Genomic DNA, 71,476 nt, shown 5'->3' on the forward strand with positions numbered 1-71,476 from the left:
TGAAGAATTATTCAATTGTAACAGGGGACTGAACCAACAAACAATGGCTAATAGAAAGAACTACAGTTAATGTAAGAACAGCAGCTATAAGACGTGGCACAACCCACAGAGCTGAGATTGAGCCTCAGAGCGTCCACCACCCACCACTAAGATCAGTCCCCAAGGAAGAGCCTCTCAGGGCCTTGGCAAAAGTCCAGAGAGAGCCCCCAGGGCTGAGGTAGAGACCTAGAGAAAGAGCCCCCCAAAACCAGGCCCGATACAGAGCCCCGGGGAGCACCCTGATCTCGGGGCTAACATGGAGCAGAGAGTCCCCCAAAAAACCAACTCCCACCAGGCTGAGACAGAACCCTAACGGTGAGAGAGCCCCAGCCCAAAGAAGACCTCCCACCCAGAGCTGAGAAAGAGCCCCCGAGTAAGAGCCCCCTCCTAAGGCCCCAAGTAACAGCCCCTCCTAAGGCCCCCAAGTAAGAGCCCCCTCCTAATGCCCCAAAGTAAGAGCCCCCTCCTAAGGCCCCAAGTAACAGCCCCTTCCTAAGGCCCCAAGTAACAGCCCCCTCCGAAGGCCCCAAAGTAAGAGCCCCCTCCTAAGGCCCCAAGTAACAGCCCCCTCCTAAGGCCCCCAAGTAAGAGCCCCCTCCTAAAGCCCCCAAGTAAGAGCCCCCTCCTAAAGCCCCCAAGTAAGAGCCCCCTCCTAAGGCCCCCAATAAGAGCCCCCTCCTAAGGCCCCCAAGTAACAGCCCCCTTCTAAGGCCCGCAAGTAACAGCCCCCTCCTAAGGCCCCCAATAAGAGCCCCCTCCTAAAGCCCCCAAGTAACAGCCCCCTCCTAAAGACCCCAAGTAAGAGCCCCCTCCTAAGGCCCCCAATAAGAGCCCCCTCCTAAGGCCCCCAAGTAACAGCCCCCTCCTAAGGCCCCCAAGTAACAGCCCCCTCCTAAGGCCCCCAAGTAATAGCCCCCTCCTAAGGCCCCCAAGTAACAGCCCCCACCTAAAGACCCCAAGTAACAGCCCCCTCCTAAGGCCCCCAAGTAACAGCCCCCACCTAAAGACCCCAAGTAACAGCCCCCTCCTAAGGCCCCCAAGTAAGAGCCCCCTCCTAAGGCCCCCAATAACAGCCCCCTCCTAAAGCCCCCAAGTAACAGCCCCCTCCTAAACATGAAGTAAAACCCCCAGAAAAAGTCCCTGGGCAGAGCCCCCCAAAGCAGTGCCCACACACACGCCCAGCACGGGCACCCAGACCTCACCAAGGGGCACACCTGTGGCTCAAGCAGAAAGCTGGTCCGCGCCGCACACCCACAGCACTTGCTAGAAATCCAGCCTGGGGGACTCACCAGAAGCCCACCCTGAGGAATGGCACACGGGATGGTCACATGAGGCGTCTCACCAGAGTCACCCCACTACAAAACTGCCCTTAAAAGGGTGCGGGGGGCCAGCTGCTACACCACGGCCACGAAGACCCGGCGGGAGACACCACGCACGCGCACGGGAGACACAGCACGTGCTCAGGGGCCCGCGCGCACGTGAAGCCAGAGGGCAGGGTGAGGCCAGGGCGGGCGGGGCCAGCCAGGGGCGGGGTGAGGCTGGGGCGGGGCCAGCCAGGGGTGGGGCGGGGTGGGCGGGGCCATCCAGGGGGCGGGGTGAGGCCGGGGCGGGGCCATCCAGGGGGCAGGGCGAGCGGCCTGTGCCTCTCCGGCGCCCCCTACCAGCTGAGGCTGAGCTTGCTGTGTGGCCGGGGTTGTGGGAGATTTAAAGGGCCCAGCTTCCCTTTCAGTCCGCAGGCAAGAAGGGTGAGTTTAGAACTACAGGGCAATGGTGAATAGCCAGCAAGCAGTGAAATATCACCCAGCAATGAAAAAGACGGAACTACTAACACAGGGTTTAATCTTCTGGGTATCATGTGGGGTGAAGGAAGCCAGATAGAAAACGGAAGATTCTGTGTGCTCCTGTTTATATCAAGTTCAAATACAGGCAAGCTAATCTACAACGACAGAAATTTGAAAAACAGGATGGAGAGAGACATCTTACTGAAAAGGGATACAGTGGAACTTTCTAGGGTAATGAAAATATTCTCTGTTGTGACTGGGGCGGTGGTAACACAGCCATCGACATTTGTGAAAAACCTTCAAATGGAACAGTCAATATCTGTGATACAACTGAAGGTAAATACAACTCAAATTTTAAAACTTCGGTTCAGTTCAGTCGCTCAGTCGTGTCCAGCTCTTTGCGAGTAGCCCCCCCCCCCTCAATCTTTGGCTTCAAATTCAGCCACTGTGTACTGCCTGCACTCGGTAGATAAACAAATGTGTTTGCGTAAATAAATGTGTGCACTCCAGTGCTCTTGCCTGGAGAATCCCAGGGACAGAGGAGCCTGGTGGGCGGCCGTCTATGGGGTTACACAGAGTTGGGCACGACTGAAGCGACTTAGCAGCAGCACGGATCTTTTTTTCTTTCCTCATATCTAATCTGACAATCCCCCCAAATGATTAAGCTACTGGTCTGCCTTTCTGGGCTCCCATATCCCTAGCTCTTAGCTCAGGCATAGCTTATATTGTACTGATCTTCACTGCAGAAGGGCAAGATGGACTCTCAGAGGGACCAGCATACTTCGAGCCCTCTGCGCTTCTCTGTTTCCAACAGAGGCCTCATAGCCTGTGCAGTCGCTCCTCCCAGCAACCCCATCTTACAGATGAGAAAACTGAGGTACAGTTTGTCCTCACTCTTAACCACTTTGTCTTGAGTCAGACTGTCGGAAGTTCATATCCCAGCTCCCCCCACTTGCCACCTGTGAGTCGTGGGCAAGACAGCTGATTACTCTGAGCCTTATCCTTCTCTTCTCTGAAGCGGGGATAATCTTTGCCCCTTGGGTTGTCATAGGTGCAAGTGGTTTATCCACATAGACCACCTAGCGCAGTGTCCATTTGTGGACACGTGTTCACCGGGAAGAAACCGTCCATTTCATCGATTCTAAGGCCCACATGCTTTCACACATCTGAAAGCAGACTGTCGCGCAGTCCGTGGCCTCGCACAGTCTCCTCGAGCAGTGCTGTGGCGACACGGTCGTCACAGCCTGCGCAGGAGGAAACTCGATCGGAGCCGTTCCTACCGCCGTCCCTTCCACGTCTACGTAGGGACCAAACAGCTCTTTCCACAGGGATAAAAGAATACAGTGAGCCGAGAGAGCGTCACGTCATCCTTCAGTTGGCAGTCACCTTTCTTTCTTGGTCGTACATAAATTAATGGTGTATCTTACAGTTGACGGCTTCTTAGATTTAATGAAAGGCAGTACAGTGTTATCGTCACAGGCCTGTCTGTCTTCCCCCAGAAGATGATTAGATTATTGCTCCCTATTCTTCTTGCTTCCCTATTAGAAAGTTAGACATCTATGCCTTTGTCCTGTGACTTTGCAGTGCCTCCCACTAAGTAGAAAAGGAAAAATTCCCCGCCCCATCAATGCAGTGTTTGGCCAAGGAACTTGCCCTAGAATTTGAGCAGCAGGTCAGTGCGCCAGTTTCAGCCTGAAGCCTTAGAGGATATTGTATGTTTCTGCCCAGTCGTGGAAGCAGAACTAAGTAGCCACTGTTAGAAGGAGATGGAGACGAGGGAGCCCGTACTGAACCCAACCTGCAGCCTGAAGCAGGGCCATTCCAGCCGCCCCAACCACTGTGAGCAGGAGGAATGACTGCTTAGAGTTATAAGCCACTGAGATTTGGGGCTCTATCTGTTACACAGCATCAACACAGATGCAATAGCTAAGATACCCTCTAAACTGTGAGTGCTTTGAGGGCAAGGCCTGTAGTCCAATTACCTCTGTATCTCCAGCATCCAAACTAGTACTTGGACATAGTGGGTATAGAGGGTATTCAGAGAGATATCAGAGGTGGGAAAAGGCCAGGTTTGGAGTTAAACAGATCTAGATTCAAATCTCAGCTCTGCGACTTAGAAGATGGGCGACCTTGGCAGAGTGATCCAGAGTTTCCAAGTCTCAGCTTCCTCATCTGTAACACGGGGCCTCATACCCCAGGTGCCGCGAGAAGGGAAGCTGAGGGTACGCAAGGGTCTCACTCAGTGCCTTGTACCAGCGGGCTCTCCTGATGCACCAGTTCCCTTTCTTTGTGATCGAGTACATAACTGAGACCCCTGTGACCTGTTTCTACATTCTAGAACCTTCCAGAACACTCTCTCAGATGTTCCTGGTACACAGCAGGCAGGATCTGGCTAGGAGGAGACATCCCTGAGGTGGACGGTCTGGCAGAAGCCAGGAGAGACAGTTGCCAAGCTGATCCCAGCAGTCCCCCAGGGACCCTTTCTACTAATTCTATTTCCAGCCTACCTGATACCCAGCTGCCCATGTTAATGCCAGACTCAAACCTGGAAGACTGTGTGCTCCCCCAGAACTGTCTTCTCCAGTTATTCAAACGCAGATAAGCCGGGGGTGAGAAGGTGGCCCGTCCGGCCCAGGCAGGGGGCAAAGGTGGGTCAGCTCTCCTGGAAGTAGGTCGACCAGCCCGCGGGGCTATGCACACAGGAGGCTTCTGGACCAGGGCGTCCCAGGGCACCCACCAGAGGCTCCACCCTGTGAGAGTGCTCAGCAAGGAGGCCTGGACTCCAGGCCTGAGTCTGGCACAGCCTGCTGTGTGACCTGAGGCAGGCTCCTTAACCTCTCTGTGCCTCCATCACGCTTTTCTCTACAATGAGTAATATCTAGGAATTTTCCATGGTTCAGGTTACAGCCCCATCTCAGAAGCTGAGGGAAGCCATGGACAGCCTCCCAAGAACGATGCATCTAACTTCAGTGGTCCAGGACCCGAGAGCAGACGGCCCACGGGAGCCATCTGGTGGGTACTGAGAACCCTGGGCTCCCTGGAATGCTGGAACTGGAGGCCCAGGGGCTTACCTCCCACTCAGACCCTCTTTGATATCTCTCTACCAAGAAGCCTCATGAGGGCCAGGGAAGCAAACCCCAGTGGGCTTCTTTCTCTGTCACCTCAGAGATGCCCCAGTTCCCGGCCTCCTCCATTCCTGCTCCTTAATCGTCTCTGTTGCCATGGTTTTCCTGAGCCTTCCACAGACAGCAGGCCCAGAAACAAGCAGTGAGCCGGACCATGAGCCGCTCGTGGGCTGAAGGGTCTTCAGAGGTGACCTACACACACACACACACACACACACACACACGCACACACACACGCACACACGCACAGGCACACACACACATACACACACAGACGCGCGCGCACACACACGAACGCACATGCACACGCACAGGCACACACACGCACACACACACAGACGCACGCACACACACGCACACACACACACACGCACAGGCACACACACACATACACACAGACGCGCGTGCACACACACACACACACGCACATACACACACAGACGCGTGCGCGCACACATGCACGTGTGCGTGCACATAGATGCACACATGTGCGTGCATACACGTGTGCATGTATGTACATACACATACGTGCTTGCATGTGTTTGCACCTGTGCGCATCCACATATGCCATTACACATATGCACACACATGTATACATGTGCGCACACACATACACCCAGGCCCTATTCCTGTGCTCAGCCCTACAACCCCTGCACATACCCCGGCTGCTCTCCCTCCCAGAGGCCCAGGGACCGCCGCCACCACCGTCACATCTTCCGCTCGCCCCCCACACCCCCTAGTCCCTCCATTTCCTTTCTGCCAAAGCCTTCGGTGCTCACCAAGGTCATGAAGCCTCAGGGGACACCAATGCTGAACGCTGGGCATCTGGGAGCCGCAGGATCGCCAACCCTGTCGCCCCCTTGCTGTGTGACCTCGGAGTTGTCAGTCTGTGTGCTTTACGCTCTCGCTGCTTTACGTTTCACACAGCCTCCAGCACGCATCAGGTACCACGCAAAGTGCTCACCTGCATTTCATCCTCACAGCCAACCTGCAAGGCACACAGCATTATCCCCACGTGTTATTTACCCACTGCTGTGTACCAAGTTACTCCACAACTTTGCAGCTTAAAATGACAAACACTGATTATCTCCTGCCTCTTCAGAGGGTCAGGAGTCTGAGTGGCTGAGCTGGATGGCTCTGGGTCTCCCATGAGGCTGCAGGCAGGCTGTCAGCCAGGGCTGCTGTCCTATCACAAAGTCCAGCAGGGGTCAGGGAATCCACTTCCAGGCTCATCCACACGGCCATTGGGAGGTCTCAGGTCCTCACCACGTGGGCCACGTCATATGCTGCCTGAGTGGTCTCAGGACAAGGCAGTTGGCTTCCCCCAGAGCAAGTGGGAGGGAGAGACAGAAACTCAAGATAGAGTCTCAGCATCTTTAATAACCTAGTCTCCTAACCTTGGAAGTGGATACCATCCCTTTTGACATGTTCTGTTGGTCACACAGACCAAACCTGGTACGATGTGGAAGGATACTGCTAAAGGGTACAAATAGCAGAAGGTGGGGTTCATTGGAGGCCATCTTGGAACCTGGCTATCACACCCCATTTTGCAGATGGAAAAACTGAGACTTGGAGAGATTAAGTGACTTGCCCAAGGTAATACAACCAGCATGTGACGAAGCAGAGATTTGAATGCAAGACTGTCTGCCTCTAATGTCTATACCCTTGACTGTGTATCTTCTCCTCTATCCGACCTCAGTGTCCCCACACGTCAGAGACATTAGCGGAAGACGTTAAACTGGACAGTCTCTAAGGTCATGACCCGCCTGCTGTGAAAGTTCAAAGGAACAGAGTGAGGCCTGAACCTCAGTCTCCTGATTTCTAACCATCAGGCTCTTGACTACTTCAGTATAACAGCGCTCAACCCCAGGGAGCTTCCCTTCTGTGTGAAATTGGCTGGTAGCAGTCTCAAACCAGCTCCGGGTCTCACTTACGTCCTCTGGAGAATGGGAGCAAGAGAAGGCACAGACAACAAGCTCCAGTAACGGCGCCAACCCGCGTAGTCGATGATGACGGTGGCGACAAGGACGACGCTGGCGCTGGCCATGAAGACGATAAGGAGGCAGCAGCGATGGTGACGGTCTTGATGATATGCGGGTGATAAGCAGCACACACCTCGAGCGCTCCCTACGATGCTAGGAACTTGCGTTTCATTTCATCTTGACAACCTTTGTCGTTCAAACGCTGCCCATGGGCCAGCAGCATGAGCACCACTTGAACGCTTACTGGAAATTCAGAGGTTGCCTCGCTCGCCCGCTCCAGGGGGTCAGTGCGCACGGCCGAAGTTGAGGAGTGCTGGAACTTCTCAGAATTAAGAGCTGACACAACCATCCAGAAGGGGACATACCACGCTTGTCTCTGCTTTGCAGGAAGAGAGCTGAGACATGGAAAACCTCCCAGCCAGCAAGCGGTGCTCAGTCACTCAGTCTTGTCCAGTTCTTTGCGGCCCACAGACTGCAGCCTGCCAGGCTCCTCTGTCCGTGGAGATTCTCCAGGCAAGAGTACTGGAGTGGGTTGCCATGCCCTCCTCCAGGGGATCTTCCCGACCCAGGGATGGAACCCGGGTCTCCCACATTGTGGGCAGATTCTTTACCATCTGAGCCGCCAGGGAAGCCCAACAAAGGGTGGAGCCAGAATACCAATCTTGATCCTCACCCCAGACCTCTCCCACTTCGACCCCGGGACCAAAACTGTGTCTGCCCCGGGCGAGCTGAGCTTAGGTTCCAGCCAGAGGAGGCCCAGCCCCGAAAGCCTCAGGACAGGTCCCGGCACCTCCTCCATCACTCTGCCTCTTGCCGACTCCGAGCCCCTCCACCTGGCAGGGCCGCCAGCAGGTAGACGAGAGGCGAGGAGGCCCGCCTGCTAAACAGTGACCTTGTTCCAAATTACTCCGGGGGAAGGACGTTCAGAATCAAGAAAGAGCACTCAGCACAACAGCACACCAACATCTCTGAAAGGGGGGGGGGGGGGGAATTAAGTCTCTGAAATAGCATTAATCATGATAATGCTTTTGCTGGTTCCTTCCCTTGGTGTTTGCGGGGTGTTCTTTCCCAGGGCAGGTTTAACCCTTGCCAGCCCGGACTCCCGGAAAGCCTGGCGCTCCATCCTCTCCCCACCTTGGCCAAGAAACTCACCTGCGCCTTGAAGCCCAGCGCGCTCTTCTTTTCTCACCTCTCACCAGCCTTCCTAGGACCAGGTGTCCCTCCAAGGCAAGGTCAACATTCAAGGGCCAGGCAGGTGAATAAATGAAGGAAGTGGGCTGTGATTAGGACTTGAGTGTCCAGCTCATCCTGGGTTTTGCCTCGTTTTAAAACTGAAAGGCTAGCGTCCCAGGAACCCCCTCAGTCCTAAGCAAATCACAAAGGATTGCTGTCGCTGTTTAGTCACAAGTTGTGTCTGAATGTTTGTGACCCCATGGACTGTAGCCCACCAGGCTCCTCTGTCCATGGGATTCTCCCGGCAAGAATACTGGAGTGGGCCGCCATTTCCTCCTCCAGGGGATCTTCCCAACCCAGGGATCAAACCCACATCTCTAACCCTTACCACTCCAGCTAGGAACCCCGGCCACAAAGCGCAGTCACTCAGCTGGGGCTGTTGTAAGTAGGAAAAGACAATCCTGTCTGAGGAGGCAATTGCTGTCCACCCTGGGCTGATGCTCCACCACGGTCGTTTGGACTGAACTGTGTCCCCTGCGTTGAAGCACTGACTCCTAGTGTGACTACGTTTGGAAACAGGGCCTTTTAAGGAGGTAACTTAGACTGAACGAAGTCTTCAGTGTGGGTCCTAACCCTACTGCACTGGTGTGATTGCAAGAAGGACGCACCAGAGATGCCCCTGTTCAGAGGAAAGGCCACGTGAGGAAACAGCAGGGAGCCAGCCGTCTGCAAGAGAAACCAGCCCTGCCAGCGCCCTGACCTGGGACTTCCAGCCTCCAGAACTGTGAGAAAACGGGTTGTGTAAGCCACCCAGTCCAAGGAATTTGGTTTTGGCAGCCCTAAGCAGGCTAATACCCCCGGGGGAAAAAAATCACAATAAGAAAAGGCAATATTGACACTGCCCTCACTGAGTTCCAGGCACTATTCTAAATCTCGACATAAACTAACTTACCTAGTCCTCACAGTGACCCTATAAAGTAAGTGCTATCATCATCCCCATTTTACAGATAAGAAAACTAAGGCCCTGAGTTTGAGTAACTTCCCCCAAAGATTCACAGCTAGAAAAGGTTGGCAGTGGGATTTGAACTCCTTTTGACTCAGGCAAAGCTTGGGGTAAGTGCTACCATCATTCCCATTTTACAGATAAGGAAACTGAGGCGCAGAGTGTAAGCAACTTCGCCCAGAGACTCACAGCTAGCAAAGGTCGGCAGTGGGCCTTGCACTCCTTATGCCAGGAGTAGGAGCCTGTGTTGCCTACCATTCATTTTTCCAAGGGAAATTGAAAAATTGCCTGATCTGTAAATGCTGGTTGTTAATTAAGAAAAAACAGTATCTATGGACAGAACAAAAGAAACCTGTGTCTAACTCTCAGCTGCCAGCTTCTACTTGCTGTTCCTTGAGACCCTCAACAAGGCAGAATTCAAATTTCATCCACTGCCACCGCCCACACAATTACCTCTGCTTCCCAGCACGAGCGTGAATCTCACAACTCTGGAGATGACAGACTTAAAAACAGAGAACGCTGGAGTCCAGTGGGAACTTAGAGCCTATGGCGACGAAGCCCTCGTTTCACAAATGAGGCTGCGCATCACTGAGGGCGCACAGCGGGGTAACGTCGGGGTCAGCGAGGGCTGCCCACTGGGTGCCCGACACATCCAGCCCAGAGAGCCCTGTGCAGCTCTCTCCATTGCCTGTTCCCTGTGTCCCCACGTCTGCCTTTCTGCCCATTCATCTGTCTGTCCGCCCGTCCATTCACCCATCTCTCCGTCCATTCACCCATCTCTCCCTCCATCCGCCCATCTCTCCCTCCATCCGTCCAGCTGCTCATCCGTCCACTCGGCCAGCCGGTCAGCCTTGTTCGAGGCTTGCCCCAGTTGTGAGCATCTTGGAGCCGCAGGCTTTGCCCTCCTTGCGTGTTTCCAGCTGTTATGCAGCGCAGCGTCTAGCACACGCTTCTCCTGGCTGCAAGCCTTGGGAAGATGCTTCACCTCTCCAAGCCTCAGTTTCTCCATCTGTAAAAATGGGCCATGACAGGACCTGCTCTGCAGAGCCATGCAGAGAAGAAGGCGACGGGGGCGCGTGGTAAGCGTGCAGTAACCCGACTGTGATCATCGGCCGCCCCGCGGGGCGGGAGCCTGTGTTCCTCAGGGCCCTTCCAGCTCCGCGCTCCTGGTCTGCGCTCCCCAAGGATGCCACAGAGCAGGTGGGGAGCCTGCTGCAGGAGCAGGAGTCGGGGGCAGCGGCCTGCAGTGAAGGCAGGAGGGGCACAGGCCAGGGCCGCAGAAGGCCGACTGGAGAGGCGACGTTGCAAAGGACAAAGAGGGACGGAGGGCAGCCTGGTCGCAAGGGAAGCGAGACCGGTCAGAGGTGCGGATGCCTGGAGGGGAGCAGAGGACCCAGCCTCAGACCGCCCCCGGAACCGCCCGTGCTCTGGAGCGGGACCCACCCCGCCTGCTCCCCGCCTGCTGCAGCCTCCAGGACCACCAGTTTCCCCATCATCAGCTTCCGAGAAAAACCGACTCTGATAGCTGAGCTTCTGCTCGTTGTTGTTATTGTTTTAAATTATACTTCTTTTATTTTTTGTAGCTCAGGAGCCAGATTGGATCCAACCAACCTGAAATTCATTTGTGGCATAACACAGTGATGGGGAAAACTGGGCCATCCGCTCTCAGGCTGCTGGGGAAAGGAGGCAAGAAGCCGGGTCTCGGGCCAGAGGCCAGAGGGGACGCAGGGTCCTAGGGGCTCACCTCTCAGCTCCTCTGCCTCCGCCACTCCCCTTCCCTGGGCACATAGGCATCTTCCCACAGCTGCTCATCAGCACCCACTAGGCCCCAGGCCCCGGCTGGGCATCAGAGACACTGCTGTGAACTAGGCAGTCAGGTTCTTGGCTTAGGAGTCTGCAGTCCAACTTAGTCATCAAGACTCTTAGACTCGAGAGGGAAAAAAGATAAGCAACTGGGCGCTCCTAGTTGCTTTCTCCAGACCTTCTATCAGCTTGAGATTCAGTACAAGATTCTACTGACGTCCTTGATTACCTTTTATCAAAAGAATGAAAGATGGCGCCCGCAGCCTTCACCGGGGCAGGCACTTGACACGGATCATCTCATGTGATTGTTAGGGTGTTACCAGCACACCCATTTCACAGATGGAAAACTGAGGTGCAGAGAGGCAGGAAGCACGGGAGGCTTGCTCCCAGTGAGGAGGTGACAAAGGCGGGCCCTCAATCCAGGTCTCAGTGACCCTGTTCTTATAACTACCAGGGTGCTCTGCCTCTCCCAGAAAACCACGGCACACCCCCATGCTCCCATATCAGACCCGCGTGACCCCAGAACGCCCGTGGCTGGAAATGAGTGGTCGAGGGCCGAGATGCGGGGACACCAAGGGGGGCGGTGGGCATGAGCCCACGACGGAGCAGTGCCCCACCTTGCCCGGCCCCGACCTGGCCCGGGGGCAGCCTCTCCTCCTCCCTTTTTCTCCGTCCTGTCACTGATGGGGAAAGACACTTTCTCCTCCACGGAACCCGAGACTTCAGGAAAGCCGATGTCTGGGACCTTCGGCTCCCGTTTCAGGCACAAACGGCATTAAGAACCCATGAGGGGCGTCAAGCTCCCCACCCCCCATCTCCAGGGAGCCTGGGAGCCCGGGGGCAGTGGGAGCTTTCTTCCGAGACTGGATTTCTCTCTGCAGCTTTGTCCCCCTTCCCATTGATTCAGTGCATTTTTGCTCAAGGCAAAGGGTAGGTGGGGGTAAGATGCACCCAGCTCCCTGTGTTCCTGGGGTTTGCTGAAAAGGGCATTCCCGCTCGTCTGGCAGTGACCAGGCCAGCCCTTCCCAGTGCCCCAAGCTGGGAGAGCCCCTCAGGGCAGCCAAGCCCCGTGTGACTCAGGGCTCCCCTTCCTGCTGCCAAGAACTCCCCCATCAGCCATCAGCAGTGTGCCAGGGTGCCCACCCCGCTGCTGGGTTCAACATGTTCTTCCCAAGAACACCAGGCTCCCGGCGGCCCGGCTTCCTCCCCTTTCCCCCTCAGCTGGCACACAGGGGCATCCCAGGGGCACCAGGCCGCTCCCTGGGAGGGAGGTTCCCAGGAAGGAAAGGCCACCTGGTTCATTTCCTATCACCCTGAGCTTCAGTTCCCAGCCACCATTTCCCATTTTCTTTTCAGCTAGAGTCAACTTGGGATTCGAAATATAACAGCCTCTATAAATATGGTCTGTACAAGATGACCTTTAAAAGGAATATGGTGTTAGGACAAAAATATATACAGTCATTAAACTGTGAACAGCCGGTGTCTTTGAGAAGGGGGAGAGTTATCATTGACTTTCACCTTCTATATTAATGTTTTACTATAAGCAAACATTACTTTTCTAATCAGGAAAATGAAATAAAGCAGTCTCAAAAACACAAGCCAGAAACTCCTGGTTCAGTCTTAGTTTGACAATCAAATCTAGAACAGGGGTCAGTAAACTAAGGCAGGGAGCCAATCCACGCTACCATGTGTTTTTATAAATAAAGTTTTATTGGAACACAGCCACACCTAATCATTTACATATTGTCCACAGGCCCTTTGGCCACCTCATGCAAAGAGTTGACTCACTGGAAAAGACCCAGATGCTGGGAGGGGTTGGGGGCGGGAGGAGAAGGGGACGACAGAGGATGAGATGGCTGGATGGCATCACCGACTCGATGGGCGTGAGTCTGAGTGAACTCCGGGAGTTGGTGATGGACAGGCAGGCCTGGCGTGCTGCGATTCATGGGGTCGCAAAGAGTCGGACACGACTGAGTGCCTGAACAGCAACACGGCCCCTTTAGCCCTGCAACTATAGAGTTGAGTAATCTTCACAGAAATTGTGTGGCCCGTCAAAAGGAAAACATTTGCTATTTGGCCCTTAGAGAAAAAGTTGACCAAACTCTGGTCTAGAAGAACAGAACTTTGTGGAGAAAAGATCAGTCTGTGCCCAGCGTCAAGGCAAGATTACCAACACTCATGGGCTGGGTAGCCTGGGTGTTACAGAATCCTGTGTCATTTGGGATGCAGAGGCCACCCAGCCCATCCCCCGTGTCCGTCCCCCGGAGATGAGGGTCTCCTCTGCTCTGACCCATCACCCAAGGAGGGCAATGCCGGAGCTGCACTCTGATGGGGAAAGTCCTTCCGTAAGTCTAACTGAAGTCCAGCCCCCCAGTCCTGCCTCGGGGCTCAGACCCTTGGCCCCACCCCATCACTTTGTTGGGTCTCCCACTGTTCCTGACCAGGGCTTGGACCGTCCTCAGTGCCCCACCGAAACACAAGATCTCAACCACGAGAAGGGAGGATGGCATCACCCCACTTGCGTTTCCTGGCCTCCAGGCCCTGGCAGCGTACACAGGCAGAGGCTGACCGACAGGGCCAGCCACACCAGCATCAGGAGGGAACTGATGGCTTTGAAAGCAGCTGTTACTTCTGGAAGAACGATTACCTTCGCATCACATAAACACCCGTCCAGACTCATTCCGCGGGGGTAAATGAAAGTACGGGGGCATCTGGGCTGATTTATCTCGGCCAGAGGGAGCCGGAGAAATTCATTTCCCCCTCTAAACGATGTGCTCCTGGTCCTAAATATTCAGTAATTTCCTCGCTGGGAAATTATTTCCTCCACTTCCCCGTGGCAGACGGTTTTCATTGTTATGCCTGGTGCCATCAAGGTATTAAGGGGCGCACTTGACAGCAGGCTCTGGGCTGCAACCCCTAACCCAGCTCAGGCAGACCTAGCTGCACATCAGGACCACAGAGGCCTTCGGAGCAGCCTCAGGGCAACCCTGCCCCGTTCCTGAGCCAGGCCTGCGGTGACAGCCCCAGCCCAGGCTGCCCAGCACCCCGCAGACGGGCTGAAGAGGAGATCCGCCGTCCAGATGGGGGATCTGATCAGAGCTCAGAGCTCAGAGCCCCTGAACTGTCTGTCTTCCCCACTAGGGGGTGGTTTTGACGGCAGAGACGTCTCGCATTAATTCATCTGTCCCCTCCGTATCCCCGTGTGTCTGTGACGTAGAAGGTGGTCTCTATGTGCTGAATGGGCGAGCGGATGGATGAATGGACAAGTGAACAAGGAAAGAGTGGAAGGGTCCATGAATGGCGCTTTCAGCATCACTCACGTGACTCCTTAGGGTGAAGCCTGCGATTTATGTCTCACTCTGTCTCAGCGCCTGAAACATCACAGGCGGCCCGTAAATGTTCATTGAGTTCACGTCTCAGAGAATGAATCAGGGTCGCTTCCCTAACTAATCTTGAGGGCTGGGCTTCCTGACCCAACCAAGATCGGAAGCCCCTCGATGGGAACTCTGACCGTTGAGTAACCCCCAGCTGCTCCAGGTCCGTGAGGAGGGAGAGAGGGGCAGGATGCTGGAGTCTGCACCGCGGGCCCAGCCAGGGAAGGAATTTGCATCCGTCGGCAGAGAAAGGGAAACCAGTCAGGCTTCCCCAGGGGACTCGTGGAGCTTCGGGCTTAGAACACGTGCATCAAGAGGAAACGGATGTGGCCAGAGAAGAGGGATCCAATCACGAGAGATGCTTCCAGAAGCCCCAGGGTGGTCAGGGGTCTGAGTGTGCCTGGAAGGATGGAAATGGGCCAACAAAGGGGAAATGGAGAGAGAGAAGCAGAGAGAAGCGGACGAAAACAGAAGATTGAGACAGAGAGAGAAGACAAGACGGGGACAGAACCGAAGAAGGAAGAGAAGAGGACAAAGGCCTGAGAGAGAGGGCTTCAGACCCACCCGCGCGGGACACGCCCCAGGGGAAGACCTGCCGTCGCCTTCCCTGGGGGCAGGGGCGTGGGCTGGACGGTGTCGAGATGTCCGTCACCTGACAGCTGAACCGAGGTCTGCCGACATCAAATAGACCCCAGAAGGTTGTTCGGCTCCCTTCTCAGCCAGGTTTGGAAGAATCTTCCCCGAGGGTGCACTGAGCGCTTCCTCCATGGCCCCGTAACCAGCCCTGACCTCACTGCCCGCCCCAGGCTCCGGGCGCCATCATTTGGCCAGCTGTGAGCATGAGCAGTGATGCTCAGATGCCAGGGAGCCTCTGGGCCACTTCTGGTGGCATCAGTGCTGTGAACTCAGACTTGAGCTTCATGGGGGCAGGGATGTCTGTCTGTTTCGCTCACAGCTGCACACCCCAGGGTCTATAACAGTGCTCATGGTAGGTGCCAAATACGCGTCTACTGAATACGGGTGAGTGAGTGAACAGACCCCCCCTCGCACCAGAGCCAGGAGAAGCCGTCTCAGCAGCTCTAAGAAGAGGGTCCCGGGCTGCCTGGGCCTTGAGTCGGGTACTCCTTCTGGGAGCTCAGCCCAAGGCTCTCCCCCAAAGCCCCAGTGCCCGTCTCCGCCTCTCCCGTCTCAGAAGCTCTAACGGACGCAGCTGCTAGTTCCTCATCCCCACCCCCGAGCCTGCTGAGCCCAGTGGGCCTCCACTCCTGTTCACACCCTGGAATCACCTAGAGAACTTTTTGAATTATTAGCTCCATCCAAGATAAATTAAATCAATTTCTCAGAGTAGGACGACAGTTTAAAATCTCCACCAGTGATTGATTCCAAAATGCAGCCAGACACATATCCAGACAAAACTGTGAATCAGAAAGATACAGGTACCCCTATGTTCATAGCAGCACTATTCACAGTGGCCGAGACACGAGGACAGCCCAAATGTCCACTGACAGAGGAACGGGTGAGGATGTGGACATAGCAACGGAGTCCTGCTCAGCCGTGGGAATGAACGGGATGATGCTGCCGCAGCTACGCGGGTGCGACTGGAGATTATCGGGCCAAGTGAAGTAAGAGCAAGACAGACGCCGCACGATATGGCTCTAGGTGGAACCTGAAATGAACCTGAGATGAACCTGAAATGAACCTATCTATGAGACAGGCTTGCAGACAGGCTTGTGGTTGCCAAGTGTAGGCCTTGGGAGACAGATGCCGTGGGAGGTAGGGATCAGCAGATGCAAACCGTGACATATAACGTGGATAAATGGCAAGGCCCTACGGTACAGCTCAGGAAACTGTGTTCAACATCTTATGGTAAACGACAGTGGGAAATAACATGAAAAAGAGTGTGTGCAAATACGTGTGTGTAGATACGTGCATAACTGAGTCGCTTTCCTGTACAGCAGAAATTAACACAACATTGTAAATCCACTATACTTCAGTTTAAAGAAAATTAAAGTCCTTTGAAGACTAAGAAAAGCTGTTCAGCTCAGTTCAGTCGCTCAGTCGTGTCTGACTCTTCCCGACCCCATGAACCGCAGCACGCCAGGCCTCCCTGTCCATCACCAACTCCCGGAGTCCACCCAAACCCATGTCCACCAAGTCGGTGATGCCATCCAGCCATCTCATCTTCTGTCGTCCCTTTGTCCTCCTGCCCCCAATCTTTCCCAGCATCAGGGTCTTTTCCAATGAGTCAGCTCTTCGCATGAGGTGGACAAAGTATTGGAGTTTCAGCTTCAGCATCAGTCCTTCCAGTGAACACCAAGGACTGATCTCCTTTAGGATGGGCAGGTTGGATCTCCTTGCAGTCCAAGGGACTCTCAAGAGTCTTCTCCAACACCACAGTTCAAAAGCATCAATTCTTTGGTGCTCAGCTTTCTTCACAGTCCAACTCTCACATCCATACATGACCACTGGATAAACCATAGCCTTGACTAGACGGACCTTTGTTGGCAAAGTAATGTCTCTGCTTTTTAATATGCTGTCTAGGTTGGTCATAACCTTCTTTCCAAGAAAAGCTATACTTCAGCAAAAAAGAAACTTTTAATAATAAATAAATCAATATGAGGGTTAGGAGAATATGTTGCCAATTGAGGGACGATGACCCTTCCCTAGGCAACATAATCCTCCTGAAAGAAAAGGAGGGAACGAGAGGGTAACAGGTAGGAAGGCTACTGCTGCTAAGTCGCTTCAGTCATGTCCAACTCTGACCCCATAGACGGCACCATCCCCGTCCCTGGGATTCTCCAGGCAAGAACACTGGAGTGGGTTGCCATTTCCTTCTCCAATGCATGAAAGTGAAAAGTGAAAGTGAAGTCTCTCAGTCGGGTCCGACTCTGCGCGACCTCATGGACTGCAGCCCACCAGGGTCCTCCGTCCGTGGGAGTTTCCAGGCAAGAGCACTGGAGTGGGGTGCCATCGCCTTCTCCAGGTAGGAAGGCTAGGGGTCTCCAAATGGGGAAAATAGGCTGCAAGCGTCAGACAACTTTTATCTCTTAAGCGACGGGAAGAAACAGACTACAAGTCAGGTTTTTTGCTTCCCTGGTGGCTCAGCTGGTAAAGGATCCCCCTGTAATGCAGGAGACCCCGGTTTGATCCCTGGGTTGGGAAGATCCCCTGGAGAAGGGAAAGGCTACCCACTCCAGTATTCTGGCCTGGAGAATCCCATGGACTGTATAATCCATAAGGTTGTAAGAGTCGGACAAGACTGGGTGACTTTAAATGGAAATGCAGAAAGTAAGAGTTTAAATCTTAGTATCTAAGTTCTAGAACAGAAGCTTTCACAGTGTGGTCCCTGGGACCAGCAACATCAGTGTCATCGGGAACTTGTTGGAAATGTAAACGCTCGCACCCCAGACCTGCCCAATCTGCAGCTCGGAAGGGGGCCCAGCAGCGTGTGCTCCGAGAAGCCCTCCAGGTAACGCAAACAAGAGAGCCGTGCTCTAGAACAGGGGTCTCAGCCTCCAGGATCAGTGCCTGACGCTCGGCAGTGGAACTGAGGCAACAGTAACAGAAATTACGTGCACAATAAACGCAATGCACTGAGTCATCCCGAAACCACCCCCCACCACGCATGGAAAAATTGTCTTTCACAAAACCAGTCCCTGGTGCCAGAAAGGGCGGAACCACTGCTTGGAGTCCAGAGGCATTTCTGCAAAACTCCTCTGGGGAGAAAAATCCCTCACAGTGTCTCCATCAAGCCTGGATCTCCCAGGAAAGCCAGGTGGCCAGGGGCCTGAGGACAAGGACAGAGTGTTTCTGGGGCACCTACAGCTCCGGGAATCGATGCCCTGGGAGGGTCGATTTCCCGGGACGGTCATCCGGGACGTCCTGAGTAACTGCCTTCTTCGGTGATTAACACTCATGCAGTCACAATTCCCTGAGACTGTGGCTCCAGTGATCCTTAAACATCAGTGCTCCTGGGGCATTAACTTTCTGGGGCATCAACAATCCAATATCAAGAGTTGGAGACCAGCAGGAGGGAGCATCAATCTCCCGAGATGGAATTCCAATCCCCCTGAGTAGGCGGTCTGGCAGTGCCCATTAATTTCCAGGCTGTTTGTCTCTGGGTCCTGCGGGAGGCCCTTCCTTCCCACCCCATTTGCCACACAGGGCTTATTCCCTTGCTTTTTCCTCCAGCCCCAGAGACTTGACCGAGAGGGCAATGGGGATTCTGCAGGTTCCAAAAAATGCTTCCTCCTTTGTCCCCCAAGTTGTTGACGGGCTCCTAATGGGATGGAGCGGGGTTGAGTGGCTGCCTGGTGAAACTGCAAGACTCCTCCTCGGGCCAGCTCTTAACAACCCTCCGATCAGAATGCCGGTTTCTCTGGGGCATGCCCATTCTAGCTCTGGGTGGGGACAGGGAAGGTGACGCCTCAGACTCTGGAACCGTAGCTCTGCAGGGCAAGGGTTGTACCTGGCTAGACCCATCAGAAGAGGCAGAAGATGGATAGGCAAGAAGCAGAGCCTGCTGCCTGGAGATGGGTTACCCCTTGCCCACTGGGGAGGAGCCAGAGGTTTCAGCGGGAGAGAGGGCCCCCGGGGTCACCCCCTGAGTGCTGGCCCTAGAGGCTGGAAACCTCTGGCCCTGCACCCTAAGTGCTGCATGACCCTGGAAGCTCTCCTCTTCTCCAGGGTTCAGTGACCACATCTTTCAAAGGACAGAATGAGCCTGGATCGTTTCAGAGGCTCCTTCCAGGCTTCCAGTTTAATTCAATCCATCCAGTCCAGCTGTCGGCCTTCATTCAGCAAAAGTAATATGACCATCTTAAAGATGGAACAATTGAGGCTCAAAGAGGTGATGTGACTTGCCCAAGGTCATGTGAGGAGTCAAGGACAAAGGGGAGAGCCAAGCCCTGGCCCTTGCCTCTAAAAAAGGACAGTCTACTCTGGGGTGGGAGGCTTTTGAGGTTTAAATCTGAGCTCCCCCTTTATAGCTGTGTGACCCTGGACAAGCGACTTCCCTTCTCTGACCCTCAGTTTTCTGAGGACCTCTCAGAGGAGTCTCACATGAAGATAAAATAGTGACCATAAACATGTTTACAACCCTAACTTTGGGCCAGGTCCCATGCTAGGCATTTACACAGATGGATTCGTTTGTGTCTTGCCGTGGTGTTCAGCTGCTAAGTCGTGTCTGACTCTTTGCAATCCCAGGGACTGGCACACGCCGGGCTTCCCTGTCCCTCATATCTCCTGGCATTTGCTCAAACTCATATCCATGGAGTCAATGATGCCATCTAACCATCTCATCCTCCATCGCTCCCTTCTCCTGCCTTCAATCTTTCCCAGCATCAGAGTCTTTTCCAGTGAGTGGGCTCTTCACATTAGGTGGCCAAAGTACTGGAGCTTCAGCTTCAGCATCAGTCCTGCCAATGAATATTCAGGCTGATTTCCTTCAGGATGGACTGGCTTGATCTCCTTGGTGTCCAGGGACTCCCACGAGTCCTCTCCAGGCCCACAGTCTGAAAGCATCACTTCCTCAGCACTTAATCTTCTTCATGGTCCAGCTCTCACATTTGTACATGACTGCTGGAAAACTGCAAGGTTTGACTATATAGACCATGAGCTACATACTGCTGCTATCGTTCAGAGTTCACAGAGGGGAAGTGGGCTCAGCAAAATCAAATTCCTTCATCCAAAGCCACTGACTTTCTAGTGGCAGAGTCGGGGTTCCGCCAGATCCGTGCATCGAGCCACCCGGAAAAGCGCTCGGGGTTGGACCCATGTTACGCGGTTTAGCTGTTTCTCTCCCTCTGGCATCATTTGCACCACTTGATTTTCTTCACAACTGACGAGGGTCTCCCCTCTGTGGCAAGTGAACCAGCCAAAGACAGCTGAGCAGGAGAGACTTCTTGGCGGGGGGCGGGGGGCGCTGATGGGGAACACCAGCCTCACTTCTCTGCATCCTGCAAGACAAGAGTGCTGGCAGCTCCACTGGTGCATGAGACCTTCCCTTCCATCACAACTGGGAGGGCAATGGGCCAGCAGCCACGAGGGTCCCGGGCGGCGACCTTCCCATGCGCTCCTATGTCCAGCGCCAGGCCCGGCGCAGGCTCCCATCTCTGCAGGCGCGAGCTCCCAGCCTGCCGGTGGCCCTTGCACAGACTCACAACCTCCACCCCAACAAACCTGGATGGAGAGCCAGCCCTCCCAGGGGAACGCAGCCACCGCCGGCATGGCGACAGAGGAACGCACCCAGTCGCCCCTGGAGCCCATCCAGCCCTGAGACTTCAAACCAGACACGCAGGGGAACAGTTCTGCAGAGAAGCCCTGGGCTTTGGGGAAATCTCGGGCAGTGGTCAGGCACCCGCAGCCACAGCTGGGAACGGGGACCGGAAGCCACCAGCAGGCGAGATCACAGTCTAAGAAGGGAAATCTGAGCCCTGCCTGCAGATAGACAAAGAAAGTGTCCCCCGCCCCCGGCCAGAGGTGTGCAGCAGCCCCAGAGTCGGCTGGGGCGAGATAAGGTTATTAATTCCCCAGTCCAGCCCTATTCGGTTGTTCCGTCCTTAATTGCAATCAAGCAGGCTGGAGGCTGTGGGAAGGATGGGAGGGGCCTGGAGCTGAGCAGCGGGGACGCAGGAGGCAGCAGGGCGTCTCAGGGACACCCCGACCCTTGGGCATGGCAGGAGGCTGCCCGGGGTGGGGGCCGCCCCAGCTGGGTTAGATCCCCATTATGCATAGGAACCCAGCACGTGTAGATGAAGGGGGCTCCAGTCCCAGCCCTGCCCCCCGGGCAAGCTCCCCCACCAGCCTGCGCCTCCTTGTCTTCGTCCGAACAGGGATCATAGTAATCCGCCTCAAACAGTTATTGAGAGATCAAATGAGACAATCGCTATGGAGCAGCGGGACTGCCCGGGGTCGTGGTGGTAAAGAATCCGTCTGCCAACGCAGGAGACGCGGGTTTGATCCCTGGGTTGGGAAGGTCCCCTGGAGAAGGACATAGAAACCCACTCCAGCATTCTTGCCTGGGAAATTCCATGGACGGAGGAGCCTGTTGGGCTACAGTCTGCCGTGGGGTTGCCAAGCGCCAGACACGACTGAGAGAGCAAGCTTGCACACAAGCAGGGGACACAGCCCCGCCTCGTGCCCTGGGTCAGTGAAGGTAAGCCCGCCTCATGCCCTGAGTCAGTGAAGGTAAGCCCGCCTCGTGCCCTGGGTCAGTGAAGGTAAGTCCGCAGTACTTCTGAGTCAAGAACAGCATGATAGCACTGTTTTTTAAATAACAGCCTCCACAAAATGCCCATCTGATGGCTCTGAAGGGAGGCTGGTGCCTTTAAGATAGAAATCGATCCAGCCCTCGGCCAGGCCAAGGAAGAAGATCAATCCTTGGACACGTTAGGAGTGGGATTGATGGGGACCTGGGAGGTGTGATGAGTGGAGGCCATGGGGACCAGGCCCTGACCCCAGTCAGGCCCCACAGGCTACTCCTTACAGTGGGGCTCGGGGGGGCACCCACAGGACCCTCAGGCCTAAGCCGTGACTCTGGGGCCTTTTTCCAAAGGAGCAGCTGGGAGCTAAAGCCCATGCACACACACACGCCCACTCTGATTAGTGCCCACATCCCAGGGACAACTGCGAGTGGGGGGCGGATGGCAGCTCGCAGACTCCGTTCAGTTGCACTGCTGTTTACCGAGTACCCACTGCATGCCAGGCCCTGGAGCCAGGAACGTGAGTGACAGCCCTGCCCTCTCGAGGGTTCAGGGCCCAGTCTCGGAAACAGATCTGCAGGAGGGAATCTGTGCTGTGGCGATGCGGACTCGAGAGCCCAGGAGCTGGAGCCCCAAGGAGGGCGCTCGCCCAGGCTAGTAGGCAGGGAGGAGGCCAGCCCTCTGCTGAGCCCTAGAGGTGAGTGTTAGGGAGAGAGGGGAAAGGCTTGTGGCCAGGGGCACAGCGTGAGAAAGCGTCAGGGGCGTGTGGACGGGCAGAAACCATCCGGCTGGAGGCCAGGGGGAGGGGCCAGGTGTTATCCCGCCAGCAGTAGGGAGGGGAAAGCACCAAAAGCGTTTACAGTCGGTTCTGGTCCTTCTCTCCGTGGTGGGTATGAGTGGGGAGCAGGCACCCAGAGGAGGAAGCTGTCGTCCCGGGCTCCTGGAAGGCTCTGCGCAACCCTGGATTCTCGGGGGTGCAGATCCTCCGGAAGCTGCGTGAGCCCAGCGGGAACCCACAGGGCTAAAGGCCACCCTCCTGCAGCCGATTCTCCAGCCACAGGCCTGAGGCTGGCGTGGAAGGGAATTGTGTGGGTGAAATGGAGACTCAGTGCAGCCCCCGCCTACCCAGGCTGGCTGCGTGACCTGGGCACTCACTCCAGCGCACTGAGGATTCAGCTCTCATCACTGCAGCTACCCCCAGCCCCAGCCTTTCCCTTGGTCTGGGTGGGAAAAGGAGAAAGAAGGAAACTGACTTAAATCTAGTAAATGCCAACAGCATTTAGAGGCAGGAAAGAGCCGGGCGTGTGGGTGGGAAGAAACCATCCCGAGGGAGGCCAGGGGGAGGGGTCAAGGGATTCTCGGAGGTGCTGATTCTCTGAGATCCTCAAGACCCGCACTTCCTTTCATCACTCGAAAATTCCTCTCTACTAAACTGGCCAGGTGACCTTGGGCTGGCCACGCCCCCACTCGGGACCTCATGCTATAAAATGCCATGTCGGGACCTCTTGACTTTAAGGATTCGTGTGTGTGCCTGCTAAGTCGCTTCAGTCGTGTCCAGCTCTTTGCGACCCCATGGACTGTACCCCGCCAGGCTCCTCTGTCCGTGAGATTCACCAGGCAAGAATACTGCAGTGGGGTGCCACTTCCTCCTCCAGGGATCTTCCCATCCCAGGGATCGAACCCATGTCCCTTAGTTCTCCTGCATTGACAGATGGGTTCTTAACCACTAGCGCCACCTGGGAAGCCCCCTTTAAGGGTTCGTCCAGAGCTAAATAGTACAGACAGAACCATTTCCAAGTCAGAGTCCTGGCTCCTGGGCCGTGACACCGTAGGCAAGTGTCCCAAACTCTCCAGGCTTCGTTTTCTTACGCAGGATTGAGTTAATAACCCCCAGCCACAAATGGGCGCAAATAAGACCGCTGATGCACAGCACCCAGCATGCCCTGGTCACACAGAGGCTTCTTCCTACCTCTGTGGGGCTGGTTGCCCATGTGGCTTCCTGGCAAGGAGCTGGCCTTCCTCCAGCCCAGACTGGCTCTGGTGGGGCTGGAGGAACTGGGTCTGCAGCAAGGACAGAGCGGCAGAGAGGCACACAGGTGCTGGCTGTTTGTTCAGACATTCCGTTTGGAATGAATCTCCTTTCATCCCTGCAAGTGAAGTCTCCACGCTGGGCAGCTCGTCCGAGGTGAGTGTCTGCCGTGACTCGGGTACCCATTTATCACGCGGGCGTTTGATGGAATATTCCTCCTGGAGGAATTGCATTCCCAGACACTCCTCACGCTCTGCCAGGGTCTTTGAAACTTAACAGTAGGTTCTTTAAAGGGACCGGAGAGGCACCCTGCATCCCAATTTGCAGCTTTTGAACACGTCAACATTAATAGAGGTCACCGTTTCAGGGGACGCTGGGCCCTTCCAGGAATAAATCAGCAGCTGGCGCCCCCGGCTGGCCGATCCGTTTGGCTCGCGTTTCCTTTTGGATTGTGCCCTGGTGCCCGGGGTTGGAGGGGTGGGGAAGCAGGCATGTCAGCACCTGCTTCGCTGGGCTTTGCGGGGAGAACCTTGTCAGAAAGATGCCTTAAGGGGTCCTCTGTCATCCTGTCCCTTCGGCCACTTTCGGGCAGGACGGCGGGATTTCAGGGCAGGATGCCAGAGAACACCACAGAGGGATTCTGGGATCTGGGCGCTGGGCACAGGGCTCAGGTTTTCTCTGGGGAAACCGAGGCCCAGGGACCATACGGGTCTTTCCTGAAGCCCTACAGCCATTCAGGGACTCGGCTGAGTCTCAAAGTCCAGCCCAACCCAATCCAGAGTCTGACCTTGACCATCTACCAGGCTGCCTGTCAGAGGGCTCTGGAGTCAGAAAGCGGAGGAAATGAGGTTTCCTGACCTGTAGGCCCGCTGGCTATGATCCCCAGTGACCCTATTTCACTTCGGTATGGCCTTACCCTTCCTCCAGAGCAGAAGCAGGAGGCTGCTGCCCATCTGCCCACCGGCCACCTTTCCTGAGCCCGCCTCACAGAGGAAAGCTCCAGGAGGAAGTCTGAAGGCAGCCTGGACACTGGGCTTTGCGAGCAGCCCGGACACTGGGCTTTGCGAGCAGCCCGGACACTGGGCTTTGCGAGCAGCCCGGACACTGGGCTTTGCGAGCAGCCCGGACACTGGGCTTTGCGAGCAGCCCGGACACTGGGCTTTGCGAGCAGCCCGGACACTGGGCTTTGCGAGCAGCCCGGACACTGGGCTTTGCGAGCAGCCCACCCTGGTTTCCAGCCCTGCTCGGCTGTGTGCTAACTGTGTGGCTTTGGGCAAGCGCCTTGACTTCTCTGAGCCTCGGTTTGAAACAGACCCTCAGACTTAGTTTGAGAACACAGCCCCTCCAGCAGGGCCTCTGCAAGTTGTGGGACGGGGGTCTAGGGTCCGTGTGGCTGCCGCCCACACTGCCCCCAGGCCCCTCTAACTGTTCTCCCAGCACTTCACTGTCCACAATAATCCAGGCAGAGGACAGCCTGCCCCCTGGGATGGCCCTGCCATGCTCAAAGCTCTGAACCGATGCTCAGAGGTACGTTCCATGCCTGTCATTTCTGTTACTGATTGCTTCATCAATAGCGCTGCTTGTGTGAGGCCCGGGACGTGTCTGCTTCTGCCCCTACCTCCCTGGGTGGCCCTGGGCGAGTCATTTATCCTCCTGGATCGCAGAGCACAGAAGCTGGGAGGGAGGGACCTGGGAGATCATCAATCCAGGTCTTTCATCATATCAATAAGAATCACACCAAAACCCAAACCACCTAAGAAGCCGGGAGCAGACCAGGGCACTGGGGTCTCTCTGCAGCCCTGCCTGCCAGCCCACAGCCAGCACCAGCCGCCAACCAACCACACGAGTGATGCCACCCTGGACAGCCCAGCGCAGGCTAGCCCATCACCACACGCGTGATCCAGGCAAAAGCAGTGACGGTCTCAGTGTTTCTCTGGGACTCTCCAGTTTTAGGGGCTTCTTCACAGCTCAGTTGGTAAAGAATCCGCCTGCAATGCAGGAGACCCTGGTTCGATTCCTGGGTCGGGAAGATCTGCTGGAGAAGGGACAGGCTACCCACTCCAGTATTCTTGGGCTTCCCTGTGGCTCAGCTGGTAAAGAATCCGCACGCAACGCGGGAGACCTGGGTTCGATCCCTGGGTCGGGGAGATCCCCTTGAGAAGGGAAAGGCTACCCACTCCAGTATTCTGGCCTGGAAAATCCCGTGGATGGTATAGTTCATGGGTTCGCAAAGAGTCGGACACTATACTGAGTGACTTTCACTCACTCTGGTTTTAGCAGAGAAAAGTCTCACCTCCCATTAACATGCCTCCTCTCCCACCCCTGGACTCCTCACCAAAAGCAGACGGAGCAGAAAAACTAACCCATCAACTCAGAGTCAAAAGAAGCAGCAAGCAATGTTTGTTCTAAACCTCCAAGTTTAAGAGTGTTTTGTTATGTAGCCAGTGGATAACGAAACATGTGCCAAGCACCAGAGCTGGCCTTCAGTATAAGTGATAGTCTTCACACAGTCCTTCTGAGACAGTTTTATTACCCAATAAGTGAAGAACACGAGGCTCAGACATATCAAGGGATACCTCAAGGTTAGCCATTCAGAGAGCGGCAGAGCTGGTGTTCAAACCTCAGTCTAACTCCAGCAGCTTAGCCACAGTTGTCATCACAAAAGCCCTGCGTGCTATTACCGCCATTTAGCAAATAGGAGGATAGCTGAGACAGGCGTGACTTCTCCAAGGCCACACAGCAAGTTCGTGCTAAGGCTGCACCCTCTGATACCCAAGGTTTAACAATATAAATGTCTGTATCCGTCATCTCAGTCAGTTCAGTCGCTCAGTCATGTCCGAATCTTTGCAACCCCGTGGACTGCAGCACGCCAGGCCTCCCTGTCCAGCATCAACTCCCAGAGCCTGCTCAAACTCATGTCCGTTGAGTCAGTGATGCCATCCAACCATCTCACCCTCTGTCATCCCCTTCTCCCACCTTCAATCTTTCCCAGCATCAGGGTCTTTTCCAGTGAGTCAGTTCTTCGCATCAGGTGGCCAAAGTATTGGAGTTTCAGCTTCAGTATCAGTCCTTCCAATGAACATTCAGGACTGATCTTTAGGATGGACTGGTTGGATCTCCTTGCAGTCCAAGGGACTCTCAAGAGTCTTTTCCAACACCAGTCATCTAGGTCATAGCAAAGCTGTATAACAGCCATAAAAACTCAGTGGCTTAAAACAAGGATGTATTTAGCTCATGAGTCTGTGGGTCAGCTGAGAGGCTCTGGTTTGGACTGGGCTCCTGCGTCTGGGGTTTAGTTGGCTGGGGGTCAACCAACCGGGGCAACTCAGCTGCTCTTCACATGTCTCTCACCCTCTATCGGGCTAGCCTGGGTGTGTCCTCATGACAAAGCAAAAGTGCAAAGGCGAAAAGCGGAAATGTACAAGACCCCGCCTGGGAACTGGTGCGGCGTGGCTCGAGCCGCATCCCCCCTGGTCCCAGGGGTCACAGGGCTAGACCAGGCACTAGGGGTGGGGAGCTGGACTCTGCCTGCTGAGTAAGATCAGCTGCAGGATCTTACTGCAAAGGACAGAGGTGCAAGGAGTTGGTAACACAGTCAGTTTATCTCAGTAGAGTCTTTACCGCGTGCCAAGCGGTGTGCCGCACCTTGAATACCTGCTGTTTGTTTCTTGGCCCTTTCCTGTCGCTGAATTAGGTACCGTCAATATTATTAACCCCCATAATCCAGTTAGGGAAACTGAGTCCCGGGTCATACAGAAAGTAAGTGGCAGAGTCAGAGTTCACGGCCGGGTCTGTTTCACCCTTCACGCCTGAACCACATCCGCTCACCCAGCGTCCTGCCGCCGCTCCAGCCCTCACAGTCCCGAGGGCCAGAGGCTGGGCTCTCTGAAGGCTCCCTCTGGAGTTAGGAGACCGTTTCTTCCCAGCCAGAAGTTTCTGCTGATGTGGCGGCGAGTTCTGCTCACAGAGATGAAAGCCCTTTGCCGGGCGAGGCAGCTCTGCTGACAAAGGACGGACCTCCTTTGGAGCTGGTCCTCCGGGCGGGGAGCCGGTGGGAGCCACAGCAGACGGCGGGGGGCTGCAGAGTGCAGCCGGTACTGGGCACGCAGACCGGGGCCGGGAGCCCACGGGCTTTACCTGCCCCGGGGGCCCGGGGCAGCACGTGTTTTGGAGACAAAGGCTGCCTGGCTACTGAGGCGCTAGCGGGGATCTAGGCCCCGGCTTCCGGTGCAGTGTGGGAAACTGAGGCTCAGAGACTTAGGGGCGCACAGCCAGACGGAGGCCAGCAGGGCCCCAGGCACTGCTCCTGCCTGGCGGTGACCCAGCCCTCCCCTGCGTCACTTCGGGGGCTCCCTGTGGGCTCCCCTGAGAACAGGGCCCAGGAAAGGGGAGGTCCTCCCGAGCCTCACGTGGCAGGGGCTTCACATCCCCAGGACAGTCAGGCCTGGGGCATTCGGAGCCTGCTGAGCTATTTCCGCGTCTTTTCTTCAAGGAGATTCAGGGAACACGGGCTCTTCGGCAAACACCATTCATTACATCCGCTGCTCCAGGAGCTCGGCTCGCCGAGGCAGATAACGCCCCTTATCTCAGCCTGGAGAGCGGGGCGGGGGAGGCCAGGAGTAGAGCCCCGCTCTGATGATAAGGGTTTCGAAGCACCAGCCTCCGCAGCGGTGAGCAAACGCAGCCCCAGGGGCACACATGACGTTTGCAAGGGGAACTTGACAACGTGGAGCCCCCAGCAGCGCAGAGGACGCGGGGACACACTCCCCTGGACGGTATGGCCTGCCTCCGTCGTCTCCATGGCAAACTGACCTGGTAGCTATGGCCACGCCTCCACAGCCTTGCCTCTGCCCCGACCCCTGGGTGACCTTGAGCCTGTCAGGGGGCCTCCCTGGGCCTCCTCCCCATCTCCTCTAGGAGGTTGTGGATAAAAGTAGGGGCTTTCAGAGGGATTTCTTGGGACCCATGGAATGGTCTCAGAGGCATTTCGAAGGTGCATGCTAAGTCACTTCAGTCGTGTCCGACCTTTCGGGACCCCATGGGCTGTAGCCTGCCGGTTTCCTCTGGCCATGGGACTCTCCAGGCAAGAACACTGGAGCGGGCTGCCACGCCCTCCCCCAGGGGATCTTCCCGACCCAGGGATGGAACCCGCGTCTCTTACGTCTCCTGCACTGGCCGACCTCCAGCCGCCCCTAAACCAGACTCCTTTCATCTCCATGATGTGCTGTACGTCATGGAAGATGTTGTTCCAACAAAGGACTTCACTCCTTTCAAGGAACCTTGAAAGCCTGGACTAGGGCGTCACGAAGGCCCTTCTGGGAGTCTCAGGGGCTGAGGGTGGGGAGAGGGGATGGGGGCTGCCTGATGAAGGAGGGGTGTTGGGGCTGAGAGCAGACACGGCCCCACCTGCCGACTTCCCCGTCCCCCCTTTCTCACCTCCTCCCACCAGGGCCTCCGTCCCCTCCACCTACCCCCCTGAACAGTCTATGGCCACCTCCCACTAAGTGGTCTGGCCCCAGTGACCGGGAACGCAGGCAAGGCAGGAGAGCAGGGAGGGCAAGCCAGCAGCAGGAGCAGGGTCTCTGACTGCCCGGCCCAGCCCCGCTCCATCCAGTGTGAGCCAGGGCGCCTGACTTCACCCCGCGGAGCCTCCATCTCCTCCCCGCTGTGGGGGGAAGAGTATACAGCCTTCCACATAGAACTGTGAGGTTCAGATCGTCTGCACACTGCTTAACACGGGGCCCGGGACGGAACGGGTGGGCGTTCAGGAAGACCCAGCGCAACAGAAGCCTAGCTGAGTTTGTTACCTGCAGACCGTGGTCAGAGCGGGGGGCGCCCAAGGCCCGTGGGCTTGGGGAGGGGTCTGGAAGGAGCAGGTGAGATGCTGGTGCTGCAGACCCCGTGCGGAGCTCCACGGGCCCACTCCCCCACCCCAAGCCCCAGCCCTTCCCCAGCACCACTCCAGCAGCCTCACCCAGGGGCACTTCATGGCACCCAGGGTGCCAGCCTCCCACCTCTGGACCCTCTTCTGAAGCTGCAGCAGGGTCCACACACACAACCAGCCGTGCAGGGGAGCCTAGAGCCCTGGGGACGGGAGCCAGTGGGGGGTGTTTGCCTCTGTCCCCAGAGAAGCGTTTCCCATGTCCCCCCAGAAGGTTCCAACAGCAGAACCCGGCCCCCAGGGTGCCAGAAGCCAACCTGGGTGGTGTTCACCTCCGTCTGTACACTGCCTCCCTGGCCCCTGGGATTGGACCCCAAACAAACTGCCTCACCCAGCCTCTCTCAGAGCCTGATTGCCAGAAAGGGGTCCAAGCTGAGACAGACGCTCTAGGAGATCAGTCTCTGCAGTGATGAGCCCATGGGTGCTGTTTGGAAGGCTTTTGGGGAGTCTGCTGGGGTGACCCCAGGGCCCACCACCAGCCACCTCGCGCCTGCAGGAGGTGGGGAGCTGAGCTGGGAGCCCCAGCGGAGTGTCTTCCCCCCTTGGAGAGGGTCACCGTTCCTGTGGGCAAGACTTCACAGGCCTGGAGGAGGAGGGAGGGAAGAAAGGTTGGAGCCCTAAGCAGTCGTTAGGGCTCAGGAGGAGACAAGAGGACGCCCTCACCCCCAGCGGCCCATACTCACCAGGAGTACGAGGAAGCTCATGGAGGATTCCTGCAAAACCCTGGGTCAACTTCCGCAGGAGGAACCACAGCATCAGAAGTACCAGGGCCCGAGGCCTAGCATGAAAGGGGCCGGGACAGAGAAGGCGGGAGAGCCGTGGGCACTCAAGGCAGACAGGCCAGTCGAGCCCCAGGCTGTGCTGCGTGGCTTCAGGCAGGGGGCCCACCTCTCTGAGCCCCCCACCCCCCGCACGGCGGTGTTGTTGGTGTTCAGGCCCTCAGTCGTGTCTGACTCCGCAGCCCCATGGACTGCAGCACGCCAGGCCTCCCTGTCCTTCACCATCTCCCGGAGATCACTCAGACTCACGCCCATCACGTCGGAGATGCCATCCAGCCGTCTCATCCGCTGTCGTCCCCTCTCCTCCTGCTCTCAGTCCTTCCCAGCATCATCAGGTGGCCAAAGTACTGGAGTTTCAGCCTCAGCATCAGTCCTTCCAATGAACACCCAGGACTGATCTCCTTTAGGACGGACTGGTTGGATCTCCTTGCAGTCCAAGGGGCTCTCAAGAGTCTTCTCCAACACCACAGTTCAAAAGCATCAATTGTTCTGTGCTCAGCTTTCTTTATAGTCCAACTCTCACATCCATACATGACCACTGGAAAAACCATAGCCTTGACTAGACCGACCTTAGTCGGCAAAGTGATGTCTCTGCTTGTAATAAGCTATCGAGGTTTGTCACGGCTTTCCTTCTAAGGAGCAAGCGGCTTCTCGTTCGTGACTGCGATCACTGCCCACAGTGATTTTGGAGCCACATCTCCACTGGGTTGCAGTGAGGGCCAAATGGAGTCAAGGCTGTGAAGGGTCAGGGTGGTGCCAAGTGCGTGGGAAACACTCACGGGCTTTGGCCAACGTTGTGTGCGGACTTCGTACATTTTTATCTCAACGGTCAGGGAAGGCACCATCATAGCCCTTTTCTAAATATGAGTCCTAGACTCGGAGAGCACAAGGGATTTGTCCCAAAACACACAGCTGCTGGCAGGCAGAGCTGCGGTTTCAGCTAGACTCTGTGTGATTACAGAGCTCATCAGCTGACAGCCGAAGCGGATTTATCCCTGCCACTGTCCCTTCTCACTCACGTGGTCCCTTTGAAAGAACCCCCTCAGGAAGTTCCGACAACAGCTGAGCTGTCGGGATGCCTCAGATGATGGCGCACAGGTTCCTCAGTGTGGCACTCACGGAGCCCGCGCTTCCGCCCAGTGGTCCTTAGCCCCATGGTATCCCCAGCCCTGGCTCTGTCCCTCGAGGGCCTGGTAGGGTCTAGAACCCTGGGACACGGGCCATCCATCCTATTCACATCCCTGATGGAGTAGAATGAGCTTACGCCAGTTGGGGTTCAACCCCAAGCTGCCCCTAGCTGGCTGTGTGACCCGAGCTAAGCGACTCCACCTCTCTGAGCCTCAGTGCCCACAGCCGTGAAAGGTGACTTGTAACACAGGGCTAACGTGAGGTCCACCGAGACAGCGTATAAATACATAGAGAGAGAGAGTACACAGTAGGTGCTCAGAACTCCGCTCCCGGCTTGGACAGGACTGAATGTGGGGTCAGAGGAGGCTGGGTCTCCCAGGCCCACCACAGAAGGGTCTAGCCTCCAAGGCTCTTGTGCGAAATGCATCCGCTGCTGGAAGCCTCGAGAGGAGGGCATCCAGGGACTCCCCCGACAGAGCTGAGGTCAAGGCTGGGGAGCCCGAGGCTTGGTCACCACAGAGGACACCAGAGAGCTCAGCCAGCAGGAGGCGGCGGAGAGGGCCTGACCCTGAGCCTCCTTCCCCTCCTTAACCGGCCCTGAGCTCCCAAACCACCTCAGCCCCTCTTTCTGCACCAACAGCCCCTCCCAGTCCCTGCTGGTCACGGAAGGAATGACTGGGAGCAGGAAGTTTGAAATTGAACTGCCTGGGTTCAAAGCCCTGTTCTATTTCCAGTTATGTGATCTTGGGTATAAAATATCCATAGTCTGAACCTCAGTTTCCTCAACAACCAAAGTTGGTTTTAAGACAGATTAATGAGCTAACGTGACTTCACAGGTGGTGCTGGCGGTTAAGAACCTGCCCGCCAACGCAGCAGACAGACGGAAGAGGGGGCGGGCTCAATCCACCTGGAGGAGGGCGTGGCAGCCCACCCCAGATTCTGGCCCGGGGAACACCACGGGCAGAGGGGCCTGGCGGGCTGCAGTCCATGGGGTCGCAAAGGGTCGGACACGACTGAGCGGCTGTGCCCGCACAATAAGGAACACATGTAAGTCAGCTGGAGTAGGGTCTGGCGCATAGTAAGTGATCAATAAATATTAGCTGTGTTTTTGTTTGTTGGGCTTTGTTTGGCTGCCCCACATCTTGTGGATCTCAGCTTCCCAGCCAGAGATCAAATTCAGCCCCTTAGCATTAAAACCACAGGGTGCTAACTGCTGAACCACAAGAGAATTCCCCATGTTAGCTGTTCTTATTTGGGGTTCCGGCCGAGATTACCCCAGAATCCTCCTTCATGTACCAGCATCTCTGCAGCACTCCACACCTTGTCTAGGCGCTGTCTTGGCTTCTGACATAAGGCGGAAGATGGGGAAGAAAGCAGAAAGGTCTGAGAGCAAGGACCCTACCCCAGACCAGCTCAGGAATCCCTGGGCTGAGCGCAAGGGTATCTGAGAGAGAAAGGAGATTCTGGAGTCTCCTGGAAACTCTGTAAAGGTTCGGGAGCCTAAGGCAAGGAGGACCCACCTGCCACTGCCCAAGTCCCTGCATCTACACAGAAGCAGCGCAGAGGAGATGTCTGCCTGCAGGTCCAGCAGAGGGTCTGAGCTGGCCGTCTGCTAGGTCCTCACGTCCAGAAGGAGAATGTCCCCCACACAGGCAGGGAGAGGAACCCGGGGGACAGGCCGTGACTGGCGGCATCAGGAACAGACATTCACACAGATGGAGAGAATCCCAAGGAGGGAAAGAGGCAGCGGGGTAGGGAGCCTGAGCCACAGAGATTAGGTTCTGTCCCCGGTCAGAATGGAATGTTGAAATAGAAATTAAGCTCAGGTTTAGAGCAACAAAGACGGCTGCTGTGTTTTTGTTTGTTTGTTTGTTTGTTTGTTTGCACACTGCAATCAGTAGACAAGCAACTGAGAACACAGCGTTGCTAGGGCCCCCGCTACAAGTGACAACGTATCTTTCTTTACTGAATGGTCCACACACTTCAGGATGGATTCCTGGAAGCAGAACTGGTGGGAGTCAAAGGCTACCAGCTGCTAGAGGCTCTTAGCACAGTCTAGCTGCACTCTTTCCCGGAAAGCTCAGACCAGCCGGGGATAAACAGCCTGCTCCCTCCACGCGTCCCGGCACCGAGGATCATTATTTTGCCCACCTTTGCCAATTTGTTGAGCCAAAAAATGAGAGTCTGGCTGTTTCTATTTGCATTCTTCATTTGCTAGAGTGAGGTGCGACTGTGGGTTTTAGGAGCGTGGGAAGCGTTAGGAAAACAAAACCCTTGTTAAGCACGGGTGTGTCGCAGAATTTTCTGTGTAAGACACCCACAGTGGCGAGTCGGCTCTCCTCTCCTGGAAAGGCTCCCTCCCCCATCAGAGAGCACCATCCAGGGGCATGGCGGCTCTGAGCCTCAGTTTCCTCGCCCATTAAATGGGTGCGATACTTTTCTGGTCAGACATATGGATGTTTATTCACAGTTTGCCGTCCTCTTCCTTCTCCCTGTAACTGCCCTAAGTTTCCTGGCCTTGTGGTTTGCCCACAGGAGGGCTTGGCTGGCCGCAGTGACTGGTACAGGAATAGGCACATACCCCACGTCTAGCTAACCACAGGCCAAATTCTGGGACCTGGACTCAGCTGTTGAGTGACTCGGACCCTTGTTTACTCACAGATGCGAAGGGGGAATCGGCTGGTGACCATCCTAGGGGCGGGAGGGGCAGACTTGCTGAAAATGACGCGACGCTGAGGAAGCAGAGCCGAGGAAGGAAGGCAGGGAAAGCGCGTCGGCAGTCCTGTGCGCACCAAAGGGTGTCTGGGAGCTGGGCCGGGCCTTGCCTGCAGCAGTCCTGCCCTGAACTCCCTTTATTGTTTAAGCGAGTTTGAGTTAGGTGTTCTGTCCTTGGCAGCTCAAGCGGCAGCGCAGAGTCACTGGCTGGTGCGGCACACAGAGGGCGCTCGGGAGCCCGCGGCCTGTGGACGGAGCCCACGAGCAGAGGCTGCTGTGCGGCCCGAAAGCGGGCGGCTACACCTTGCTGGGGAGACTCCGCGGGCTTCCGTGAGAAGGGTGATAAAACCCGTGCAAGCGCTTCACAGTTCTCAGCCCAGCTCAGCAAATGGTCGTAGTTTGCTGACAGCGTTGTTGTTTCAGAAATGGTTATTACTGTTGATGCCTGTCTCCCAGGCTTGACAGCGAGCTCCTGGGCAGCGGGGCTTCTTCGTGTGGCTTTGGGCGTCTACTGCAACAGCCCGAATCATCACTGAATGGTTTATTGCGTGTCACATTTCACCTACTTGAGCCTGGTGGCAAGTTCCCTGCTGGCAGGGGCCAGGACTCCCATCTGCACTCCGCCAAGGGTGGTGAAGAGGGCCGTGTGCCCGAGCCGGTCCTCAAGGCACAAGCGAGCCCTAAGGCCTGCCGTGTCTACGGGTCACACTCTCCAGGAGGCCGTCAACATTCCCTGCTCTGGCAGGGGAGGAATCTGTGGGCTCCCATGGTGACGGGGCAGGCATAGGCGGGAGGTGGGGGCCCGGGGCCACAGCGAAACCAGCATTTGAGCTCAGATCTGCGCACCACCAGGGCCGTGTTCCCGGCGCAAGTCTCGGAGTTGGTGTTCGTGATGCTGAGAGGCTTCCGTGAGCCTGGGACTCACCCTGATTGGGAAGAGATGAAGGCAGCCCAGAGTAGACTGAACTGGGCTTAGAGGCAAGTGTTAACATTCATTAGTATTGCTGCACTGTTATTACAGATTTATATATCCATATATATTCATATGTATCCATATATTTATATATATCCATATATATTCATATATATATTCATATGTATCCATATATTTATATATATATCCATATATTTATATAACCCTAGACGGTTGCTGCAGCGTAAGAAAAATGATGGGGCTAGGGGAGAGCAAAGGGCCCAGAGGACTCGTGGGGAGGGCTCGGGGGTGAGCACCTCGTTCCTGGGCACTCACTGCCGGCCCTCAAGGCAGCTCATTCAGAACCCCTACCCTTGTGCAGACGGAATGCATGGAGAGGGCAATGGCTGGCAGCCTGAGAAGGCCTGGAAGGACTTGGAAAGTTCCAGAAAGGAAACAGAAGTGGGAGGTCAGGGAGACTCCCTCCCCACCAGACACAGGAATTAAGGATCGCAACAGCCCTGGCGACGGAGCCTGAACTCTGGAGAAGCCCGGGCTCGGGGAGGGAGGCTCAGCGGCTCACCAGAGGTCTGAAATTGGGCTCGGGAGGTGGTAGACTGGCAGCTCCGGCTCTTCCCAGTGCCAGGAGCCTCCCCCTAGGGTCAGGACCAAGAGACACAGGCAGGCGGAGGGCCCGCTTCCCTCCTCGTCACAGGCCCTGCCCAGGGCTGCCTGCACCAAACTGATGGGTGTTCGGCTCCCACGTCTGTCTCTCGGGCCTGAGATAGGAAGCCCTGACCCCTACAAGGCCCCCTACAAGGCCCCTACACGGCCTGAAAGGCTTAGGACACCCAGTGTGCAGATGGGCACACTGAGGCTCTCAGAGGACCACAGCAGGGTCACCAACTGCCGGAGGCCGCGGAGGTGTTGGAAGCCGGCCGTGTCCCCATCCCCGGTCCTTCATGGGTGACCCCAGACTCTGCTTCCACAGCCAAAAGGAGGTGGCAGGCGCCTCCCTGCAGGACTTCAGTGCCTCCAAGAGGGGCCGGAGCTTCTTAGGTGTTGAGGACACACGGAGGCCAGAGGCTGTCCTCCGAGTCTGATGGAGGCAGAGGCGACAGTTTACAAGCACCTCTGGTCAGCGGGGACGCACTCTGCAGCCCCCAGCACCTCTGGACGCCGCCTCGCTTTCTGCTCCTCCCTGCCCCGTGCCCGGCAGCCCCTCTGAGCCTCGGTCTCCTCTGAAACGGAAGGTGGTAAAGCCACATGCCGGGGCTGTCCCGAGGCCGCCTCCCACACTCCAGGTGGGCTCGGTGACATGGGCTTTCTCCCCATAGAGAAGCAGCGCAGCCTCCACCCCGCCCGGTCCCCACACAGGCCTGCGACTCCCTCCCCTCCTCGGGTGAGGCTCCAGCGACACCCTTCCCGCCCCTTTGCCCCTCGTCTTCCCAGGGTCGGGAGCGTCCCATCCCTGGGGATCATTCCTCGCGGTCCTGCCCTCTGGGGCCCTCTGGGGCTTGCAGCAGCAAGCAAATAACTGCTGAATGGCCAACCAACGGGAAAAACGGGGTCCAAGAAGCTGGCAGCACGAACGCCTTCCTCCAGGAAGACTTCCCCGACCTTCTACCAGCGTAGGAGCTTCCCTGAAGCCCAGAACCACTTTCATTTTTAAGTGTAGGCTCTGGGGCCCAAGCTCTGCCTCTGCCCTGACCAGCTGTGTGCCTCCAGGCAAGGGGCACAGCCTCTCTGCGCTCCATGGCCTCCCCTGTGAAAGGAGGATGATGGTAACAGCGTCCGCCCCGGAGGACTGTCAGGGGTCAGGAGACAGGCCACATGGGGTGTGGCAGCGGGCACACTCCGGGCACTCACAGGCGTGAGCGGCTTCTGTCAGCGGCCACAGTGCCGCCCAGTATCGCCTCGTTGGCTGGGCTGTCCTTTGCCCCCGCTCGTGAGCTCGTCCACACCGTCGTGAAGGCTGTCGGGCGCTCCCGCAGACCGCCTGGAGCCCCTTCGCGAGCCTGCTCGCCGACCCTGCCCCCCAGGACCTGTGCCCACCGCTCTCCCTCAGAGAACAGGCTGCTTCATTCAGGTCTGCAGGCGCGGAGCTGCCCGGGACTCTGCGTGCCGGAGGCTAACCCTTGGCTGGTGACTGACAGGTTGCCAGCCAAGACCAACTCAAACGTGTAACTTGGGCCCCGGAGCCCCCTGCCCTGCAACGGGGTCAGGTCGAGACGGCTCTCCGAGAGGCTTTGCCTGAAAACACACATCGGCTTGGTGGGCCCCCTGCCATCCCCATCCTAGCCTGCCTCTTCCTTCCTTACACCTAAATCCTCACCACGCCGTGCGGGATCTTAGTTACCTGACGCTGCTGTCACTACAGTCGTGTCCGACTCTGCAACACCGTGGACTGTAGCCCACCAGGCTCCTCTGTCCATGGGATTTCCCAGGCAAGAATACTGCAGTGGGTTGCCATTTCCTCTTCCAGGGGAATCTTCCCGACCCAGAGATTGAATTCTTTACCACTAGTGAAACCTGGGCAGCCCAGGGATCAAACCTGTGCCCCCTGGATTGGAAGCATAGAGACCACCAGGGAAGTCCCTACCCCGACTCTTAACACAGTGCCCAGACCCCAGCTGCATGATCGGAGCAGGGGAACGGTTGAACCAAATGATGCCCAAGAGAAAGATTTAGCGGGTCAGCCAGGGGAGGTATTCCAGGAGGCAGCAGACCCCCGACGCCATCCACACACGGCCCTGCCCTTGCCCACGCTGAGCCATCTCAGCCACGGATGTTCACTGGAGCATGCGGTCTTTAATGCACGCGCCTGGAGTTACATAAACAAGGTTGTAAAATTTAAAGGCAAACCAGACGGGGATCCCAGGGGCAGCCACGCTGACATCACGGCTGGGGGCAGGGCTGGCGCTGAGCGCGGAGGAGGCAGCTTTCGGCAGTGTTCATTCTGGGACAGAGGGAAGGGGCAAAGTGGCCGTGACTGATGCTTGCTGCTGTTTGTTTGTTTGTGATCATCGGGTCTGAAATGATCAGATGGGCGCAGGCCCACATTTAGACAGAACCACAGCCAAGGAGAGGCTACCCGGGTGGTGCTAGTGGTAAAGAGCCCAACGGCCAGTGCCGGAGACACAAGAGACACAAGTTCGATCCCTGGGTCGGGAAGACCCCCTGGAGGAGGGCACGGCAACCCACTCCAGTATTCTTGCCTGGAGAACCCCACGGACAGAGGAGCCTGGTCCATGGGGGTCACACAGAGTCAGCACATGCTCGCACGCTCCATCAGCAGGCCTCCAGACTCTTCCCTTGCCTCCCCTCACTGAAAACCAGGCAGCTGTTTGCAGATCAGACGCATCTTCTGCAGCCTCGCCCGGGGGGATTCCTCACCCAGCTTCCTGTCTCCACACAGCACTGGTTAAGCGTGTGGGCTGCCGAGCCACAGGCCCGGGTTCAGATCCCAGCTCGGCCGCTTACTAGCTGTGCGCCCCTGGGCCTCGTTTCTGGTCTGCGGGATGGAAGTGGCGACAGCATCTACCCGTGGGGATTAACAATGTTGGGAAAGTCACACGAGGCAGGGCCTGGCACGGAGCAAGCCCCCAACAGCACTAGCGATTACCGCTGCTTTCTCATCATCACTCCTTACTTCCTGTGATCTAAGAGGGCTCTGCAGTCACCGTAGGCAGACCCAGGGGGTTGGGAGTAACAGGGAAGGCAAAGAGTAGGGGCTGGGGGTGCCTGCTCCACAGCCTGGCTGAGACAAAAAGAGAAGCAGCCAGTCACCTGGGGACAGAGAGGCAGGGGTGAGGAGGGTGGGGCTGAGCAGGGGCGAGGAGGGTGGGGCTGAGCAGGGCCGAGGAGGGTGGGGCTGAGCTGGGGCGAGGAGGGTGGGGCTGAGCAGGGGCGAGGAGGGTGGGGCTGAGCTGGGGCGAGGAGGGTGGGGCTGAGCAGGGGCGAGGAGGGTGGGGCTGAGCAGGGGCGAGGAGGGTGGGGCTGAGCAGGGGCGAGGGGGGTGAGGCTGAGCAGGGGCGAGGGGGGTGGGGCTGAGCAGGGGCGAGGGGGGTGGGGCTGAGCAGGGGCGAGGGGGGTGGGGCTGAGCAGGGGCGAGGGGGGTGGGGCTGAGCAGGGGCGAGGGGGGTGGGGCTGAGGAGGGTGGGGCTGAGCTGGGGCGAGGAGGGTGGGGCTGAGCTGGGGCGAGGAGGGTGGGGCTGAGCTGGGGCGAGGAGGGTGGGGCTGAGCTGGGGCGAGGAGGGTGGGGCTGAGCTGGGGTGGAGGGTCCTGGGGGCCGGGGTTCAGGACAAGAAAGAGCGTGGAGCCCAGGGAGGCTGCCTCGTTCAGGACACACCACAGAGGGCCCCGAGGAGCAAGGAGAATGCTCTGGGATGCTCAGACAGGCCCTTCGGCAGGTACCACAACGTGTAAGATGACGCAGCAGAGGAGGGGAGGCCTCGGTCCTTTCTGGCTTCAGCCGTTTAGCAGCTGTCTTGTGAAACACTCTAGGCCTCACTGGCACCATCTGTAAAACGGGGCTACCAACGCTAGAACTCACCTCTCAGGGTCGTTGCAAGGATTGAGATGTTACGTGAAGTCAGCACTCACATAAAGGAATTGTAGTGAAGAGTCTGACTTTAGATTCAGTGAACACAAGACTGCAGGTTTTGCGAGTCTAAATGGCTCTCGAGGTCAAGACTGAGTCCCACGTGGCCCCCTCTGTGGGGACAGACACGCCCGGTCTACTTTCTTTAGTAGGGTTATTCCCAGGACCTGTCTCCCAGGACTCGGCAGACAGGTGAGCGCTGAGTGTGCGTGCGGGTGCTGCTGGATAAATCAGTGAGTGAGTGGGTAAATGAATGAACGTGTTGGCAGGACTGACCGTTCTCTGTCCACTTGCCCAAACCTGAAACAAGGATCCCTGACTTCCTCCCCACCCCATCCATCCATCACACCTCCTAAGGACCAGCACTTCCCTCAGCCACCTCACCTCCCCGCTCCGAGCGGAACCCTCACTCGCCTAGAACACTGCCGCGGCCTCCCTTGCCTGCCCTCCTTTCCCATCTTAGAAATCTCATTTCCAAACAGAAAAGAAGTTCATTAACCAAACTGGGGGCATTCTGCTGCAGGGCTGAGCCATTATGGGCACAAAAGAAAGTCTTTCCTCATCACTTACCAATTAGCTCTGAGGGACTCAGGCCCTGCAGAACAACAGCTCACCCACTTCCCGAGAAGCCCCGGAGTCCCGCCAGGAGTGGCGGCCACCACGGAGCTGGTGCCTCCCAGCCCCGGACCGTGGCGGAGCGGGAGCCCCACCGCCGTCGGGTCAGGCCCTGACACCCCAGGACTCTCTGAACATGAGGCCAGCTGCCTGCACACCATTAAGCAGCCAGCACAGGGCCCTGGGAAATGTCTTAATTAGGTGGTCACACTGGTTCGCATATATTAATTTGATAAAGACAATGAGTTCAGCAGAGCAGAGCCGACTGTGTTTCTGAGAGCCGCTGCCCTGAGCTCAAGAATCAGGGTCGAGGCACAGGTCCAAGGGCCTGTGGCCGGGGCCTCCAGGGCCTGCTGTCCCCTCCTCGGTCGCCCCCACCCTGCCCCTCACCGCCATGCATTTCATCCTCAGGCTGAAGGACCTGGCGAAACATTCTTGTCCTAATGGGCTTGGGAAACAAGCCCTGCCTTGTCCTGTGCCACAGGAGTCAAGTCACCTGACCGCTGAGAGCCTTGGTCTTCCCCACTGTAGAAGAGACGTGGCAATCCCACTTGCTAGCCCCGGTTAAACGAGATGCACACAAAGTATTTGACAAGCGCCTAGAGGACAGGCACATCCCTGAGAGCCACCTGCAGTGCAGGAGACCCCAGTTCAATCCCTGGGTCAGGAGACCCCCTGGAGAAGGGAAAGGCCCCCCACTGCAGGATTCTCGGGCTCCCCTTGTGGCTCAGCTGGTAAAGAATCCGCCTGCAATGTGGGAGAGCTGGGTTCAATCCCTGGGTCGGGAAGATCCTCTAAAGAAGGGAATGGCTACCCACTCCAGTATTCTGGCCTGGAGAATTCCATGGGCTATATAGTCCATGGGGTCACAAAGAGTCAGACATGACTGAGCGACCTGCTTCCCTGGTGGCTGAGAGGGTAAAGCATCTGCCTGCAGTGCAGGAGACCTGGGTTTGATCCCTGGGTCAGGAAGATCCCCTGAAGAGGGAAATGGCAACCCACTCCAGTACTGTTGCCTGGAAAATCCCATGAACAGAGGAGCCTGGTGGGCTACAGTCCACAGGGTCACAAAGAGTTAGACACCGCTGAGTGACTTCACTTTCCCTTCCTTCAGAGTACACAGTGGGTCCTTAGTACAGAGCAGCAGTTACTATTATTCCTGAAATGAAACAGTGAAGCCCTGTCCCTGACTCTGTGTGTCCATTTGGAAAATGGTCCTGCTGGATAAACAGTAGACTCCTGATTTTCAAGAGACCTCTCTCATTCTGGGCTTTCTGCTCCCTTCGGGATTCGAAGGGTTGAAGAATCTGGCCAACATCACACAGCTGGTCAGTGGTAGATGCAGGATTTAAATCCGGTTTTTCTGACCTTAAATCTAAGCTTTTCCCGCCACCCTCTGTGCTAAAGAGGGGTGGCCATGTAGACGTGCAGGCCTGCAGACGGGTAGGCTATCACGAACACACTCACTGACCATGTTTTCCTTCTCACCAACTGTCAGCTGCACAGGAGACTCTGACAATCTTGCGTTCACACTGGCCATATGCAGTGAGTGGAAAGCCTAGTGGACTGGGCTCAGGAGAGCCAGGGCCCAGGCACAGCTCTGCTGGAACCTTCTGTGGCTCCTTAGCTGGGTCACACCCCTCTCTGTGCCCCTTCCCCATCTGTAAAGGGGAAGGAAGGTTTCTGACTCTGAACAATTGGTTGTTGTTGTTCCGTTGCCAAGTCAAGTCCGACTCTTCACAACCCCATGGACTGCAGCACGCCAGGCCTCCCTGTCCATCACCATCTCCCGAAGTCTGCCCAAGTTCATGTCCATTGAGTCGGTGATGCCATCCAACCATCTCATCTCTGTCACCCTCTTTTCCTCTGCCCTCAGTCTTTCCCAGCATCAGGGTCTTTTCTGATGAGTCAACTCTTTCCATCAGGTGGCCAAAGTACTGGAGCTTCAGCTTCAGCATCAGTCCTTCCAGTAAACATTCAGGGTCGATTTCCTTTAAGATAGACTGGTTTGATCTCCTTGCAGCCCAAGGGACTCTCAAGAGTCTTCTCCAACACCACAGTTCAGAAGCAAAAATTCTTCGGCGCTCAGCCTTCTTTATCGTCCAGCTCTCACATCCACACATGACCACTGGAGAGACCGTAGCCTTGACTAGACGGACTGAACAACGCTCCAGTCCAACTCCTCCCACGGGCGCTCCCCTGAACCCCTGCTCTGAGGTCTGGAGGTGCCTGAAGCCTCTCACCGTGCATCTTGCGTCCGACACTGCGTCACCCCCCGGGGGGCTGAGCACACCAGGACCAACTGCACTGTCTCCCCAGAGCAGCAAGAAGGACTAAAGGTAGGCTTCAGGAGCTCCCCGATGTCACAGGACGCAGTTTTGTGGGGATGAAGGAACTGGGAAAAGGAGGTTCTTTGGGATGTAAAATCCCCAAGCTAGGGTATGTGATGACTGCTGATCAGCAAAGAAGAGTAACAATGATAGCGCGAGGTCTTTTTTCCCCCTTGTTGTAAATGAGAGAGACGCATTGAGTGTCTAATTAGCAAAATATTAGATAATTGGTGTGATCTGGTCCTGTTCCCTTTCTGACAGCCTCTAGTCTGCTGTCCCATTTCAAGCTTGAGCTGCCGGTATTATCAGCTGATAATTGTAATGGTGAAAATGAAAAATGAAATCAGAGTCATCGGAGGCTCCCATTAAATTGATTTAAGACTGGAAAAATTAATGGGACTCTCTCACCTGCCCCCTCCTGCCCGCCTGGTCTCTGCCTTGCTCTGCACCCGAGCAGAGCTGCCGCACGATGCCATGGGTGGGGGGTCTGCCACTCGGCCTGTGACCTGCCCCCACCCTGCCAAATGCCCAGGGGCCACCCCCCCCCCCCTGCAGGCAGCGGTGAGTGCTCAGTGCCAGAACAGAGCAGAGCGCCCAGCACCAGAGCCCTGGACACAACAGGCTCACCTTTTCTTTCCTTTCCCGTAAGGATGGAGCCTCCGAGACAGAACAACATGGCACAAGCCATTTAAAGCCAAGAAATAGAGTCGGTGTGATGCGTCCCATCGGTTCAAGTGACGGAAACCTCCTCAAACCAGTTTAAAAGAGAAAGAGCACGTAACTCATCCAACTATAGAGTCCAGGGAGAGCGCCGGCCCGGCGATGTCACTGCACCAGCTTTGCTCCTCTCAGACCACAGCTGGGATCCACCCACGTCCAGCTGACATGCGGAGGCAGGTGGGGAACGGGGCCCCACACAGCTTCTGGGGTCACCTCACCCCAGCTCAGCAAATGCAGAAGACCCAGCTCCTCTCACCCACCATCAGCATATCAGCCCCAGGAAGGGCCCTGATTGGTTCACCTAGTATCAGCCCCAGGAAGGGCCCTGATTGGTTCACCTAGTATCAGCCCCAGGAAGGGCCCTGATTGGTTCACCTAATATCAGCCCCAGGAAGGACCCTGATTGGTTCACCTAATATCAGCCCCAGGAAGGGCCCTGATTGGTTCATCTAATATCAGCCCCAGGAAGGGCCCTGATTGGTTCACCTAATATCAGCCCCAGGAAGGGCCCTGATTGGTTCATCTAATATCAGCCCCAGGAAGGACCCTGATTGGTTCATCTAGGGTCACGTGCCATCTACGAGCCAATCACTATCGCCATGTGGTTTAATATTAGCTAGACTAGGCCTGGGTCCCAACTCTTCCTGGGACTGAAGGAACAAGGTGTTAATAGGATTGGTACCACCTCCCCGGTGAGCAGGTGAAAGGGCATCCCCCAAGGATGCTTTATTACCAGAAGGGGAGGAGGCATGTGGTCACGTAACACAAACTGCCCCAACGTTTAACATCTTAAAACAACATCCTCTGTGATGATCTGCCGTGATTCTGTGGGTTGACGGGGCTCAGTTCCATGGGTCTTCTGCTCGACACGACAACATCTGGATCTGTCGTCATCTGGGGACCTGACCCAGCAAACGGGTGCAAGACAGTTACCTGTGTGCATGGCGTCCGTCAGCAGGACCCCCTCAGGGCCTCTCTGACTCTGTGGGTCTTCCCAGCCACCCCTCCATCAGGGGAGCTGGGCTTTCCACACGGGAGCTCAGGGCTCCCAAAAGCATGAAAGAAGAAGCTATCAGGCCCGGAACCGGCATAGTGTCACACCCATCGTACTCCACTGTCAAATAGAAAGACAAACTCAGATTTCAGAGAAAGGTAAAGAAGCGTCTCCACGAGAGAAGTGATGTAGAGTCTTCAGCACCTAAACCCATCTCTGAAGGGGAACCCATCCCCAGAGGGTAACCCATCCCCAGAGGGTAACTCATCCCCTGAGGGGGGAACCTGTCCCCAGAGGGTAACCCATCCCTGGAGGGTAACCCATCTCCGTAGGGGAACCCATCTCCAGAAGGTAACCCATCCCCCAAGGGGAACCCATCCCCCGAGGGGAACCTGTCCCCAGAGGGTAACCCATCCTCGGAGAGTAACCCATCTCTGTAGGGGAACCCATCCCCAGAAGGTAACCCATCTCCCGAGGGTAACCCATCCCCTGAGGGGAACCTGTCCCCAGAGGGTAACCCATCCCAAGAGGGGAACCCGTCCCCCACAGGGAACCCATTCCTGGAGGGTAACCCGTCCCCAGAGGGGAACCCATCCCAAGAGGGGAACCCATCCCCCACAGGGAACCCATCCCCAGAGGGTAACCCATACCCCGAGGGTAACCAGGCCCTGGAGGGTAACCCATCCCCTGGAGGGTAACCCATCCCCAGGCAGGGAACCCATTCCCGGAGGGTAACCCATACCCTGAGGGTAACCCATCCCAGGAGGGGAACCCGTCCCCCGAGGGGAACCCTTCTCTGGAGGGGAACCCGTCCCCAGAGGGTAACCCATACCTCGAGGGTAACCAGGCCCCAGAGGGTAACCCGTCCCCAGGCAGGGAAACCGTTCCGGGAGGGTAACCCGCATACCCCGAGGGTAACCCATCCCTGCCAGGAGCCAGCACATGAGATCCCACCCATGACAAGGTCATGAGGAGAGACCTGACAGGCAAGGCGGATCAGGACTCGAGGGACTCCCTGGACCTGCTCGAGCATCTACCCAGACACCAAAATCTGTCTGTCTACTGTTTATTGTGCCTTCCACCAACTCTTCTGGCATTACCAGGGGGCTATCCCCGACCACCTTCCTCTGGAGAAAATCACCTTAGGGCTCTAGTTGATAAGTCTCCTGGGCATGAAAGGAATGTTTCAATTCAAACCCCTCTGTTAGCATTCTAACTTGCGTGGCAAGTCTATCCATACTCTTACAACTAACGCACGTGATTGCTCACAACCTCCCAACCATGAAAGGCAGGGGACGTAAACATTCTAAAGTCTTAACAGGCACAGAGCCCTTCAAGGAGTAAAAAGTATTAGAATAGTGCTGGTGAGGGATTTCATTGTCGAGCCAATGCTTGCTGCCAAGTTTCCATATCCCTTACCCATTGTGTGCCTAGGAGTATATTAGTTAATATAGTTGGTATGTAGGGAAAATAAGTAGTAGCCTTGGTGTTAGCAACATTAGACCTTTGATTTAGTAAGTTTTTTCTTTGTTATAACCCACTGCACCTTTGCCCCATAGGAATGTAACTTTATTTAGTACTTTCTGAGAGTGGCGCCAGACTTTAGAAAACACACTTTTAGAGAAAATAAGTTTTCTGGTTGACAAACCTTTATCAGAAAAAAGGGTCATAAAATGTTAACAGGCCTCCAGGCCAGAAGATGATGTAAATCACATAAGACCTTTGTATATGGAAAGGTATGCAGAAAGAAAGCCTGGTTTCGATAAGGGTCAGAACTGCTGACCCTGCATGACTCTGCATCTTCCATTCCCCTCTATGTACAACCCAAGGTATAAAAGCTCTTTTAAAAAATAAAGTTACAGACCTGCTCCACCTAAGCTTGGTCTCCCCATCTCTCTCTCTCTCTTGCCAACTCCGTCCATCCTGAGGGAACCCCTGGATCCCACTGGGGCTGGACCCTGGCACATCCCCGGAGGGTAACCCATCCCCCGAGGGGAACCCGTCCCCCAAGGGGAACCCATCCCCGGAGGGGAACCCATCCCTGGAGGGCTGGGCAAACAGCGGTGGCAGGCATACCCACTGTGTCCACTCAGCTTGAATTAACTCCAGAAGTACTCACAGAGGCCCTGTTCGGTGCCAGGCCTAATGCCAGGGCTGGGCCTGGCATTCCTTCCCTCAAGGGAGCTACCCAGCCACTCCCTCCCCATGGGGGATGGAGGCTGTCGTACCCTTGTTGCCATGGAAACCAAGCGTGCTGAAGGCACAGGTGCTCCTACAGTTCTTTCCCCACAAAGCAGTCCAGTGAAACACGGGGAAAGGAGAGGAGAGGGCCTAGCCCTGGGAAAGACATGCTTGGGGGCTCCAAGGGGCACTCTGCGCTGCCAGTGGTCGGGTTTCTCATTCTCCCTCGTCAGAAAAGAAAGGTTCTGGAACTAAACTGGCCTGTGTTAGAGTCCAGGGTCTCCAGGACCTGCAGCCTTGAACAGGTCCCTTCCTCTCTCTGTGCCTCAGTCTCCTCGTCTCTAAAATGGGGTTGATAATAACCTAATTCAGCTGTAATGAGAACGGGGACTCCTGTAGAGTAGCAATTACAGTGCCTGGCACAAAGTAGGCGCTCAGCAAGGAAGCCCTATTAGCAGGGCTACAACCTGTCCAAGGCCCGCGCTGCATCCCCAGACCCGTGCTGCGTCCCAAGGCCCCCTGCCCTGCGGCTTCACCACAGTTGAGTCAGCTTCTCTGGGCTCAGAGAAGCTTTGTGCTCAAAGCCCTCCTCCCCGCCTCAGTCCTGAGCATCCTTGCAAAGAGCTGGCCCCAGGGCTCTTCCTTGATCTGACAGACGCGAGGGAGCCCTGGCCCCTCTGAGCTCCTCCATCCCTGCCTGTGGGGTTCAGGTCAACTCAAAGAGGTTGAACTCGACATACTTATTTCATTTCACGCACATTGAGTTTGCGCCTCTTGAACCTCATATCCAGAGGAATATGCAAATGGATGCAAATGAGTCCCTGATTTATGCAAAATAGCATGCAATTCTGTGTCCCTGGATTTGCCAGAGAAAAAGGCCTGGTCACCTAATTTAGCAGAAATAACAGGGGGAAAAGATCAAGTCTGTCAGTCAGTTAGGTTCAGGCTCAAAGAACCCTGGAGGCCTTCTGGAATGGAGCTGAGGGATCCCTGATCGCCCTGGGCCACAGACCACCCCCCAACACTTGGAACCAGAAGCCCCCAGCCCTGGGCTTACCAACAGCATCCAGCTTCACAGTAATGCCCAGTTCCCCTGCAGCTGGCTCCCAAGATCTCCCCCCACCGGAAGGGGATGCCCCCCAGTCCCATCTCCCTACCCACATACCTGCATGCTCACTACTGACCAGGCCCATTGTTACTATCATTCTATTAAAAAGAGGGACCACCAGGACTTCCCTAGCAGTCCAGTGGTTAAATCTCCAGGCTCCCGATGCAGGGGGCACAGGTTGATCCCTGGTTATCAGGGAACTAACATCTGGCATGCCTCACGGTGCAGCCAAAAATAAAGAAAGAGAGAAAAGCTGCCACTGAGTGAGCAGGCCCTGTGCTGAGCACTTTCCACAACGGCTCCTTCACTCCTGGCAGCAGCCGGGGAAAAGGAACTGTTATCACCATCTCGCAACAGGAGAAACAGGCCTTCCTGCTGGGCTGGCGTCTCATGGGTATGGAGCATCCTCTTCCCTACATGCTGGCCTCCACAGACCTTCTCATTTCACACCTGTGTTGTCCATGAGGCTGGGGGCTCAGCTCTGGGAAGGCAGGGACTGCCTGCTCTGGAGCCCCGCCCACAGCCTGGTGCCCAGCCCTGAACAACGCCAGCTCCTGGGAACTGCTTGCTTAGACACAGATATGTTTTCTGCAGACTTGTTACTCAGTCACTCAGTCATGTCTGACTCTTTGCAACCCCGTGGATTGCAACATGCCAGGCTTCCCTGTCCTTCACCATCTCCTAGAGCTTGCTCAAATTCATGTCCATTCAGTTGGTGATGCCATCCAACCGTCTCATCCTCTGCTGCCCTCTTCTCCTCCTGCCCTCAGTCTTTCCCAGCATCGGGGTCTTTTCCAATGAGTCAGCTTTTTGCATCAGGTGGCTAAAGTATTGGAGCTTCAGCATCAGTCCTTCCAGTGAATATTCAGGGTTGCTTTCCTTTAGGATGGACTGGTTTCATCTCCTTGCAGCCCCAAACTGCTTTCTGGACCCCTTAAGTGGCTCACAATGGGATGTCTGTCAGTACGGAGTTCACCACACTTTGCTCTTACAGTGTTTTCCCAAAACGTTTGGTGCGAGTACCAGGGTCCGTGTGAACTAAGACAGGAGACCAACAGAACCTTCTGCGCATACAACTGGGTCCTCTGAGCTCTGCGTCTCCAAGAAAGGCGCAAAGGGCCCATGGCGTGCCTGGGCGGTTAACACTCTAAAGAGGAGCATCTCAGATACAGGTGCCTGGCAAGGCCCCTGCGCAAGAGGATAACGACCCAGCCAACCCTGGGCCAGGGGCTGCTCAGAGTGCTTTGCATGAGTTAACTCGGTATCCTCAAATCAGCTGACTCAGTCAGTGCTCTTCCTAGCCCCACGTTCTAGAAGAGGAAACTGAGGCGAAAGGCCCGCGAGCGTCCTGTGGCCACACTGCCACCTGGGCCCCTGCGCTCAGCCCTCTGTCCTCCGGGGGCACAGGGAGAGGGCGGGGCTGGGGTGGCAGGCTGTGGGTACCAAGGCTTTCCAACTGTGGTGCTGGGGAAACTCTTGAGAGCCCCTTGGACTGCAAGGAGATCCAACCAGCCCATCCTAAAGGAGATCAGTCCTGGGTGTTCATTGGAAGGACTGACGCTGAAGCTGAAACTCCAATACTTTGGCCACCTGATGTGAAGATCTAACTCCTTTCCTGATGCTGGGAAAGACTGAAGGCGGGAGGAGAAGGGGACGACAGAGGGTGAGATGGTTGGACGGCATCACCGACTCGACAGACGTGAATTTGAGCAAGCGCTGGCAGACAGTGAAGAGAGGGAAGCCTGGCGTGCCGCAGTCCGCGTGGTCGCAGAGTCCGACACTACTGAGCGGCTGAATGACAAAGCAAGCACTAAGGTCACAGCCCCAGGATCTTCTCCTGTGCTGTCTGACACTGGGCAAGTGACGGCACCTCTCTGAGCCTCAGTTTTCTCATCTGTAAAGCGGGGATAATAACAGAAGGTCCTTGAGAGGGGAGGGGCTGCACCGATTCCTTGCCATTAAGGTTATAATGTACTGAACACGGTGTCTGGACTTGTGATCAGTGCCTGTAGATTCGTACTGGGCAGGACTTGAGCTCACAGAGGTGGTGGGGACCTCCGAGTCACACGCGGAGTGGTAACAGAGACCAAACGCAAGTCCACATCTGCGGACTCAAGGCCCAGCGCCCTCTCCACCACACAGCCGAGCCATCTGTCAGGGCTGGCTTCCAGAACGGGGCGTCTGCAAGACTCCGCTTCCTGCAGAGAAGAAGCCAGCTGCCTGCCTCGGCGAGACAGTCCATCATGGCCAGGCTTCTCCCCAGGAAAGGTTTGTGATTTTTGTTGATATGAAAAGATGACAAGAAATAGCTCAGGTAATGATATTAATCTTTCTCAATTTACACATTCTTGCTATTTGCCGTTTCCCCAGGAAAGTGTAAATGAGGAGTTGAGAGCAGGTCAGCAGTGCTGTAATTAGGTCTGTGTTGTGGAAAAGTTTCTGTTGTGGGTCTTGTCATCAGATCTCTTCACTGTTGAGGGTCCTGCCTCCCCCTTCAGAGGCGGGGAGCTCACCAAGGGCAAGGGATCAGCTCCCACTTCAGGCTGGGCGTCTGCACCATCCGACTGGAGCATCCTCCAAGGGTGGGAATGGATGCCCGCTTCAGACTAGGGTCTCCTCCTGGGAGAAACTGGATCTTCCCCGTCAACATGGCAGGTCCCCGGGAGCTGGGCTGGGGGTCCCCCATCAGATCTGGGGATCCCTAGGGCAGGCCCATATCTCTCCATTGAACCAGCAGCTGCTGCATAGGGCTAGGTGAGAGGGGCTATGAGCCCCCCATCAGACTGGGCGCTCCCCACGAACAAGGATCCCCTCCCCGTCAGGCTGGGAGCTTGCTGGGCGGGCTCTGTCTCACCCATCAGACTGGGGGGTGGGTGTCGTTTGCGTCCTCATGTTTTGTGGCGGAAGCTGACCTCGTGTGAACCCCACCCTCATGAGCATGCGTGCACATGCGCAGCAGCCTAAAGAAAGCAGGCTCCGGAGGTTCTGAGAGCCCCGGGGGCACAGGAGGGCAGGGCCCTCGCTTATATGTGTGACTACAGGGCCTTCCCACGGGCTTCCCTGCTGGCTCAGTGCTGACGAACCCACCTGCCAATGCAGGAGACACGGGTTCAATCCTTGTTCTGCGAAGACCCCCTGGAGAAGGAAACGGCAGCCCACTCCAGGATTCTTGCCTGGAGAATCCCATGAACGGAGGAGCCTGGAGGGCTACGGTCCACAGGGCTGCAAAAGCATGGATGCAACTTAGACTAAACAACAGCTGGGCTTTCACAGTGTCACGGGAAGCACGCGGGGGGCCGGAGGGCTGGCTCCCCGCTGACACGGCAAAAAGGAGCCTGGCACGGCTCTCACCTCGGGGAGGGACAACTGAGGTCTCCGGGGCTGAATCCAGGCTTTGGGAACAGGCCAGGAGAGCGTGGGCCAGAGCCCAGACCCGGCCCCTACCCCATCCCTAGCCCTTCCCCGGACCAGATGCCGCAGGAGGCAGACCGCAGTCCCACCATCCTCACCCCCTCCCGGGCTGCGTGCGCCACACATCACTGCAGCCTCTGAGCCTCCCTTCTTCACCCCCCACCTGGTCAGTTCTGAAGAGTCACTGACATCACGCTTGCAGGTGTGGCAGCATGGCTGGAAGACACAGGAGTGACAGTGATGCCAGCAGCTGACACCGCCAGGCCACCACGGCCCGCGGCAAGGGAGGCGCTCTCGGCCCGTCCACGCAGCTGAGGGCCCGGAAGCCACCTGACCCTGCCAAGCCGCCACGGCCCGCGGCAAGGGAGGTGCTCTCGGCCCGTCCACGCAGCTGAGGGCCCGGAAGCCACCTGACACCGCCAGGCCGCCACGGCCCGCGGCAAGGGAGGCGCTCTCGGCCCGTCCACGCAGCTGAGGGCCCGGAAGCCACCTGACCCTGCCAAGCCGCCACGGCCCGCGGCAAGGGAGGCGCTATCGGCCCGTCCACGCAGCTGAGGGCCCAGAAGCCACCTGACCCTGCCAAGCCGCCACGGCCCGCGGCAAGGGAGGCGCTATCGGCCCGTCCACGCAGCTGAGGGCCCGGAAGCACAGAAGACTGTCACCTGTCTAAGGCCACATAATAAATACACGATAGGGCCAAGATTCAGATGCAGACCCGCATCACTCCCACGTCCATATCTGCTGCACGACACCTCACTGCCTTCAGGAAGCCTCCCTCGATTAAATCTCTTTGGCACCAGCACCCTGCTTGCTGGACTGCGTGTTCCATGAGGAATGGGACAATCTTATATCCCCAGTGATTCTAGCCCAAAGGTGCCCGGTTGTGTAGCAAGGTGATGTGTCCGAGATATAAGCCCGAGGTTTATTTTCATCCCCGATAAACCTTGGTGCGTCTACATCTCCCTGCCTGCCCCCATGCCTGCCAGATAGCGTGTGTGTGTGTGTGTGTGTGTGTGTGTGTGTGTGTGTGTGTGTGTGTGTGTGCTGCAAGGGGAGAAAGGGAAGGTGTTATGGGCTGAATGTGGGCCCTGATCCCCAATGTGATGGTACTGTATTTGAGCCTTTGGGGTTATTAGGTCCTGAGGGTGGGGCCCTCATCAATGGGATTAGTGCCCTTGTAAGAAGAAGAGAAACCAGAAGTTGCTCTCTCCATCATGTAATGATACAGCCAGAAGGCAGCCTGCAAGCCAGGAAGAGAGTTCTCCCCAGACACTGAATCCTCCAGCACCTTGATCTGGGACTTCCCAGGCTCCAGGACAGAGGAACTGTTTCAGCTACCCAGAGATGGTCTTTTGTTATAGCAGCCTAAGCTGAGACAGAGGGGGATGAAACCCAGAAGAAACAACCAGCTTTGAGGTCCTAACTAGATATTTTTGTGTCCGTAGCAAGATTATCTTCCTGAAAGCCTGCCTCTGCTGGGGAAGAAACCATTTCAAAGTTGTAAAAGTCACAGCCAGCTCTACTGGGCTGTATGCACGCTCCTGGGGGAAAGAGGGGTGCTCAGCCCAGGACCTTCTCTCTGGCTGAGCAGTGAGGCAGGCTGGAGGGCCGGGATGAATAGCCCTGGGAGCAGCGTCCACCCAGGGTACTATTGCTGAGAGGTGGGGATAAATGCCAGCATCCTCACCCCGCAGCCAGGGCAACTTTGAAGCCCTGCGTGTCTCCCAAGCTCCCCAGCACGGGTCACCTGCTCAGCTAACACACCCGACTCTGACTTCTGTCCCTGTCTCACGGCCCCCTCAGTGTTCCCGACTGGAATCAAAATCCTAATCTCAGGATCTGCTTCTGGGGAAACTTCTTTTTATTAATCGAGATCAAAGCTCCTTGTCTGAGCCCACAGGCTCCCCCGGGGCCCCAGAGCTTCTCTCTCCTGTCCAGAAGTCCCATCTTCATCGGCAAGCCAGAAACGAGGCCAACCAGAGGGAACAAGTCTGAGGATGGACGCTACCTGGGTTCCTGGGGTGGGAAACGCACTCCCCACCCACACCCTGGGCCTCTCACAGGCAGGAGAAAGCCAGGGAGGTGAAGGGAGACAGAGCTGTGGGCAGAGGGCAGAGGTCTGTGTCCTTGACATGCCCACCAGGGCGGGAGAGTGCTGCTGACTGCAGGGCAGGGGAGGGTCTCAGCCCCCAGGTCTGCGAGGGCCCAGGGGGTGAGTGTCCTTGGGTATATGGGGAAGGACCACAGGCTGGGGTGCCCAGTGGGGAGCAGTCTCCCAGCAGCCCAAGATCCCCGATCAGCAGCTGCACAGAATCCCAGCTGGGAGAGGGTCCAGGTCATAGCTACCTCTCGATGAGGGGCTTGTCTAGAGGCTGTGTCTGCTCATCGGATGCTCCAGCATCAGAACCCATCCACCCTGACCTCAGGCACACCCACTGTGGTCCGGGCTACCAGCATCCTGCACCTAGATTGCGGCAACAGCTTCCTGGTGGTCTCCTGGCCCCCACACGTCCACCTCCGCCTCTACGCATTTTCCTCCATTTAGCAACCAGGAGGTTGTTACAAAGCCAGAGACAGGCCATCAGTTCTTTACTCAAAACCCTCCCACGACTCCCCGTCACCAAGAAAAGGCAAGGTCCCCCCACGACCTGCCCGCCTCCCAGGTGCCCCTCCCCACCCCCAGCGGCCCCCTTGCACTTTGCACGTGGTGCTCCCTCCACCCAGAACGTTCTGCGGCCTCGCGTGTGCTCCTCCTGTGGCTCTTTGCTCAGTGAGGCCTCCCCAGCCACCCTGGTTAACATCACCGCGGCCTCCCCGGGACTTTCCACCCCCACCCCGCCGCGCCATTTCTCTCCAGAGCATAGCCGCCATCTGACACAGTTCACTATCTGGTTCGTCTGCATCCCTGCAGAATGGGGAGGGGGCAGACGTGAGCAGTGTCGGGCTCACCAGCCTACCCAGTCCACCTCGATGCAGGCCCTGGCACACCAAAGTGGAAGTCGCTCAGTCGTGTCCGACTCTTTGTGACCCCGTGGACTGTACGGTCCATGGGATTCTCCAGGCCAGGATACTGGAGTGGGCAGCCTTTCCCTTCTCCAGGGGATCTTCCCAACCCACAGATTGATCCCAGGTCTCCCGCATTGCAGGCGGATTCTTTACCAGCTGAGCCACCAGGGAAGCCCAAGAATATTGGAGTGGGTAGCCTTTCCCGTCTCCAGGGGATCCTCCCGACCCGAGAATTGATCCGGGGTCTCCTGCATTGCAGGCGGATTCTTTACCAGCTGAGCTGTCAGGGAAGAGTGGGTTTTCAATAAACACTGAAAGGCACTCGGTTCCCAAGGCAGGGACTGTTTACTGTCCCCTTGCTGGGACACAGAGAGGTTAAGGCGCATGCCTGACGTCACACAGCTAGTGAGTGTGGAAAGCACAGCTGGAGCTCTGTCTCCCGAGTTCTGCTCCTGGGCAGAGTCGCCTGGTGGCTCAGATCCGGCTCTGGCGGCAGGCAGACCTCTGTCCTTGGCCTTGACCCTTTCCGGGAAGCTGCTTAACCTCCTGGGGCCTCAGATCCCTTACCTGCAAAACGAGGCGAACAGAGCAGCTTCTCCAGGCGCGGCTGTGAGGATGAAACCAGCTGGGGCACCCCGAGCGCTTGTGGTTATTATTACTCTGATCAGTATCTAAAGCCAGGGTCTCCTCTCCTATGCGAGGCACGTCCTCCTCGCGTCTCGGGAGCTGCTTCCTACTCCCCCGATTCCCCCTCTCTCTGTTGTCAGAGGCTTGCGATGAGCTGTTGACTGATATGATAATTTCACTACAGTAGCGGAGTCAGTCAATTGCTGGGTGACGGATTTCACGGGCCCCGCCACATCTCCCGGGCCCCCTTCTGCTGAGTGAGCTGCAGAGCTCTCAGACGCTAACTCCTGCGCAAGAGGAGGGACTTCTTAATATGAACAGTCTGCCTCAAGTCGTTTGGAGCAAGGCTGAGTAGGACGACACGGAGTCATCACAGAGCTGCCGGGGGAGGGTCTTTCCAGCACTTCCCATGGACTTCTTGGAAACAGGTATTATTAATACCACTTGTCCTTGGCACTCCTGCAAAGGTCTCAGCATCCCCATTTTAGAGATGAGGAAACTGAGACCTGGAGGTGAAGGGATGCCCTGAAAGACACACATCGGGGCTTTGGCAGAGCTGGATGTGAACACAGGCCTGCTAGATCTGAGGCTGCAGGCTTGTCCACTGTCCCAAGCAAACTCTACCTACAGTTACTGTCCCAGGAAAAGTCCTGTCCTGCTCCCCCTGAGAGCCCCACCCAGACAGGGCATTCAATTAACCTGAGCAATGAGATGAAGACCTGATCTTTATCCCACTTGTACTTAGCAAGGCCCCTCCTCTCCCATTAGAGGTGGGCAGGACAGTAGTTAGCCTCCCTTTGATAGAAAACGGGAAACTGAGGCCCAGAGAGGGTGGGTGCGTCTGGACCAGATGCAGCTGGTCAGCGTCCAGGTCAGGCTCCCCGGGACCCACACTGGACACTCACCCTCCAGGAATCAGGGCCACCCCCAGGCAGCCGGCTCCTGCGGGAGGGCCTCCCACGCTCCTCCGCACACCCTGCCTCCCTCAGCCCTGGTGCACGGGGCAGCCCCCTGCCCTCCCTTTCCACATGCCTTTCCTGGGGACCGTCACAGGCTGTAGGCCTGCTCAGCGGCCAGCACGGGCCGAGAGCCGCAGGGCTCGAGGGGCGTGTGGGAGGGGCGGAGGAGGGAATGACTCCTCCAGTGGGCGGGACCCCACCAGCTGGTCAGGGCCCAGCTGACACGTCCCCCTCGGCGGCTCCTGCCCTGGGTTCCCACAGACACTCACCGAGCCGTGTGACGCCACCTGGGGAGGCCTGCCGGCGCCCTCGGCTTCCCTCTGCCCTGCATGGCAGTGCTGGCCCCGGAAAGTTACGGAGGGGAGGGCAGGAAGCGTGGGTGGGGGTCGGACAGAAACTGGCGAGAACAGAGATGGACGGGCGGACAGGCGGAGAGACGCTTCCCTTCTGGGTGGGGGGCTGGGCTTGGTTTTTTGTTTTTTCCTGCAGGCAGCTCTAGAAACCCAAGAAAAGCCAAGGGTTGGCCCGACCTGCCATCCCACCCTCAGCGTGGGCTCTGCTCCGCCCCTGGCTCACCCCATGTGTTTCCGCTTAAAAGGCCAGGGATCCTTGTCTTACACTAGGTCACAAGAAGACGCTCGAAGCAGAGCCAACCAGTTTGCCCGGGTGGGATTTTCTCAGCATTTGGGGGGGAAGTTATTAATGGGGAGCTGAGCTAAAAACGCAGGACTGGGCTGGGGGTAAGGTGCAAGGAGTCAGACATGGAGACATTACAATGTTTTGGTTGAAATGGACCAGTGAATTCACTGGATAGATGTTATGTGCAACACGTGTGACCTAAAGTTGGTATAATTTTTACCTTTTCAGCTGGTCGGTTTGGAGACATGTTACTCAGAGCCAGTCTTTTCCCGGCTGGTTCCCTTTCTGTCCGCCTGCTCCTCGCTCTTCCGTCTCTGCTCCTGCTCCCCTGGGTTTCTCTCCTTCCTTTTTCTCCCCTCCTCCCTGTAAAGATGCTGCCCGGTGAAGCAGCCTTGAGCTCAGTCCTTGCAGGTGCTTCCTAAGTAGGAAAGAAAGTCATCTTGCTCAGACTTCCTGCGCCTCACTGTCCACCTAGGCGCAGGCCTCCCCAGGGAACGGGGGGCCCTTCAAGCTACCAAAGAGAGAGGCAGGGTCCCCACACCCCAGGAGGGAAGGACTAGGCACCTGGAGGTGTGGATGCACGCGTCCATTCTTGCATTTGGATAGAGCGGAGGCGAGACTGCACGCAGGAGCACGCACACGTGGGTACACGCAAAGGCACGCCTTGGAAGCACCACGTGACAAATGAGCACGGCCCCGCACACTCGCCTTACAGCGCAGATGCACACCCAGATGCGCAGGCACGCAGAGACCCCCGCCAGTATGCACAGATGCACGTGCCTGCATGAAAGCCTCCACGTGGAAAGAAACGGGCGCCCCTACGCAGCCAGGCACACACACACAGACACACACACAGACACAGAGACACACAGACACACAGACACATACACACAGAACACAGACACACACACAGACTCACACACACACAGACACACAGACTCACACAGACACAGACACACACACACACACACAGACACACACAGACACACACAGACACACACACACACACACAGACTCACACAGACACACACAGAGACACACACAGAGACACACAGAGACACACAGAGACACACACAGACACACAGACACACACACAGACACACAGACACACAGACACACACGATCACACACACAGACACACACACACAGACACCACACACAGACACACACAGACACACACAGACACGCAGACACACACAGACACACACAGACACACACACAGACTCACACACACACAGACACACACACAGACTTACACACACACAGACAGACACACACAGACACACACAGACACACACAGAGACACACACACACACACACAGACACACAGACACACACACACACACACACACACACACAGACTCACACACACAGACACACACAGACACACACAGACACGCAGACACACACAGACACACACAGACACACACACAGACTCACACACACACAGACACACACACTGACAGACACACAGACACACACAGACACACACAGAGACACACACAGACACACACAGACACACAGACACACACACAGACTCACACACACACAGACACACAGACTCACACACACAGACACACAGACACACACACACACACACACAGACACACACAGACACACACACAGACTCACACACACACAGACACACACACAGACTTACACACACACAGACAGACACACACAGACACACACAGACACACCAGAACAACACACACAGACACACACAGACACACAGACACAACACACAGACACACACACACCAGACACACAGACTCACACACAGACACACACAGACACACACAGACACACACACAGCACACAGACACACACATCACACACACACAGACACACACAGACACACAGACACACACAGACACACACAGACACACACACAGACACACACAGACACACACACAGACTCACACACACACAGACACACAGACTCACACACACAGACACACAGACACACAGACACACAGACACACACACAGACACACACACACAGACACACACAGACACACACAGACACACACAGACAAGACACACATCACACACACACACACAGACACACACACAGACTCACACACACACAGACAGACACACACAGACACACACAGACACACACAGACACACACACGGACACACACAGGGCCAACCAGGGCACACACGACACAAGTGAACCAGGAAGAGGAGGAAGAAACCCAGGCCAGCCCCGCCTCACGCGCAGGCGCACAGCCCAGCAGGCCCAGCTCAGAAAGGCCCAGCCCGGGCTGCAGGCGCACAGCCTCCGGCCCTTGCCCCTCCACACGTCCCCTCCTTTCCTCCTGGAATGCGGGCACGGGGCAGGCCCGCAGGGTGTCGGGGCTGCAAAAAGCCAAAGAGGCAGGATGGGCCCCTCATGAAGCTGTGTTAGCTCCTGTGTCCCCCTGGGGGCGGGTCTGTAGCACCTCACAGTGACTGCAAGAGAAGGCCTGCTCACTCCCTGCTCGCCTGCCCACTCCCTGCTCGAGGCGCCAGAGGAATCCGTGGAGATGGCGGCTCCACCTGAGAGGGGGACGGGAGCACCGCCATACTCTCTGCCCCAAACACACAGCCCAGCCCAGGCTCCCACGAGCGGCCAAGCTTCAGAGAAGGCTTGCAGGTTTCAAAGGGGCTGGGCAGGCTCGCCTCCTTTCACAGGAGCCTGTGAGTGTCTTCTCTTCTCGGTGAGGCTGTGGCGGGGGTAGGATGAACCCCTGGGAGCTAGAGAGGGAGGCACTGCCAGGGCGCCAGCATCTGCTCGCCGTCCCTGCCTTTCTGTCTCCCGCAGACAACGCCGCCCTGCTCCCCTGCTCGCCTCTTTGGGGACATTCTCTGCACATGGCTCAGAAAGATTCTGTTAACATAAAGGCCCAGTCATGTCACTTTGCACAGAACCTTCCAGCAGCTTCCGTTTCGTCAGCCATAAGTTAGGGGCGAGCCCGGCTTCCAGGGCGCCCTGCATCGTCGGGCCCTGCGTCACCGCCCCTCTCCAGTTCTGCCCACCTCGCTCTCTCCCCTCCAGCCACACCGGGGTCCACTTGCTGCAGCTCAAACACACCCAGTCTGATCCTGCCTCGGAGCCATGCTGATCCCTGCCCTGGAAATGTTTCTGCTCCCTGAATATCTGCCTGACTCACCTTCTGTGCGAAGCCTTCCTTCCTTGGACATCTGACCTAAGTTCGCATCCTGCCGCGGTGTCTGTGGCCTCCCTCTGGAGCGCTTACCACCATCTGACCCGCCGCACACTCCATGGGTCTTCCCTGCCTGCTTTCTCTCTCTTCAGAAGCTCGATGAGTGCAGGGGTTTGACTTGTTCTGTTTAATGCCTCCAACAGCACCGGATGCAAGGTGGGTACTCAGGACGTTTGCTGGCTCGGTGAACATCCTGTGAGGCAGGCATTTTCACTCCCATTGCACAGATGAGGAAACTGAGGACACCAAAAGTGTAGCGATTCGTCCAAACTCACAAGGCCAGTAAGCAGCAGGACTTGAGTCTGAACTCAGGCTGATCTGGCTCATACGTTCAGTTCAGTTCAGTTGCTCAGTCGTGTCCGACTCTTTGTGACCCCCGTGAACCACAGCACGCCAGGCCTCCCTGTCCATCACCAACTCCCGGAGTCCACCCAAACCCACGTCCATCGAGTCAGTGATGCCATCCAGCCGTCTCGCCCTCTGCCGTCCCCTTCTCCTCCCACCTTCAACCTTTCCCAGCAGGCTCATAAGTCAGAAGCTGTATTTACCCTGCTAGGCTGTCAACAGCAGTCATGCCGCAAATAGCCGTGTGCCGTGCACCGTGTGTGAACATCAACCTACGGCTGTCGAACTTCGGTACACAGACCCCTGGACGCCACGTGATTCTACTTAAGTGCGTGCTTTGTGGAGCACACTTTGAGAAACACAGCCTTATACTATTTCTCCAAGATACCCAAAGACCCATGAGATCACTTGGCGATCATGTTCCAGAAATTATTTTTCCTGCACTTCCGTTTTAAAACCTAATGTGTCTAGGTGGTGTTGGTGGCACCTTTTTTTTTTTTTTTTTTAAGGACCTGGATATCTAGGGCAAAATAAAAATAACCTTTCCTGAACTCCTATTACATTTGTTTTAGGAACATTACATGTGTTTTTTAAAAAGTTTTGAAGTACAGTTGATTTATAATGCTGTGTTAGTTTCTAGTGCACACCAGCGAGATTCAGCCTCACACACCACACACACAATCTTTTTCTTACTCCTCTCCATCTAGGTTCATTGCAAGACGCTGACTGTAGCTCCCTGGGCCCTGCAGCAGGACCTCACGGTCTGTCTGCTTCGTGTACTGTGGTTTGTACCCGCTAGCCTCCAGCTCCTGATTTGTCCGTCCCCGCTCCCTTCCGCCTTTGGTAGCTGCAAGTCTGTTTTCTGTGTCTGTGGAACATTGCACGTGCTGATGAGTCAGACAAGCGGTGTGGCCTTGCGCGTGGGCTCCGGACTCAGACTGCTGGCTGAGACTTGGCTCTAGCACCTTCGCCAGCTGTGCAAAGCTGGGTGACGTTCACCTTCTCTGCGTTTCCATCCCCTCTGTGGAATGCTGATTTTGCTTCAGATGACCGTCTCCAATATGAATTTCCTTCTCTCTCTTCTAGTACTAGAACTGGTGAGTTTTAGCAAAGCACGTGGTCACCAGACGGAAACTACATTTCCCATAGTGCTGTGTTGCTGGACGCATCCTCAGGAGTATGTTCTGACCAATAAGCTTCAAGAGGAAGTTATGGGATCAACTTCCCAGTCATGCTTTTAAAAGGAGAAGGGGCATCTCACCCTCCCTCTTTCCCCCGCTGCCTGCTGGTAAGAATGCCGACCACGTGGACAAGAACAGAGCAACGAATCTGAAGCAGGCCTTGATTCTGACGTTGTGAAGCTAGCTCAGCCATCTTGGATTGACTGTTACCCAAGAAAGAAACTCCCATCGTGTTTAAAGCACTCTTCCTTTGACTCCTCTTATAGCAGCTTGTAGCATCTTAACTAAAACCGAGTTTGGTGGCAGCGTTGTGCTTCCATAACAAAGTGTAAACCGTGACGCTTTGGCTTAGCTGTCAAGGAGCAGGTGGTGAAGATGGACGGATCTCGGGAGAGGAGGGTGGCGGCCCTTGTCATGACAAACGTCTGATGTTGCTGGTGGCTCTGAAAGCAGGTCAGGTGAGAGCAGTGTTTGGGATTCTAGCCGGTCTGTTGTAACTCAGAGTGTGGAGTGTATTGGCTGATTCTTCCGTGTTCAGCAGATCCTGTGAGGAGATGATCTCGGGCTACCTATAAAACAAGATTTGGAGGACGAAGCCCTCATGGGCAGGAGAGGAGACTGGAGCCCCAACCTTTTCTATGCGCCTCAACCCAGAATATGGTGGGAAAGGCCAGATCAGAGTGTTGCCCTCTTGGGACCTCACAGGTGGTCCAGCAGTTAAGACACTGTGCTTCTGCTGCAGGGGCACAGGTTCAAGCCCTGGTTCGGGAGTGAAGACCCTGCCTGCCGTGCGGCGTGGCCAGGGAAATAGAAACAGCAGAACAAAACAGAAAGTCAGCGTAGCCGTCTCACCCGAACCTGCTGTCCCAGGGGGCTGCTCCGGGTTGGGAGCAGAAGCCAGGAAGCGCAAGGTGAGCTTCCGTTTTCACTTGATTTCATTGTTAGACATTTTACTGAAGTATGGTTGTGTTACTGCTGCTGCTGCTGCGTCGCCTCAGGCGTGTCCAACTCTGTGCGACCCCGAGACGGCAGCCCGCCAGATTCCCCCGTGCCTGGGGTTCTCCAGGCAAGAACACTGGCGTGCGGTGCCATTTCCTTCTCCAATGCATGCAAGTGAAAAGTGAAAGTGAAGTCGCTCAGTCGTGTCCGACTCCTAGCGACCTCATGGACTGCAGCCCACCAGGCTCCACCGTCCCTGGGACTCTCCAGACAAGAACACTGGCGTGGGTGCCATTGCCTTCTCTCATGGTTGATTTACGATGCTGTGTTAATTTCTGCTGTACAGCCAAGTGACTCAGTTCTACATATATATATTCTTTTGAATATTTTTTCCATTATGGTTTATCACAGGATATTGGATAGAGTCCCCAGTGCTGTACAATAAGACCTTGTTTCTTCTCCATTCTGTGTAGAATAGTTTGCCCCCGAGAATCACGAAGTCCCAGTCCTTCCCTCCCCAGGCCCTGCCTCCTTGGGAAACTCGTCTCTTCTCTGCGTCTGTGAGTGTTTTTGTCTCATAGAACTGTTCCTTTGTGTCGTATTTTAGATTTCACACGTACCCGATATCTTACAGTATTCGAAAAGATGAGTCTTCAAGCTACACCTGGAAGGAGTCTTGGTTATGGTTACTTGCGCAAGGCGTTGACTGGAAGCAAGTAGACGGCAATCCTACCCAATGTTTGAGGGAATTATTTTGCCAAAAAGACTGCAGTACAAGCTGATCTCTCCAGGCAGGAGCCTGCTTCATCATGGGCCCGGGCACCTCTGGCCCAGCCCTGTGCGTCTCAGAAATGTGCCTTTCTGCCCTGGCATGCCGAGCTGCGCCCTGGAGCTCAGCTGGTTCACCTCCCGATCGTCCTGTGTGTGGGGAACGGAGGATGGGAGAGGGGCGGTGCTCTGCCGATGATCACCCAGCCCCAGGGGGGATGGCGTTGGGCACAGTCCTCCCATCTCAGGGCGCCACGCCGCGCTTCTGCCTGCCTCCAGCTCCTCGGTGCATCGGCTCCTCGGCACACAACCTCTGGGGCCAGAGTGACGGGAAGAAGGGATGTTTGTGAAACAGCGTGCAGAGGAGAGGGTTCATGACCCCGATGCTGGTCCCTGGTTTCCACTCAGCCTGCCTCGTTCCAGGGGGACAGGGGAGGTTCTGACAAGACAAGGGGGAAAGCAACTTTGGGTGTGAGCAGCACACGACCGGAGTGAATTCTGATCAGGCACTGACTACCTGTGTGACCGTGAACATGCCCATTACCTCTGGGGCGGCAGTCTCCTTATCTCACAGTGACGCCCGCCGCCTGGGGTGGCTGCGAAGCAGGATGAGGAGGTAACACTCTGTTTCCCATGGTGCTGGCGCGCATCAGCGTCAGTCCTTGTCTTGGGCTGATCCGTGCGAGCTGCTCCGTCTTAGTGGTTTTACGCAGCTGCTCAGTCCTTATCTGTGCTGCAGCCTCCTGGCACCTGAGCTGCCCTGCCCCGTCTTCCAGCCACGCTGTCTGTGGTCTCCAAGCAGCAAAGAGAGACATGGAGGATATGTCTAAGGGCCAGGCTGGAAGTAACAGACATCACTTCTGCCCAGTTCGGTCGCTGGAAGTTGTCAACGGCACAGCCACACCACAGGAAGAGAGCTGGGCAACGGCCCTCACCTTGTGCGCGAGGGAGGGCGAGCCCTCTCAGCCACACCAGGCTAGGACACTGGCCGGGGCCTTGGTCTACCTGTGATTCTCTGCACGCGGTTCCGCCTCTCCAGCCCTTCGCGTCCTCACTGTAAATGGGGCTGGTAGCACCAGTCTTATTATTATGAAGTTGACATAAGGATGTTCGAAGCGCCGGAGGCAGGGAGGATGTTTGGTGAATGTTATTTTTCCTTCTCTTTTTCACCCAGCAGTCCTCCCCCTCTGCCTGCTCCTTCTTGCCTCTCTTCTTAGCGCCTCTGCCCTGCTTTCTCCTTGCTTTCCCTGCAGGGAGCTCCTGGGCTGCAGTCCCTGGACCCGCCCTTTTTAAAGCAGAGGGTCCAAGTTACCAGAGCAAACCTGGAGGGCGGAGGTGGGGACGCGGAGAGGGCGGCTGGAGCCACACGCCTGCTCCCGACGTAAATCTTGGGAGAAACCATCAGCGGACCTTGCAGCTCAGAGACAAATCACGAGGCAGGGGATCAATGTTATTTTTCCACATGCTGAATTCATAACCGTTTACGGCAAAATCGATGCAGATCTTCGTGAATAAAGTGATGGCCGGTGCACGTTAGAGTATTAGGGTGGTGAGCGGGGAGGGGCAGCTGCAGCCAGTGGGTGGTGGGGTGGGGTCGCAGGAGGGAGCCTCCTGGGGCTCGGTCTGCCTGCAGGGGCAGTGAGCACCCCCGGGGGGAGGGGTCTGCGGGGGGAGGGGCGATGCCCTTTACTCCAAGCTTCCTGCTCGACGTTCTCACTGGATCCTTGATTCTGCTTTCAGAGCTTGATGCCGTCAAAGTGCCCATTTCACAGCTTAGGAAACTGAGGCTCAGAGCAGTGGAGCAATGTGCCTGCTGTGGCTAGTAACTAGCCGTGCCTGATTCAGATGCACGTCCTCTCCTGCCTGTTCCAGAGGCTCAGAGTTGCTCTGTCCCGCGCTTTCCTCTGCACCGCTGGGCATGCATATCCTGTCTGGAATGCCTTGCTTCTCTTTCCTCCACTAGAGAAAGAAACTTCCTTTTCGCCTCCACCTTGCTTGCCCGCAGTGTTGCCTTGAAGGCTTGCGGCGTCTGTGACGTCTTCAGCTGGCATCGCCTTGCCCTCCCAGTGGGCTTTTGTGGGTGCTCTGGGGTGAGCCCTGTGATTACTGTCTCTTTCTCAGTCCACCCACCTGAGTCCCAGCACTGACATTCATCCCTCCACCTGTACGGTCATCTGCCCCACCGTCCATTTGCCTTCCCATAAACCACCCCTGCTTGTATCCTTCCCCAGACAAGAGGCTTCCTTGTTTCCCTGAGACCTTCAGTTCAGCTCAGTTCAGCTCAGTCGCTTAATTGTGTTCTGACTCTTTGCGACCCCATGAATAGCAGCACGCCAGGCCTCTCTGTCCATCACCAACTCCCAGAGTTCACTCAGACTCACGTCCATCGAGTCAGTGATGCCATCCAGCCATCTCATCCTCGGTCGTCCCCTTCTCCTCCTGCCCCCAATCCCTCCCAGCATCAGGGTCTTTTCCAAGGAGTCAAGTCTTTGCATGAGGTGGCCAAAGTACTGGAGTTTCATCTTCAGCACCAGTCCTTCCACTGAACACCCAGGGCTGATCTCCTTCAGAATGGACTGGTTGGATCTCCTTGCAGTCCAAGGGACTCTCAAGAGACTTCTCCAACATCGCAGTTCAAAAGCATCAATTCTTCAGCGCTCAGCCTTCTTCACAGTCCAACTCTCACATCCATACGTGACCACAGGAAAAACCATAGCCTTGACTGGATGGACCTTTGTTGGCAAAGTAATGTCTCTGCTTTTTAATATGCTGTCCAGGTTGGTCATAACTTTCCTTCCAAGGAGCAATAGGCACCCTAATGATGAAGCTCATCACTGCCCACTCCTGACCCAAGGTGGACACAATGTAAGGGATCTGCCATGCTGGGTGGGGCTCCAGTGAGGGGGGCCATGAGGGCAACCTTGAAGGGGGCTCCCAAAATCTCAGCAATCAAGGTAACGATATTTTAATGTTGTGTGTATTTTAAACTATAAGTCATATGTATTTTAAACTTTTACCAAAGTCAACGTTTCTTTGGTAACTTTGCCTCTCTGGTTTATCCAGCCATGCATGAATCCACCCGTCTGTCCGTCTGCCTGACTAGCATCTGTCCATCCATCCATCCCCCCATCCACTCACCTGTCCTCCCATCTGTCCGTCCTTTCTTCCTTCCATGCCTCCGTCCACCCAGCCACACGTTTCCAGGTAGTTTCCAGGACTCGCAACATTATCAGATTTTATGCTGTCAGACGCTTCAAAATGGACGAACCTTGAGGATATTATGTGAAGTGAAACCAGACGGTCACAGAAGGACAAATACCGCACAATTACACTTATGCAAGTGCTTGCAGCAATCAGGCTCATAGAGGCGGGAGGGAAAATCATGATTGCCAAGGGCTGGGGGAGTTAAGATTGGGGAGCTTAGTGTTCAACGGGTGTGCAGTTTCAGATTTGCAAGATGAAAAAAGCTCTGGGGATGGACGGTGGGGACAGCTGCACGGCAATGCCAGGTGTGAATGCCGCTGAACTGTACACTTAGAAATGGCTGAGAGGGCACGTTTGATGTGTTTATCTTACCACCATTAAAAATAAATGAATTAATATAGAAAATCACCTGATTTCCCTAGCAAGCCTGTAGAGTGCCACCCCTCACCCACCTGTTCAATCCAGGCTACTGTTGGTCAGGCTCGGCCTGCAGTCCGACCCCCACGCGTCACCAGCTGGCCCCTCCGGTCCGCCTCTTGCTCTCTGGACTCCCGGCTCCCCAGGTGCTCGTGGCTTGCGCAGAGTCATCATGGCCACGCTTACCATCACGCCTAACCCTGTGAGCATGCTCTGTGTGGGGTCTGTTCCAGGTGCTTTGCAGGAATTGCTGCATGCCGTCTGGAGAGCTAGGTACTGCCACCGAGCCTGTTCTAACGGTGAGGAAACTGAGGCCAGGGGAAGCCAGGTGGCCTGTCCACGCTGCCCCGGCCACTGAGCCGCAGCGCAGGATTCGGACCCAGCCCTGCTGCCACCTCAGCCGCCCCCAGCATCTGTGGTTTGCCCACAAACCACACCTGCTTGGATCCTTCCCCAGATAGGAGGCTTCCTTGTTTCCCCAAGACCTTGTGGGCACCATAAAGACGAAGCTTATCACTGCCCACTCCTGGCCCAGTGTGGACACAAAGTAAGGGATCTGCAGTGCTGGCTGGGGCTCCAATGAGGGGGGGCCATGAGGGCAAAGTTGAAAGAGGTTCCCCAAATCTCAGCAATCAAGGTAAAAACATTTTAATCTTATATGCATTTTAAACTATTAAAATTTAATGCAAAAACCCATGTTCTTGTTCAGTCACTCAGTCATGTCCAACTCTTTGTGACCCCATGGACTGTAGCACGCCAGGCCTCCCTGTCCATCACCCTCTTCCAGAATTTACTCAAACTCATGTCCATTGGGTCTGTGATGCCATCCAACCATCTCATCCTCTATCATCCCCTTCTCCTCCTGCCTTCAATCTTTCCCAGCATCAGAGTCTTTTCAAATGAGTCAGTTCTTTGCATCAGGTGGCCAAAGTATTGCAGCTTCAACTCCAGCAATGGTCCTTCCAATGAACACCCAGGACTGATCTCCTTTAGGTTAGACTGATTGGACATCCCTGCAGTCCAAGGAACTCTCACGCCGCCGTTCAAAAGCATCAGTTCTTCAGCTCTCAGCCTTCTTTATGGCCCAACTTTCATATCTCTATTTGACTGCTAGAAAAACCATAGCTTTGACTAGACAGACGAAGCTTTGCTTGGATATGCCAGAATGGATTTGTCGGCAAAAAAACCTATGGTGAACGGAATATCAAAATCAAGTACAGACGAGCTCTGATCCTACACCATTCCGCCTCGCCTTCCTCTCTCTCATCCCAGTCCTGCTGTAGCTTCGCCTGTGGGGTTAGTTAAAGCGGGGCCCTCCTCTGGCATGTGTGGGCGTGTCACTGATCCCATCGCATAAGCAGCATTCTTCTCTTCACTGACCCATTTGGCAGAGACGGTGTGCTCAGGGGCAGGAGCACGCAGACCTGGAGTGTCTTGGCCTCCATAGCTGTGTGACCCTTGGCAAGTTGCTGCCGGGAGCCAGCGTGAGGAACTCCGCCTGTGGCAAAGGTCCTGAGGAAGGAGGCTCGGCATTACGCAAAGGCGGGATCGAGCCTCAGGAGACCCCCTGTTCCCGAGCATCTACCCCCAAAACCAGAGTCTGCCTACCTTACTGTTTTATGCTCTCAACTACACCTCTGACTTTACGGGGGGCCGACCCCCACCGCCTCTCTCAGAGAAGGAGTTAACTTGCAGCTCCAGTCAATAAAAATTTCTGGGCATGGAAGAGTATTTCAACTTACAAACTCCTCTGAAGGTTCTCTAGCCTGCCTGAGCAGGTTCGTCCGGCCACATGTGATTGTTTACAGCCTCCCAACCGTGAGAGGCGCGAGACGCTGTAAACTTTCTAAATACAGATTCTTTTGAGAAGTTAGAAAATTATTAGTATAGTATAATGGATTGATTAGGAATTATCTTGGTGAAGGGTTTTTCATTTGTTGAGCCAATATTTGCTGCTAAATCTCCATATTCCCTGCCCTTATAATGAATATAACTAGCATATGGGAGAAATAAGTATTAACCTTTGATACTAATTATGTTAAACCTTAGGCTAAGTAAATTCCTTTTCTTGATTGTAACCCACTACACCCTCACCCTATAGGAATGCAACTTTATCTGGTGTCTTCGGACGGTGGCGCCTGGTTTAAGAAAAAATCACCCAGGGAGAAAATAAGTTTTCTGGTTGACTGACCGTTATCAGAAAGGGCCATAAAATGTCAGCAGGCCTCATGGCCAGAAGATGATGTAAAACTCCTAAGACCTTTGTATACTTTTATATGAAGCACCTGATTTTTATAAAGGTCAGGTCAGCTGACCCCACATGACTCTGTATTCATCCCTATGTGTAACAAAAAGTATATAAGCAAACCTGAAAATAAAGAAAACGGATCAGTTTCTGGAAAGACTGATTCCCCCGTGTTGTTCTTTCTTTCCTCTTCTGGCTGAATTCCCATCTGGAGCGTGGATACTCGCCAAGCCTGCTAATTTTGCCTGGGCTTCTAAGATCTGACCGGGGAGGCCTCAGTGTCTCCTCTCCTTCGGGAGAACGGAAAGACGCCTGTGGCCTACGTAGGTGGTGCAAACTCCTTGTCTTGGAGTTTTATTGGTATTCCACGTAAACCAAGTTATTCAGCATCTTTTTCTCCACTAATTTTCCTACTACACGATTCTTTTCTAATCTCTCTTTATACTTCTAATTAAATAGTTTTTTCCTAGGATGCTGATTCCGTCTCCCCTCCGAATTACCCTGGATCCACCAGGGCGGGACCCCGGCAAGTTGCTTAACCTCCCTGGGCCTCAATTTCCTCTCCCATCAAGGATGCCTCTAGTAGAACCAACATTGTCATGCAGCCTTGAGAATTAAACTAAATAAAGCAGGTACAGCACCCAGCACTTGGCTAACAAAAAAGGGCAAGGTCTAGTAAAAAATGATTCAAGGGATGCTTCCATCCAGGAAAAGAAAAACAAGCGTAACATGTGAATTTATGTTAGTGGGCATCACAAGCCATCAGCTTTTGTGTTTCCCTTTCTTGTTTTCCCACTGACATTTCTCAACCACCCCTGGCACAAGGGAGTTGGCACTGAAAGCGAGTACAGAGAAGAACAGGAGAGGGGCTGGAAGGATCAGGGAGGGTGATGAAGCGGCTCACAGCTCATCAGAGCAAGGTGGCTGGTGGCTGCCATCTTCCACCCTCCAGAGCTTGCACATTTGCTCATCGACTTCAGCAGGAGACGCTCCTGGCCCTCCAGAAGCATGCTCTGTGGAGACGGCTACACGTCTGGAGGACAAAATGCTAGGGAAAGTGAACTTTCGTTCCCCTGTGCTGTTCAGGAGTGTTCCGAGAGCCGGATGGCCAGGGGTGGATGGTTGGCACATCTGCAAGACCTGCTGAATCTTTTCTTTTAAATTTTATTTTATGGAGTTATTTGCTGATTTATTTGGCTGCATTAGGTCTCAGCTGTGGCAAACAGGATCTTGGTTGCATGCCACATGGGGTCTTCCGTAGAGGCACACGGACTCTCCAGCTGTGGCGTGGAGGAGGCTCAGTAGTTGATTCGCAGCTTGCTGAATGTAATCTCTTGTCTGGGGATTGAAGGTTTCCCCGGTGGCTCAGTGGTGAATTCAGGAGCTGCAGGAGACGTGAGTTCAATCCCTGAGTTGGGAAGATCCCCTGGAGGAGAGCCTGGCAACCCACTTCAGTATTCTTGCCTGGAGAATCCCATGGACAGAGGAGCCTGGTGGGTTACAGTCCATGGGGTCGCAAAGAATCGGACATGACTGAAGCAGTTAAGCACACGTGCACGCAGGGATCAAACCCACGTCTGCTGCATTGCAAGGCGGGTTCTTAACCACTGGACCACGAGGGAGGCCTCCAGCCGAATCTTTTCATCCAGATGTGTCAGGCATTGCGATGACTGCGGGATGCTCAAGTCTCCTGGTCCTGGGGACCCACAGAGATGTGGTCGATCCGGTTCCGCTCTCCAAACCGAGTTAAGCTGCCCTCTCCACCTCTCTCCAGTGTAGCCGTCGAGTGAGAATGAATGCCAGCCTCCTGAGGACGCAGGCTCTGGCAGAGGGTTCTGTCCAAGAAGCCGCTGGTGGTGTGTCTCTTGAAGCAGTCACGGGAACGGAGCCCAGCTTGTGGTTCCAGGAGGAAGGGGCAGACTTCTGGTTGCCTAGGGGTGTGTTGGCCTCTTGGCCACCTCATTCCTAGGCCGGTTCTCAAAAGAATCTTGGGAGGGGGAGAAGCTGGAATGACTTTTCTTATACTGAGGCTTGGGGATATTAAGGGATGGTATTGGGCCATCCAGGAATACTGGGCAGTGTGAGGATGGGCAACATGGTTTGTGGAGGGTGGTTTTCTTCCAATATTCCATGCTAAGAATCTGGCTGCAATGGTGTGACTTTTCCTTCCAGAGACATTGACCTGACTCTCTCTTCTCAAGGACCAAAGGAAGTGGGGGGAAGTGGAGGGCGTGGCCACCACCCAGCCGTGGTGGGCGGAAGAGAGCAAGGGCCAGCCCCAGCTCTTTGCAGCAGCCTCAGCATCATCGTGCCCGACAGTGGACCATAGCATCCCAGACGGCAGGGCTGCGAGGGATCTTGTTTCTTCAGTTCAGCCCCCATCCACGGTCCAACGAGCAAGCCCGAGGTCAGGCACAGTTTAGCCCCCATCCACGGTCCAGCCAGCAAGCCCGAGGTCAGTCACAGGAAGCAGCCTGCCAAGGGGAGATGGTTGTTTCCTGGAAGAGCCGAGACCACTGCTCAAGCCTTCTGACCCTTGTGATCAGCTCCTGGGGGGCCAGCCCCCACTGGCTCACTCTGACTGTGGGCAGGAGCCCCTCCTCTGAGCCGGTGTTTCCCTACATGGATGGATGCGGGGGACGAGTCCCTGCTCTGGCAGTTGGGAAGTCATACGATAGTCAGCTGTGAGCGTAAGGATAGAGAGAGTCCCTACTGTGTGCCAGACCCTGGGCTGGGCCCTTGGCATATGCGGCGACTAGGAGGCAATCACAACTACGCCATCTGCCTGGAATGCCTCCTGACTTCCCCTCCCTCCGTCCCTTCCTCTGACTTCTTCTTTAGCCCAGCAGCCACTCAGCACTACGGTCTCGGCGAGATGTCACCTCCTCCAGGAAGCACGCTCTGATGACCGATGCCCCACCTTTGTGTCCCCACACAGTGTGTGCGTCCTGGCATAGCACGGGGCACAGAATGGGCTCTTTGGCC

This window comes from Capra hircus, chromosome 2 (genome assembly GCF_001704415.2).
Source record: "Capra hircus breed San Clemente chromosome 2, ASM170441v1, whole genome shotgun sequence".
Classification (NCBI taxonomy): domain Eukaryota; kingdom Metazoa; phylum Chordata; class Mammalia; order Artiodactyla; family Bovidae; genus Capra; species Capra hircus.